At 45.9% G+C, this 72,089-nt stretch overlaps 1 protein-coding gene and 1 long non-coding RNA gene across 3 annotated transcripts; both read right to left on the bottom strand.

Moving 5' to 3' along the window:
* Positions 1-2,808: 2,808 nt before the first annotated feature.
* LOC138915249 (uncharacterized) lies at positions 2,809-5,597 on the bottom strand. Its single transcript, XR_011420934.1, has 5 exons — positions 5,431-5,597; positions 4,501-4,647; positions 4,120-4,297; positions 3,586-3,774; positions 2,809-3,089 (listed from the first exon to the last, which is right to left on the bottom strand). It is a non-coding gene; the product is annotated as an uncharacterized lncRNA (long non-coding RNA).
* Positions 5,598-6,925: 1,328 nt separating this feature from the next.
* On the bottom strand, positions 6,926-59,133 carry IMPA2 (inositol monophosphatase 2). Of its 2 annotated transcripts, none has more exons than XM_023648245.2 (8): positions 58,843-59,133; positions 43,072-43,205; positions 34,086-34,190; positions 31,705-31,750; positions 29,543-29,651; positions 9,716-9,824; positions 8,797-8,948; positions 6,926-7,450 (listed from the first exon to the last, which is right to left on the bottom strand). In XM_023648245.2, the coding sequence occupies exons 1-8, from the start codon at positions 58,936-58,938 to the stop codon at positions 7,335-7,337; spliced, it is 867 nt and encodes a 288-aa protein (XP_023504013.1). In that variant the 5' UTR covers positions 58,939-59,133; the 3' UTR covers positions 6,926-7,334. The 2 variants fall into 2 exon arrangements, with proteins under 2 accessions (XP_023504013.1, XP_070076783.1); XM_070220682.1 differs by lacking the exon at positions 58,843-59,133 and adding an exon at positions 46,709-46,816.
* Positions 59,134-72,089: the final 12,956 nt, after the last annotated feature.

Genomic DNA, 72,089 nt, shown 5'->3' on the forward strand with positions numbered 1-72,089 from the left:
TCAGGCCATTTACCTGTGGTGGCTGGACCAGGTGATTCCTAAGCCTCCCCCTCCTCCACCTTAGAGATTCCATTATTCAGTTCCAGAAGCCTCCAGGAGACACTGTCAAAGTCCCCAGTTGCTTTATGGGCAGATATATGATTCTGCTGAAAGAGCACAACCCTATTGCAGGACTGATAAACTATGAAGTTGCCCCGTGGAATCACACTGCACACACCACCTGTCTGAGTATCTTTCCTCTCCCTTAAAAATTGTTCCGACCAGCTCTCCAGTAGGCATGTGAACACGTACCAGTGACACAGCACTCTCCAATGTTTTCAGCGTGAAGTGCTGACTGTTTCACTTAGTGCTGAGGCCCTCTGAGTCGGCCCCAGTGTCTTTATCACTTCCCTGTCCTTGTCCCGCGTGACACCATGCCCTCTAATGGACCTCCTCTGTGCCAGGCACTGGGCGGGGTGCTGTGGGCCTCCAGGGGCTCGACGGTTACAGACGTGTATGCCAAGATAGGATATATGAACTGCCCAGACCGAACCTGACCTCCAAGAGGCCTGAGCAGAGCACTCCAGGAAGCCATGTTGCCTCTTGCGTATGAATTTGTGTATTCTGAGTCACACCTAAAACCTCCCCATTCCCAGGGGCCAGAATCATGTCCCACCAGCCACCCAGACTTGGCCTTCCTCCCAACTTCAAGTTCGGGCTCTTTTGGCCTCTCTAGCCCAGCATAGGGGTGGTGGCCCTGCCCCTCACCTGCTTGCACAGGCTCTGTGGATGCGTAGAACCTGCACGCCTGGTTTTGAAACTCTGCCATTTTGGGTCTCTTGTAACAATCCTCCCCCCTTTATATGCTAAGGACTCCTCTTTCATTTTCTGTCATACTTCTTTTCCAGCATTTGGTTTGGATCAATCACGGGTTGCTGCTGATGTGTGTGGTGACTTAGTGGTGCCTGAGGGGACAGGTCCAGGCCAACACCAGGAAGCCATGTGGCTCACCCGTGTTTTTGGTGAACCTGGCCCCAGCACCCAGCTGACACAGTACATGACTAAACAGACATCTAGACTTTTGTCTCCCTGTGTCCTTTACAGGGGGCCTTTACGAGGTGATTGAGCTGCACTCCACCCTGAGGGCTTCACCAGCAGGAAGAGAAGCCCACCTGAGGCCGGGCAGAGAAGGGTCCGAAGCAGCGAGCAGAAGCCCTCACCTGCGGGTCCTCTGTTCTGGCTCCAGTCTGCTCTTCTGGTACATCTGTTTGATGCAACCATCTATGCACACACTGCCTGCCCTGGAAGGAGCAGTTTAACTCATTTTACAGAGGGGCCCAGAGAGGTTCCACCTGTAACTCAGGTTCACCCAGCTGGTAAGTGGCGCCCACATGCACAGCCCTGCACTTCGCACCATCTACTAGGAACCCAAAGCGTTGGTTCAGAGGGCTTCGTGCTTCTGGAAATCATCCATGTGTTTAGGCCAGTGATCTGGCTCTGTTTATGCTCTAAAATATCTGTTCTCTTTATATCTTGCCTCCACGGAAAAAAGCATGATAAAGTGTGTTCATACTTTAATGTGGTTCCTACTGAGGAAAGCTAGGGGAGGTATTTTCTGAGATTGCCTGAAGTCTTGGGCACAGAATAATTACAGAATTGTAATTGTAAATGGTTTAATAAATCAGGCCAAGCCTGTCTAAGCTGTGGTGTCATCTGAGTAAATATGTCTGGTTTTCTCCAATAGCTGAACCATGCCATTTGGCTGTGAAAGATACCATGATCTTCTCACTCTTGAATAATATTTAATTGTATGAACAGTATCACCCGACATTTCACAGCTCTTGCAACTTTCACATGTTATCCTATGACATCTTCACAATAGCCCTGGAGGGGGTTGGACAGTCCCACATTACACATCTCACCCAAGACTGACAGAGGGGAGGCGAATTCCTCAAGGTCACACAGTTACTTTAATGTGACCAGAATCATGCTTCCTGACTCCTGGTCTGTTTGGATGGTGACATTTAGCGATGTACTAGGACAAATGTTTTACTTTTATTTGAAGTTAGATTATAAAGGCACCAAAACAGTTGACAACTCTGGTCCACAAGATGCTTTGAGTAAAGCTGTTGAAATAAGAGAAAAAATTAGGGCAAAACCAAAGCATTTGGAAGCCTACAAGAGGAATTCTGAGCAAATGTAATCATCAAAGAGTAGGTGAACATTATTTTTCAAGGAAGTCAAAATGAGATGGTGAGTGTGTCAACTTCAAAGATATGAAAGTGAGCAGAGCGTTTGGTTTCCAGGAGGCATCCAGGCTGGGGCTCTTGGGCCTCAAGGTTCCACAGTGGCCTGTGCTCTGTGCCCTGGCCTGGCCTCCAACCTCGGGGTCTCGGACACCCCCCTGGTCCCCAGAGGGTCTCTGCTTCTCCCGAAGGGGCAGTGATAATGCTCAGGCCAAAAGCTTACCAATGTCAGCTTCAGACTGTCAAAGACTGAGCGAACTCGAGAGACGCAAACACACGTGGACGCGTGAGAAGGCCTGTGGCACCTGCAGCCATTATTTAAGCTGTGTCCTCAGGGTCTCCTGCTGCCCTCTGGGCCCTCTGAGAGGCTTTTCCTGCGGGGAGTTATTTCTTTGAAGAAAACCTCCATAACCATTTCAGAACTAAAAGACACTACATGATTAGTGAGCATTACACCTCAAAATGCATGTTGAAGAATGTAAGGAATTTCTTGTGCAATTGCATATATCCTCAGAAGAGCTGTTTGAGTGTATTCTGAGAAAATAAAAACTTGCAAATCTAAACCTAAAAGGATAATCAGCAATTTGGCAAAACTTGAGCATATATTTTAAAATCTCATTAAAAAAAGCCATATTATTATGAAAAAGTCCCATTAAACAAAATTAATGCAGACAAAGCAATAAAATGACAAATCAAGCTATTTCCAGAGATGAAAGAAAACACAGTTTCCTCCAAGATGACTGTCGCTGTGCTTCTGGAACCATCAGTAGCTGGGAAAGGCCGGGGTACTTGGCCCGTGAGGACAGAGCTCCGAGCGGCCTGGGGTTTTCTGCAGGCTGGTCAGACGCTGGGTAGCTTCTATTTCTTCAAGGACAAAATTATTACAAAATGTGATAAGACACAGCGCTCACTCTAAAGTGAACCTATGGGAATGTGCAAAAAATCCAGTTAATTTGAAAACAAAATGTATTTACTATCACAGCTGGAAAATACACACTTCCTCTCTCTTCCTACCAGGACTCTGGCAAGGCAGGTATCTACCAGGTTCACAGGCTCAGGGAACAGAATCTGCAAAGAGCTCTGGAGACCTGTAATGTGCAAATGTTATAGGTACTGATTGGGTCCTCAGTTTCCTTAAATGATGGCCCAAGGTCACATGGCGAATTAGTATAGAGCTGGGACTTGAGCACAGAACCAGGATTCTGACACTTGTTCGGGGTGCTGCCCACACTTGTGTACCTGTTCCTTGGAATCTTTAAGCATTGGAAATTTATGCTCAATAATCCACAACAATGTTTTCAAAGTTGCAAATGTAGGCCTAAAAGATATTAATTTGTGTTCAAAATGATGTAATTTTTACCATAATATTTTGGTTATGCTTTTCTTTAACTTTCTTTTTTCCTTCCAGTACATGTGGGTTTCAAGGCTTCCTTAAGCTTCATTTCACGGTATCTTCACTCTCACAAGTAGGTTCCCTCAAAGCTCTCCAGATACAGGACTGCTGACGCTGGTGTACCTTTCTATGTGACAGATAAAGAGTGCCAGTCCACTGGCATTATGGGGAAACAAAATATTAATGTTGTCATAATATTTTCACATAAACAGAATTCAGAAAAAAAATGTATCTGCTAATCTCTGGCTGATCAAATTGGTTCTCTTCATTTAGCATTTGTTGATCACCCATTTCAAAGTGTCCTGAATGTGCACCAAACTAGGAGCCAGGATTTGCAGCTGTGCACATGAGAGATCCTGGCTCTTAGTCACCCAGGGGAAGCTCTGACGTGGAAGGTTCTGGATGCTGGTGACGAGCTGGTATGCACTGAGTGTCAGTGGCAGCTGGGCCCTTTGTACACGCCAGGCAGTCCCCTTAACAACCCTGGGAGGGAGGCATCACCTGCAGTTTTCAGGGTGGCATCTGAGGCCCGGGTGAAGGAAGCCTGAGTTGGAATGAGGTTTGTTGACTGCAAAGTCAGCGCTCTCCGGACTGCAGCAGTGGGCCGGCCTCCAGCTGGTGCTCAGGGAACCATGCAGCGAAGCCACCCAGGGGGAAGAGGCAGATCTTCCAGCCAGTTCTAAACAAGACCTGGGGCTAGTATTCCAGCATCCAACTCACCCACCCTTCCCATCCCCAAGGCACAGTTGTCCCCACCTCCTTCCCTGTTTGTGAGGCTTTCCCTTTAAGGTTGCCCTTATCATAGATTCATAGAATTAATTATCTGCAATTCTAGGATTCTAATCTGGTTCCACTTTTGTAATAACATAGCTGGTAACTTACCTTGCTCTGGCTCTGCTCTGGCCTTGGGTTAGCCTCTCCATCCTGCGCACACACCCCAAGCGCATCACACAGTGGTGACCTGGGAGCCACCCTGTAGGCAAGACTGTCCAGGGAGCCTGGGGAGACTGGAGACTGACCAGGATTGTTCTGGTTTCCAAACACCAGGGAAGAATGCAGATTCCATAAAATAGAAGTTGGAGTGTTATGTATAAACTAAATCCAGATCTTAGAATAGATTACTGAAGAATGTGTATGTGATCCAGTAGAACTTTCTGAGATGCTGGGGATATCTGCACTTTATCTGCACTGTCCAGTATGGTAGCCACTAGCCGGATGTGGGTACTGAGTACTTGAAAGGTGGCTAGTGTGACTGAGGAACTGGGTTTTAAATGGAATTTAATCAATTTAACTTGAAATAGCCCCATGTAGCTGGTGGCTAATGTATTAGACACCAAAGCTCTATGAATCTAGAATTCAGCAAGATGTGTGGCAAGATCTTACGCAGCCCTGTGGAGAGAACCGTCTGCCAGCTGATACTACAGTTAGATGTACTGAAAACTGTGTGAACGGCCCCTCTGAGCGGTGATTAACAGAATCACGAGAACCTGGAAGAGGTGAGTGAGGTGCTCAAGGATTCTGGGCTTATTTTGATCCAAGCCAACATTTTTTCCCCATGATTTGAATAAAAGCTCTTGATGGCAGGCTAAGCCAATATGTAGCTAAAAAGCTTCCAGAGGCTGACACCATACTGGAAGAAAGAATCAGAATTCCCAAATCCAGACAGGCTGCGGCTGTGAGCTAAAGCTGATGCGGTGAAATTCAGCACTGACAAACTAACAGGCCCACGGAGGGTCTGACAACCCAGCTGGGCTGGGGCACTTGCTGGAGGGTGGGTTAACAGCTGTGCACAACAGGGCTCTCATGACTCACGCGTCTCCACAGGGTGGTGTGCACAACCAGACAACAAACGGGAGCTCGGAGTGGCTGATCAGAGGAAGGGCAGTGACGGATGATCAGACCAAACCTGAGTCTAGAAGACACATCTGGGTGAAGGGACCAACCCTGGGGGCTCAGGGAGGGAACCAGAGCTACTTCACCTGGAGAAATGGAAAAGGACGAGACACATGTTTATGCTCAAACACCATTAGATGGAAGAAGCCTTGCTTAGTTATTCACAGACCTACAGGTGAAAATTAGAGTGGAGATGGAAGCTGTAAGGGACACACTTTGGCTCAACATAGGTAGAGCATTCTAATGATCTGAGGGGTCTTGGTGTGGGTGGGTGGTCTCTGGAGGACCGGTGCAGTCCTTCTAGGGATCAACAAGAGGCTGGACACTGAGGCGGGATATAGAGGAGACTTGAGGTGCCAAGGGGTGGCAGCAGCATCGTGTGGCCGCTAAGGCCCCCTGAGCCTGAAGTTCTGTGGCTCCACAGGCGGTCTGCCATCTGCCTGTAGGTATCAAAAGTGGAGGCCCATGTGCACTGCACTGTGGGAGACCCAAGGGAGACCTCAGTCCTCACACGTCTGGACCCTAGAACTGTGCGCCCACTGGGGGAAGTTCACCTGCTCACCCCGTTCAGATCAGAAAAGGAACTTCCTTTAGAGAGCAAATTTATCAACTAATAACCCAAAGGGAAGTGGAGGTAAGGTATCCAGGTAATTTACTCCCAAAGGGAATAATCCTCTGTGGCATCGCTCTCTGGGGTCCACCGTCTGCATGAGCTGGGCCCCACGTGTGGCTCGCCCTGCGAGAGGTGGGTGGTGTGGGAGAGTTCACGGTGAAAGGATTTGGAGGCCCCTCGTGTCCAGAGAGGGCAGGCCTTGCGGGTTAGCCAGGGGCTTGCCAATGACTCTTGCGGGGCACAGTCTGGTGAAAGTGTCTGGGGTTATCGTACAGGCAACCTCTGAGGTTAGGAGCCAGAGACAGCAGAGGAGAGGCTCCCAAATACTCCATATTTGTTGTTGTTGATGGCAAATTAGGAACATGAGAGAAAAAGTTAAGAGTGGGTTGGAATTTTCTGTCTTAAGACTTTCCTGATTCTTAAGCTTCAGAAAAAATACCTGTGGCCAGTCAGTGAATATCCTCACTGGAATTATTCTTATATATAATTCTGCCTCCTACAGAGCAAAAAAATAAGGCCCAGAAAATACTTTAAAATTTCTCTTCATTAAACTGATCACAAAACAATAGCATTTCAGATTTGTTTTTCTTCATTCTGACCATGTCTTGGATTTTAAATACTAACATGCTACTTACTGAGTCATTTTCACAGTGCTTATCAAAGGCAGCAGACAGAGGCAAGACTGTCAACTTTGGGCTGTAATATGCAAACCTTCCCAAGGAGCCTAGATCTGTGGCTCTGGATTTTACGGTTATTTGAGTGGGGGGAAAGGTGACACAATTACGGAGGGAAACGGATAAGTAGATTGCCATTATTTTGATTTATTGCATTGTGAAGTACCAGGGGGAGGGCCTGAGAACAAGTCTGCTTTATGAGCAGTTCTAAAGCCTTATTACCTGAGATTTGCATTCTGGAAAAGGAAAAATTGAGACTGAACTATCAATACATACGTCATATGAGATTCGGGTTTTGGCCCTGATAGAGCTTGTACTAACCTGAAAAAGGCCATGTGAGAGTAAAGAGAGAAACCAGCTAAACACCCAGTCCCGGTGAGAGCGTGGATTTAACCAGAGAGCCACACACTTCAGCACAGCATTCCCTGGGGGTTAGGAACGTGCGAGACACCTGAGGACAGGCTGCTCAAGGCCGCCAGCTTCACGTTCCGGGAGGGCCCGGGCCTGGGTCGGCATTCTCTGTCGTCTGCTCCCTTTCACTTCTCATCGTCCCGCCCATAGTTAATTGTTTGTAAGGCCCGAGCTATGAGCGTTGCCATTTCTCGGGTGCCCGCAGCAACCACTCTGCAAGACATGAGGTCGAGAGGTCCACCTGAAGACAAAGAGGGGGAGAGGGTACCTCGGTCACTGGACAGGGCGGAACAATCCCAAAAAGAACTCAGCACACGCACATTCCAAGGAGAACAAAGCTCAGGCCATGCTTGAGCCTGGAACAAAGAGAGTGGTCTAGCCGTGAGCCTGGTCAGAGAGCGGTGGGCCCGTTCAGTGTCTGCTCTGCCCCAGGATGAGTACAGCTGAGGCTCCACAGAACCAGTGCCATCTTGAGGCGGTGCCAGGAGAATGTAGTTTAAGGTCCAATGTTCAGGACTGAGACTCGAATGATCAGTTAGACCAGGATAGGGGAGGGCAGTTCTCAAACCCTACACTACATGGGTGGCACCAGGGATCCCGTGAGATGGAGGTCCTGACGCAACAGGTCTGTCTGGGTGGGGCTGGGAGTCGGCCTTTCTGATCAGCTCCTAGCAACCTAATGCGGCTGCTCTCGGGACCTGGTAGCTGACTGTTGGGGGAGGATGAAGCCCCACGTCCTCCCGGGGGTATAAACAGGACTAATTGCTGGAGCCCTCTGTGCACGCACGCATGCCCAAGTGGTCAGAGCCAGTGTTGGACACGTTTTTAAAGTGAAACTGGTCTGCCTGGCCTTGCCACTCCAGGCTGCCTCTTCATTTTTATACCTTTCTAGCAGCTCAGTTAAGGCTACTAGAGGAGAAAGAGGAAAAAAGTAGAAATCAAATGATAGAAGACCCATTGTATATCCCCAGTAGTTAAAAGGCAGCCACGGTGCTTCCACTAACAAGCTTGGGACTAAAAGCTGGGAGAGAACGGAACCTAAAAGGACTCCCCCAGTCCCTGACTCTTATCCTCAACGTCAGATGAGTGGTCAGCCTGAAGCTAAGTGGACACACCCGCGGACAGAGATGCCACCGGATTCGCCCCCGTGGGGTCAGCCACTGGCAGGCAATGACCTTGAAGCAGAACAGGTCACCTTTCAGATCCATCTCCTACAGCTTCATTGTGGATTGGGGAGCACTCCGCCTGCTCTACCTGTCTCATCAGAGTTTGTGGGGACAAAATGTGTGTGCACTTAGAAAACTGTCAAATGTTATATAAAGGAAAGCGGTGGTGCTCTTCCCATCCGGTCACATATCCTGATCTTAGGGTCTGTTTTCACGCGTTGAAGCCTAGAGCAGGAAGGCAGGAAGGGTGGGAAGGAGACGTCTGGCAGTGGCCTGCTGCTTTCTGATGCCCTTGCACGGTTTCTTATCAGTAGAGACTCCAAGGAAGTGGGAGACACTCAGTCTGGTGGCGTCCCTAAGTCTTGTCTCTGCTGTTGCATCCCTGGGGACAGAGAGTGGGCCAAAGGTCAGAGGAGCTCACCTGAAGTGTCCATCACGATGCCACCCGCTTCTCTGATGATGACTGTGGCAGCAGCCAGGTCCCAGCAGTGCAGGCCAAACTGGTAATAGGCGTCTGCGGCCCCTGAGGCCAGGTGGCAGAGCGCCAGGGTGGAGCTCCCAATCACTCGGACCCTGCGGGAGAGGGAAGAGAGCAAATGCGTGTGTGAGTGGCAACGCGTAAGTCGGATTTCTCTTAAAAGGCGTGTGCACTGACTTCATCCAAAGTCACCCCCTCTGCTGGCCATTCTCAATAATTAAAAATGAGCCACAGGGCTTCTACCGACAAGCTCTAGATTCTGAACTTACTGTCTAGAGCAGCACTGTCCAACAGAACTTTCTGCAATGATGGAAACGTTCCGCACTGTGGTAGCTACTAGCAACCTATGGCCATCGGGCCCTTGAAATGTGGCTAGTGCAACTGAACAACTCAATTTTAACTCTGTTGAACTGTAACTACCTGAAATTGAAATCACCTCGTGTGGCTAGGAGTTTCGGCACAGACCTAGAGGGAGGATGGCGATGAAGCAGATTCACTTGGACCTGGGTTGATATTTCCTGTCCAAGTGCTTCTGCAGTAACGTCATTCATGCAGGGCTCTAAGCACACAGGATTTGCTGGCTGGGTGGTTTGAGATCAGTTCCTTGGCTTCTCAAAGTGCTGCTCGGAAAGGAACAAAGGTCCCCTGTCCATTTCCTAACAGCTGGCCTGTACGAGCTATCATACTGGATGACAAAGTATCACGTGCTCTCCTGGGCCTCAGCATGGAGGGTAATGTGCTCCTTCTGCTCCTATCACATGGGAGATCTCTTCCTCTTTCAGTCCCTGGGGAGCTGTCAGCAAGATCTGAGTATCTGGCACACTCCCTTGGCCCCGGGTTTTCCAGGAACTGAAGTTCGTACCCATGAGCTTTGGCGTGGAGTAACCTCTCCATGTTGCCCAGGAACAATTTCAGAGTAGCAGGGTCACGTTTGGGACCGATTTCTGTTAGAACCAAGGCCTTTGAGAGATCTGCAATAGAAAGAATTTCCCCAAATCAGAAAAATCAAGTCTTGGTTCTAACTGAATAGTCGGAGTTTCCCCTGAAGCAAACTTCAAATATCAGCCTCTCATTCCTTCTTGGGATAAGTATCATCTTTTGAGTGGTTTGGGCTACAAAGTTTTTCTGATGGCTATGTTGAACAAGGAAGGACGCAGTGAACAGAGGGAAACAAAATCGACACTCTGACTCCATTTCACCATTGTTTCTTTCGAGCCATCTTCTGTTTCAGATTGCAGACGGAGCCGATTTTTCAGTTCTCTCTCTTTTCAGGGACGCTTAGCCGAAGAACTTGGAAGAGTATGGTAGCTTATGAAAATCACCATCATTCAATCATAAATAAAAACAAAATGACTTCAAGCTATGAAAGCCTACTATTTGGAGGAAAATTTAAAAAGCCTTTCTCTAACTGCTCTGATCACAGAGATGGAATGTCATCCCTGTGGAGAAAGTAACTTTCAAATGATGTTGTCTTTGGAAAGGAGTCTGTAGGAGTAAGCCCTGCCAGCACAGAGAAGGCCACAGCAGCACGGAGCACAGGGGCCTGGGACGGGTGTGGTGGGGTGCCCGCCAGGAGGCCAGCCGAGGGCATGGGTGTGGGGGAGACGTGACTAGGCTCCCTTCCTGTGCCTGACTCACTGGGGGGGGGGATCACAAGCGGCCTATCCTTGCTTTGCCACACACCCAGACACAACCAAATTTAGTGTGTCATGTCTCATCAGGCCTTGCTGCTCAGGCACGATCAGGCACACCAGGTATGTTCAAACAACAGAACAAAGCCACTCCATGAAGCAAGCGGCGGGAACAACACTCCACGAGGTATTTTGCCAAATGGGCCCAAGCCCATGTTGACATCTGCAAAGTCATCTTTCAGCAGGGACCAGATGACCGTGAGAACGCATTCTCCTCTCAGACAGAATCTATACCCATTTCCCCTTTTCTTGTATCGGAGGCTCTCATTTTACACCTTAAACACTTGGTGAAAACACCTGGCTCCACAGCAAGGCTACCGGTAGCCTGCGGGAGGTTTGCATCATCCCTCGCCAGGCACAGCCAGCACCAAAGCCGGGCTGTTGACATGCCTGCTGCGTGTCTGAGGCGGGTGCACAGGGCGCTGCCCACAGCAAGGGACACCGGGCTGGTCGGCTGCAGGATCTCTGTGGACAGGACCCAGCTGACCCCACCAGAGCTTACCTCCTGAACCACCCCTGAGCCCCCCACTGGGCGGCAAACTGAGTCGGTATCTCCCAGGGGGAAAAAAGCACATCTTTTGAAGAAGGAGGCATCAAGAGGGCCAGGAACAGCCAGCACTCAATAAACAGTTATTGAGAGATGAACACTTTCCCTCAAATCCCGGCATTAAGGAAACATGGATAAGAGTCTTCTTGTTTGGGTTGATTTTTAAATTACTAGCATTTTTAAATTTATGGGAGGGATGTTTGGGTTAAGTAGGATTTTGTTGGCTGGCCTAAGAATCTAATCACTGTGCACAACACTTTTTTGTGGGGAAATGAACTTTGAAGGATAAATATTCTAGTTAAAAATGCTCTTTTGAAAGATATGTTCCAATTTGGGGAGGGCCTGTTAAATTAAAATTTACAAACAAATTGGATGGCATGCATGTTATTTTACTCAGGAAGATCAGGAAGGACAAGCTGTTCCAAGAAGAGGTCATGGAGGAAAGCGGAAGTGAAGCAGCCTGGCATCTCGCCTACTCTTACCTCTAATTCCCTTACCTAACTTCACATCCTACATACCCCTACATGTGTACGCAAACATGGCATTTTCAAAACAGTTTTACAGGTGATTCTGTAACTCGCTCTTTTGACATAACAAGATATCAAGCACACCTTTCACCATTGCTCTGCACTCACAAAGATGATTCCACTCGATGGAAGACCTACACTTGGTTTAACCACCCCCAAAGATGAACACTTCAATTCTTGTTACTAGAAACAATGCTATCTCTTTTTCTATGTAGGTTTGTGCAGCCATGTTGATATTGTTCTCAGGAGAGATTAATAGAGGTGGGATTTCTGAATCAAAGAGTATACATGTTTTAGATTTTGATACTTTTTTCCAAATTGCCCTCCAAAAGAGCTGTATCAGCTTTAGCACCCTCCCGCTCCCCACTGCAGTATGATCCTGTACTCTTTTCAAGTCCCTAACAGGTATCCCGTACTCCAGAATATATACTTTAAGAGTGATTTTCTCTGAGAGCTAAGATCAAGAGAATAATCCTTACATACAGAGCATTTCCTGGCTCCAGAATCTTAATCATCCCGGGAGGATACTAAGGAAGACTCTGAAGATTCCCTGCTTGGAACTAGAGAGCCAGACAGTCAATTCCACAGGGAGATGAGCACCTACTTCTAATCAGGTTCATCAGATGTGACTACTCAGATGTTAGCCAGCTTATTGTGGTGGTCATTTCACAATATATACAAATGTCAAATCATTATGTTGTACACCTGTAACTAATATAATGTTCTATGTCAATTATACCTCAATAATAATAATAATAAAAGATGGGACTACTCCTGCAGGCCAAAGCCTAGCCCAACCTGTCCTGGTGAGGAAGAGTAGGGATTCTCAAACTAGGTGCCATAGGGCTATTTCACAAAAGGAAGTTAAGCAGAGTGTGGAAACAGCACTCACTCACATTCACCAAGCCTTACTCTCTCCAGACAGGCCTGTGCTAAGCGCTTCCCATTTGTGGTTCCATACCTCTATTACATTTATGATCCATTCCTCGATTACATTTGTGATCCATGTATGATTCCATTCCTCTGTTATATTTATGACACATTTATGATTCCATTCCTCTATTAATTCACTCTCTCACTGCTCTTGTTTCACAGATGGGGAAAGCAAGCCTAGAGAAGTGACCTGCAAGAGGTCGTATAACCTTTAAGTGGAGAGGCCCAGACTTAAACTCAAGGTTGTCTGGTGATCATGTGAAAGAAAAGGTTTCTTCCCATAGTTTTCAAGTTTGTGAAAAGACACCTCGGGGGAGTGACATCAGCATCATGGTAAGTGAGCTTTGCCAGTAATCTTTCCCTTCCAATATACAACGAGAAGGACATTCATACTCCAACAGAGGACATCCAAACACAACACAAAAAACATTGGAGAGATCCATGCAGCCACACGATGGGAGGGTGGAGAGGCGGGAGCCCCCCGCAGAGGAGGTGGAATGGGGTAAGAGAAAACTTCCCTCCCTGCCCTAATAGACTGTGATCCAGGACCGCAGGAGGCCTCCGAGAGGGAAGGAACGGGGGAAGGGACATTCGTTTGTGGGATCATCAAGGACACCCGAGAGCCCTTGCAGCCTAGAGGGAAGCCCTCTACAGGGCGAAAGCTTTCACAGGGAGTGACCTTATCAAGCCAACACCACAGGAGAGCAGATAGCAAGAGCAGAGGGAGAAAATCCTGAGAGCACACAGGAGAAAGCATCCCTCCCCCGACCTGCTCAGCCCAGCTCCAGCCCCTGGGATCTTGGCTGAAGGCACAGGGCTCAGAACACATGGCTCCTGACCCCCAACCAGTGATGATAGGTGGGAACTGCGACCAAATAACTCCAGGATGCGAAAAAACAGGGCCACTCCCTCTAGAAATATCAAACATTATATTGAATCTCCAGACCAGAGAGAAAATGACAAGTACACAGAAATCAATCCTGAGGACAAAGAAATATGTAATCTAAATGACAAAGAATTCAAAACATCTATCATCAAAAAACTCAACGAAGTAAAAGAGAATGTAGAGAAACAATTCCACGAGTTCAGGAGCTACTTCACAAAAGAGATTGAAACTATAAAGAAGAATCAATCAGAAATATTAGAGATGAAAGACACAATGGAAGAGATAAAACAAAATACGGATTCCTGAATGCTTGAGCGGACACCAGAGAGGAGTGTATCAGCATAATCGAAGATAGACATGTTGAAATACTCCAGATAGAGGAGGAGACAGAATTAAGACTAATAAGAAATGAAGAAAGTCTCTGAGAAATATCCAACTCAGTTAGGAAATGAAACATAAGAATTATAGGTATTCAAGAAGGAGGAGAGAAGGAGAATGGAGTAGAAAGCTTGTTCAAAGAAATAGTAGCAGAGAACTTCCCAAACCTAGAGAAGGAAATACATGTGGAAGAGGCTGCCAGATCTCCTAAATATGTCAATGTAAAAAGACCTACTTCAAGGCATATAGTAGCAAAACTGGCAAAACGGAATGACAAAGACAGAATACTAAGGGCAGCAGGGCAGAAGAAAATAACCTAAAAAGGAACCCCCATCATGCTTTCAGTGGATTTCTCTGCAGAAACATTACAAGCTAGGAGAGACTGGAATGACATATGCAAACCTTTGAAGGACAAAAACTTTCAGCCAAGAATACTCTATCCTGCGAAAATATCCTTCAGATATGATGGAGAAATAGAAACTTTCCCAGACAAACATAAGCTAAGGGAGTTTGTAGCCACGAGACCCCCTCTACAAGAAATCTTCAAGAAGGTCCTCATACCTGGAAAAAAAAAGGGGAGAAAGGGGTTACAAAGCACAGAGTAAGGAGATGAATAGGTAGACAGAATCAGAGCAGGATAGCAAATACTCAAGTATAGCATTAAAGACAAAGGGAAGGAAAACACCAAAAACAAAGATAATCTTGTCATTTTAACCACAAACTCAAAACACAAGATGGAATAAGATGTAAGAAAAACAACTTAGGAGGGGAAGAGGAAAGGGACTGAATCAGTTTAGTCTAAGGAAATTAGAGGCCATCAGGAAAGGGACTATCTTATCCACGAAGATTTTGAATACAAACCTCAAGGTAACCACTAAACACAAAAGCAGAACAGAGACACAAATAATAAATAAAGAGAAAACAAAGAAACACAACATAAAAACTACATAACTTGATTGGTAGACCAAAATACACAGGATGAGAAACAAAGGAAATGCAGGAGAACTGGATAGCGAGTGATAAAATGGCAGCACTAAGCCCTCATATGTCAATAATCACCCTAAACATAAACGGATTGAATTCTCCAATAAAAAGACACAGAGTGGAGGGATGGATTAAAGAACAAGACCTAACAATATGCTGCCTCCAGGAAACACATCTCACCTCCAATGACAAACACAGGCTCACAGTGAAGGGATGGAAGATGACACTGCAAGCTAATGGCAAACAAAAGAAAGCAGGTGTTGCCATACTTATATCAGACAAAATAGACTTCAAGATAAGACAGGTAAAGATAGACAAAGAGGGGCAGTATATAATGATCAAAGGGACATTCCATCAAGAACAAATAACACATAAATATCTATGCACCCAATATAGGAGCACCAAACTACATAAAGCAACTATTAACAAACCTAAAAGGCAATATTAATAATAACACAATAATAGTAGGGGACCTCAACACTCCACTCACGTCAATGGACAGATCATCCAGACAGAAAATCAACCAGGAAACAGTGGAAGTAAATGAAATGCTAAACCAGTTGGACTTAATAGACATATATAGAACACTCCATCCAAAAACAGCAGAATACACATTCTTCTCAAGTGCACACAGAACATTCTCAAGAATAGACCATATGTTGTGAAACAAGGCAAGCCTCAATAAATTTAAGAAGATTGAAATAATAACAAGCATCTTTTCTGATCACAATGCTATAAAGCTAGAAATTAATTACAAGAAAAAGGCTGAGAGAGGCACAAGGATGTGGAGACTAAACAACATGCTATTGAACGAGCAATGGATCATTGAAGAAATTATAAAGGAGAAATAAAAAAATATCTGGAGACAAATGAAAATGAAAACACACCGTACTAGCTCATATGGGATGCAGCAAAAGCTGTATTAAGAGGGAAATTCATCGCAATACAGGCTCACCTTAACAAACAAGAAAAAGCCCAAATAAGCAATCTCAAACTACACCTAACTGAATTAGAAAAAGAACAAACAAAGCCCAAAGGCGGCAGAAGGAGAGAAATAATAAAAATCAGAGCAGAAATAAATGCTATTGAAACAAAAAAGGCAGTAGAAAGGATCAATGAAACAAAGAACTGGTTCTTTGAGAAGATAAATAAAATTGACAAACCCCTAGCCAGACTTACAAAGAAAAAAAGAGAGAAAGCTCAGATAAATAAAATTAGAAACGAAAGAGGAGAAATAACAATGGATACCACAGCAATACAATGGATTATAAGAGAATATTATGAAAAACTATATGGCAACAAACTGGACAATCTAGAAGAAATGGATAAATTCTTAGACACTTACAACCTCCCAAAGCTGAATCAAGAAGAAATAGAGAATCTGAATAGACCAATCACAAGTAAAGAGATTGAAACAGTAATTAAAATCATCTCAAAGAACAAAAGCCCAGGACCAGATGGCTTCCCTGGGGAATTCTACCAAACTTTCAGAGAGGATTTAATACCTGTCCTTCTCAAGCTATTCCAAAAACTTAGGGAAGATGGCATGCTTCCTAAAACATTCTACAAGGCCAAAATCACTCTGATACCAAAGCCTGACAAGGACAACACAAAAAAGGAAAACTACAGGCCAATATCGCTGATGAACATAGATGCAAAAATCTTCAACAAAATATTGGCAACCTGAATACAGCAATACATTAAAAAAATCATACATCATGATCAGGTGGGATTTATACCAGGGACACAGGGATGGTTGAACATCTGCAAATGAACGTGATACACCACATTAACAAAATGAGGAATAAAAACCACATGATCATCTCAATAGATGCAGAGAAAGCATTTGACAAGATCCAACAGCGATTTATGATGAAAACTCACAACAAAATGGGTATAGAAGGAAATTACCTCAACATAATAAAGGCCATATATGACAAACCCACAGCCAACATCATACTCAATGGGGAAAAACTGAACACCATCCCTCTGAGAACAGGAACAACACAAGGATGCCCACTCTCACCACTCTTATTCAATATAGTACTGGATGTGTTGGCCAGAGCAATTAAGCAAGAGAAAGGAATAAAAGGAATCTAAATTGGGAGTGAAGAAACGAAACTCTCACTGGTTGCAGATGACATGATCTTATATATAGAAAACCCTAAAGAATCCATCAGAAAACTGTTAGAAATAATTAACAACTACAGTAAAATTGCAGGGTACAAAATCAACTTACAAAAATCAGTTGCATTTCTGTACTCTGATAACGAACTTACAGAAAGACAACTCAAGAATACAATCCTATTTATAATTGCAATCAAAAGAATAAAGTACCGAGGAATAAATTTAACTAAGGAGATAAAGGACTTATACAATGAAAACTATAAGACATTATTGAAAGGAATAGATAAAAATAAAGAGATGGAAAGAGATTTCATGCACATGGATTGGAAGAATAAACATAGTTAAATGTCCATACTACTTAAAGCAATCTACAGATTCAATGCAATCCCAATCAGAATCCCAATGACACTCTTCACAGAAATAGAGCAAAGAATCCTAAAATTCATATGGGGCAACCAAAGACCCCAAATTGCTAAAGCAATACTGAGAAAAAAGAATGAAGCTCGTGGCATCAGAATCCCTGACTTCAAAATGTACTACAAAGTCATAGTGATCAAAACAGCATGGTACTGGTACAGAAACAGACACACAGATCAATGGAACAGAACTGAAAAGTCCAGAAATAAAACTGCACATCTATGGACAGCTAATCTTCAACAAAGGTGCCAAGAACATACAATGGAGAAAAGACAGTCTCTTTAATAAATGGTGTTGGACAGGATTGAAACAAAAAAACAGCCCACTAATTGGGAAAAAATATTCACAAGTTATTTATCCGACAAAGGGTTAATCTCCATAATATACAAAGAACTCACACAACTCAACAATAAAAAATCAAACAACCCAATTACAAAATGGGCAGAGGACATGAACAGACATTTCTCCAAAGAAGATATACGGATGGCCAATAGACACATGAAAAGATGCTCATCATCACTAATCATCAGGGAAATGCAAATCAAAACTACACTAAGATATCACATTACACCTGTTAGAATGGCAAAACTATCCAAAACCAAGAGTGACAAATGTTGGAGAGGCTGTGGAGAAAAGGGAACCCTCATACACTGTTGGTGGGAATGCAAACTGGTGCAGCCACTATGGAAAACAGTATGGAGATTCCTCAAAAAGTTAAGAATAGAAAGACCTTATGACCCAGCCATCCCACTACTGGGTATCTATCCTAAGAACCTGAAATCAGCAATTCCAAAAGTTCCAGGCACCCCTATGTTCATCGCAGCATTATTCACAATAGCCAAGTCATGGAACCAACCTAAGTGCCCAGCAACTGATCATTGGATAAAGAAGATGTGGTATATATATACAATGGAATACTACTCAGCCATAAAAAAGTACAAAGTCGTCCTATTCACAACAACACGGATAGACCTTGAGGGTATCATGTTGAGTGAAATAAGCCCGCGAGAGAAAGACGAACTCTGTATGACTCCACTCATAGGTGGCAGTTAACATATGGACAAAGAGAACTGATCGGTGGTTGCCAGGGGAAAGGGGGGTGGGGGGAGGGCACTAGGGGTGAAGTGGTGTACCTACAACATGACTAATAATGATGTACAACTGTAATTTCACAAGGATGTTAACTTTCCTAACCTTAATAAAAAAAATTAAAAATAAATAAAAATTAAAAAAAAATAAATGGTGTTGGGAAAACTGGACAGTAACATGCAAAAGAATTAAAACAGACCATTATCTCACACCATACACAAAAATAAACTCAAAATGGATCAAAGACTTTAAGATACATCCTGAAACCATAAAACTCCTTCTGGAAGATAATATAGGCAGCACACTCTTTGACAGTGAACTTAAAAAGATCTTTTCGAATACCATGTCTTCTCAGACACAGGAAACAAAGGAAAAAATAAACAAGTGGCACTTCATCAGACTAAAGAGCTTCTGCAATGCAAAAGAAACTAGAATCAAAACAAAAAGACAACCCACCAATTGGGACAAAAGTTTTGCAAATCATATATCCGAGATAAGGGGTTAATCTCCATTACATATAAGGAACTCACACAACTGAACAACAAAAAAACAAACAGCCTGATCAAAAAATGGGCAGAGGATATGAACATTTTTCCAAAGAAGACATACACATGGCCAATAAACACAAAAAAAGATGTTTAACATCACTAATCATCAGGGAAATGCAAATCAAAACTACACTAAGATACCATCTTACACCTGTTAAAATGGCTATAATCACTAAGACTAAAAATAACAAATGTTGGAGAGGGTGTGGAGGGAAGGGAACCCTCATACACTGCTGGTGGGAATGCAAACTGGTGTAAACAGTATGGAAAACAGTATGGAGAGTCATCAAAAAACTAAAAATAGAAATACCATATGACCCAGGTATCCCACTACTGGGTGCCTACCCAAACAACTTGAAATCAACAATCCAAAGTAACATATGCACCACTATGTTCATTGCAACACTATTCACAATAGCCAAGACATGGAAACAATCCAAGTGCCCATCGACTGATGATTGGATAAAGATGTGGTATATACATACAATGGAATACCACTCAGCCAGAAAAAAAAGACAAAAATCATCCCATTTGCAATAACATGGATGCACCTGGAAGGAATTATGCTAAGCGAAATAAGCCAGACTGAGAAAGACAAACACCAGATGATTTCACTCATATGTGGAATATAAACAAACACATGGACAAAGAAAACAGTTCAGTGGTTACCAGAGGAAGGGGGTGGGGGGTGAGCACAGGGGGTGAAGGGGACCACCTATGTGGGGACAGACAAGAAATAATATACAACTGAAATTTCACAATGATGCCAACTATTTTGAACGCAAACGAAAAAATAAAAAGATACCTCCGCATCCAGTACCTTCCTCTTCTTCTAGCTGCGACTATCCATTCTTTCTCACCCTTGCTAATCTATTTTTTTTGCAAATGAAATCAAGAACAGAGTAAAAAGGAAGTCTGAGTCCTGACACCTACAGGCAAATAGTTTGTTTTCTTTTGCCCCACATAAGGGAAAAAAAGGTAAAAATTACAATTCCCACTACTTAATATTGTCTTATGATTATTTCTGACTAGGTATCCACAATTACTATGATTTTTACATTTGATTATTCTTTATCCTATATTAATCATAATATTTTAGCTCAATAAAACACTAATATATTTTTTAATTTAAAATATTCTATGATTCATGGGAGTGTGGTGGGGGGAATAGGGAGTTATTACTTAATGGGTACAAAGTTTCTATTTGGAGTGATAATTTTGGAAATAGTGGTGATGGTTACACAGCATTGTGAATGTAATTAATGCCACTGAATTGTACACTTAAAAATGGTTAAAATGGCAATTTTTATGTTATATTTTACAACAATAAAACAACCTAATAGATTTTGACGTGTACACTCTTTCAATAAACAGATTTTAGGGTGGAAAAACAATAGTCTGCTAATAGACTGCCAACAGTTTGAAAACCCTCTTTCTGATTGAGCAAAGTTAAATACCCAGGGTATCAAAGGGACGTGTTATCTTCAGAGAAATTTTACAACTTAAAGGTAAGAGAAGCAAGTCATTTGTATACACTGAAATATACGTTCACGGAGAAAGAGGCGACTGTGCTTTAAAGACTGGAAATACCCGCTGTGAGCATAGGCTGGCTGTGCGGAATGCAGAGCCCCGTGACAACGCTGACTCCAGCCGGTATAATTTAACTTTAACTCAAAAATCTAAGTACTGGACAGAACAAAGGTTGGTGGCTGCCGGGGGCTGGGGAGGGGCGTGGGGGAGGGAGTGCTTACGGCACGGGGTGCCAGCTTGCAGCGATGCGAAGGGCAGCATTTAGGATGTTCTCACTGTCACTGAATTGTTCACTTTAAAATGGTTAATTTATGTCATTTGACTTTCACCTCAATATATTATTTTAAAAACAAAGAAGTAATTTGAGGGGGAAAAAAAGTATTGTTTAGAATTGTGGGAAGGACAGAATTGGAAACCTGTATAACAGCCACATAATTTTTAACCCCTCCAAATTCCCTCTGATAAAAACAGGCAGAACAGCTAGGAGAGCAAAAAACTATAGACATCAGGTACCAAAAAAACTATATCTACAAGCTATATGCAAACCCCAAAGCACGAGCATGTGGGGCAGACCTCCCAAAGCTACAAAACCATGTGGTATCAGGAGGAAGAGAGAAGCATCGGGTATCTATTGGACCCAAGAACAGGAGAACCTCAGAAACACCAACAGACACCCACTGGAAACTGCGCCAGGCCAGTGTGAGAGGAGCTCAGACTACGAGGGGGCCTGCACACAGCGTAGGGTACATTGTGAGGTCTGAAGGGAGGGAGCTGACCAGCCCTATGACCTGTCGTAGCCCACTTCGCAGGGCCGCTCAGGTCAGGACCCAGAACTGTGTAGAAATTTATGGGAGTGAATTCCAAATTTAATAGATAGGATTAATAGGGGTAAAGAGAAGATCCAGATAACAGTGAAGGAGGGGAACGCAGACAAAACAATCTAAGGACAAGGCCAATTTTTTGAACACTTCACAATAACAACAGAAGAGGGAGCTCTAGAGTCATGAAACTGCAAAAAATGTCCTGAACTCGTCCCCGCCCCTCATGCCTCCGAAGTTCAGGAACACAGATTTCTAGTCGAAATAAATAATTTAAAAGAATCATGGTTGAAACCCACACACAATTATCATAAGAAAAAAGGAGAATCAGGAGCAGAATAACATCTCTCCAGTCCATCAAGGAATGCCAGAAAGATTTGTCCACAAAACTGAAGCAGCTTTATGTAAAAGAAACAAAGAGTACATGGAATGAAATCTTGCTGATTGCAACAACATGGATGGAGCTTGAGGGCATTATGCTAAGTGAAATAAGTCAAGGCAGAGAAGACAAATGCCGTAAGATCTTACTGATATGTGGAATCCAATACAAACAAACAACAAAAACCAAGCTCAGATTCAGAGAATGGATAGGTAGAGCCAGAGGTGGGGATGGGAGACGGGCAAATGAGTGAAGGGGGTCAAAAGGTACAAACTTCCAGTTATAAAATAAACAAGTCCTGGGGATGCAGTGTACAGCACGGCGACCACAGCTAATAATAATACGGTATTGCACATTTGAAAGTTGCTGAGAGAGTAGATCTTGAAAGTCCTAATCACAAGAAAAAAAACCTGTAACTATGTATGCTGACAGATGTTAACTAGACTTACTGTGGTGATCGTTTTGCAAAATATACAAATATCAAATCTTTATGTTTTACACCTGAAATAATACGATGTTATATGTAAATTATACCTCAATTAAAAAAAGAAATAAGGAATATATGAAAAATCAGTGTGACTCAAAAGCAGAGGTGACAGAACTTAGGAAAGAATTAGAAAAGAAAACATTTCAAGAAGTTTAATAAACAAAACAAGAAGATTGAAGGAACACAGAATGAATAAACACAACAGATTGCACTTTACAAGAAAGAGAGGATGAAAAGGAGGAAATTTTAAAAAATAAAAAACTGGTGGAAAAGGCAAAAAGAATTCAAGAGAAAGTGACATATAAACAAGGTAAATAGAAAAGACTCAACATATGCATAATAGAAGACCCTGAAGACAAAGAACTAAGCAACAGAATTTGGAAATGAACAAATACTAAAAACTACAAGAAAACTCTTCTGAAAGTAAAAAAAAAGACTTGAAATTACATACTGAAAGGGTGTACCATGCACCTAGGAAAACTGACTCAGAAGAAACAGTCTTTTATTAAAATTACTGTACTCTAAAGAAAAAAAACCCTTTAGGCATTCAGGCAAAAAACCAAAGGCCCTTAGAAGAGAAACAAAATCAAATTGTCTTTAGACTTTTCAACAACATACTTATGCTAGACGACGGAGACAATTTAAGACATTCACCACAAGAAAATGTGAGCCATGAGTTTTATTCTCAGAAAAATGGATTTTTCAAGTATAAAGGCCACTGATAAACTGTTAGGAATGCATAAGACCTCAGGGAATATTGCTCCCATGAGCCCTTCCTGAGAAATCAAACGGAGTAGAAGTTCTCAAAATGTGGTCCCTGAACCTCTTTCAGGAATCTGTGAAGCTAAAACAATTTTCATCATAATAATAAGACATTATTTGCCTTTTTCATTGTGTTAATATTTGCATAACGGGTAGACAAAGCAAGGCAGAGCAATGCCCATTCTAGGAGTCATTGCAATCTTCTCTGCGACACTCAAATAGTGAGTCAGTTTTACTTAAGAATGATGAAGCTGTAAAAATTACTAACTGTATTAAATCTTGAACCCTAAGTACATGTCTTGTGAATATTCTGTGTGATGAGATGGGAAGTGCACATAGAAAACTTAGATATACTATAATTATTCAGAGTTAGGTATTTGGAAGGCATTTTCTTGAAAATGAAAGAAGTGAGCCCATCACTTCAATTGCCAAGGTTGTCAATGATAAAATTCAAGCTCTTAAGTGGAAATTAGAATTTGGGAAGACTTGTATCCACCACCAAAAGCTTGACACCTTCCCAAAACTTAAAGATTTCTCATAAGAAGAGTGGTGATATTAATGAACATGACTTTTTAAAGTATTTTAAGATGAAATATGTCAACATTTGAAAGAGCTTGAAAATCTTAGTGAACTCATATTTTCCAAATGACTGATATACGATGTTGCAAAATCATCCATGAGCAAAAGATCCATCCTAATAGGAGACAGCCCAATGGATTTCAATGTAACTGAGTACAAACAAATTCATTGATATGTCATTAGATTTCACATTGCAACTAACCGTTAAGAAACCACCACCTCTTGGGGCTGGCCCCATGGCCGTGTGGTTAAGTTCACACACTCTGCTTTGGTGTCCCAGGGTTCGCAGGTTCAGATCCTGGGCGTGGACCTACCCACCACTCATCAAGCCATGCTGTGGTGACATCCCACTTAGAAGAACCAGAATGACATACAACTAGGATATACAACTATGTACTAGGGCTTTGGAGAGAAAAAAAAAAAAAAAAGGAAACCACCACTTCTTGAGTTTTGGTGTGCCATCAAAGAAGAATATCCTCAATTATCTGAAAAGTCTATTAAAATATTCTTCATTCCTCCCCCTTCTAACCACTTATCTGTGTAAGGCCAGATTTTCTTCACACATCAAAATAATATATTACAACAGATTGAATACAGAGGCAGAAATGAGAATCTAGTTGTCTTCTGTTATGCCAGACATTAAGGAAATTTGGAAAAAATGTAAAACAATGCCACTATTCTCATGAAAAATTGTTTTGTTTTGGAAAATATGGTTGTTTCCCACAGAAATATATTACTCATGTTAATACATAATGAGTTTATTTTAAAAATAAATTCGTATTTTAAAAGTTTGTTTAAATTTCTAATACATAAATATCAATAGATATAACTTACATAAACAAAAGCTCTTTGGGGTCTTCAATAATTTTTTCAGAGTATAAATGGGTTGGTCCTAAGATCAAAATTGAGAAATGCTGAACCAGTGAAAAGCTCCCCACAACCAAAACGAATATAGAAATATCAATGTAAAGGACTGGTGGTGGGTATTAAACCTACATTTGGGATGGGCCTGGTGGTGCAGTGATTAAGTTCATGCACTCCACTTTGGCACCAGGAGTTCACAGTTCAGATCCCGGGCACAGAGCTACACACCACTCATCAAGCCATGCTGTGGTGGCGTCCCACATAAAATAAAGGAAGACTGGGATAGATGTTAGCTCAGCGACAATCTTCCTCAAGCAAAAAGAGGAAGATTGGCAATGGATGTTAGCTTAGGGCCAGTCTTCCTCACCAAAAGTAAAAATAAAAATAGAAATCTACATTTACCTTGGAACCAAGGCTAAATACTAAATGATAGTTTTAGGGTGAGAGCATGGCATACAATGGCTGGTTGGTCTGCAAATGCACATACCACACAACCATCCAAAATTGGAAAGATAATGAGAGATGATGTGACAACTAGAATAAGCTTGCCAACTGCTCTGTAGTTACCAAGAGTAAAAGGGTATCATTTTTTAATCATATACCAGAGTATATGAGGAGGGGGAAAAAAGGTTACAAGCTAAGTAAAGTATTACTGATAATACGGAACCAGTAGACAATAACCCAAAAAAGAAAGGACTAGGGATAGTATATAAAAATTTTAGGAAAAACTACTAGGAAAAAAATAGAGACCTTTCTATACCAAAATGGAGAATAAAAGCAAACAAAACAGCTGCTTACTTTAAAAAACACACCTAAGGTAAACAATGGAAGGACAGTCTTTTTTAAATGGTTCTCTCAGCGGGGGTTATGAGGGTAGGAGAGAGCAGGTAAACGACAGGAGGGAAGCTGAACTTCTGTGAATATACTTTGTTTTATAGATTTGACTTTGGAACAATGTACTTTTTTTTTTTTACATAATTACAAAATAAAACCATTTTTTTAAAAAATCCTTCTAAATTAAAAACAAAGTGAAAAAAAGTATCTAAGTGATTATCCTCAGTTAACGGTGTAAGAAGGGGAACCAGGAAGCACTTCAGAGACTCACTGCAATGTGACTCGAGATCCCAGCGAATATTCGCTAAGGACGAAAAGAACTCCCAAAAGAAAAATCAAAACAACGCAGAAAACTCCTTCAAGCTACACTTGGCAATCATTTGCTGATAGCAGGGCTAGTGTGGTTACTCTGAAACTGATGTGTGTGTGTTGTGGGATAATGGGAACAAGCAACTGTGTGACCTTACTAGATTCATCATTCCTGGGTTTTCAGCAGGGGCAGAGGAGACTGAGGTGGAGGAGTCAGCAGAGAACCTCGTGGCCGTGAAACAGAATCGAGAACACCAGCATAAACTCATGATGAATTTTATATTTAAAAACAACTTATTTCCATCTCTGTCCACTGAAAAAGCCTGGCAACAAAGACTGACCCAGGAGCCACATGGGCCCCTAGAACCCCGAGTGTGGTCTGGAAAGGCCATTTTCCATAAGATGAGACGAGTGGAAATCTGAACACTGACTGGATGTCCAGTGATTTTAGGAATGACTGCTAGTTTTTGGAGGGCTCTGATATTGGTATTGTGATTGTTTTTCAAAGAATGATCTGTATGTTTTGAGATACATACTGAAATATTGACTCGAAAGTGACATTATGTCTGGGACTTGTATCCGGGAGTTGGTTGGGGTGGTGGGAGTCGGCTGGGGGTAGGGATGAAGCAGGACTGGCCATGAGCTGACGATATCGGACACATGACGGGTCATGTGGGTTTACCGTACTTTTTCTATCTACTTTGTACATGTTTGAAGTTTGTGTAGGGGAGCAGAATTTGCCACCTCAAGATGTGTCTCTTTGGCATGAGGATTATTTTGGGCTGGTTACTTTTAAGAAACTGCATGGGGCTGGCCTGGTGGCACAATGGTTAAGTGTGTACATTCCACATAGGTGGCCTGGGGTTTGCTAGTTCGGATCCTGGGTGCAAACATGGCACCGCTTGGCAAAAGCCATTCTGTGGTAGGCATCCCACATATAAAGTAGAGGAAGAGGGGCACAGATGTTAGCTCAGGGCCAGTCTTCCTCAGCAAAAAGAGGAGGATTGGCAGCAGATGTTAGCTCATGGCTAATCTTCCTCAAAAAAAAAAAAAAAAAAAAAAGAAAGAAAGAAACTGCACACAGGGGACAAGCTCTAAAAACCAAGCAGAAGTTACCCTTTGTAAGAGACATCTTCATTTGTAAGGGAAATCTCCATTTGTAAAAATATCTCCCTCTCTGTACCAGGAAGATGGGGATGACCTTATCTCTAGAAACTCATAAATGCAGAAGGCAAGGACTTAAATCTGAAAAATAACCGTACTCTTGTTTACTATGCTTTTTCTGGTAATCTCCCACAATTGACTCCCCCCCATCCCCAATATCCTCCTTTGTCTTTAGCTGAAGATGGTATTTAAGGCGGCAACCTCGGCCATTCTGGTGAGTTACTCAGTTTTCCTGGGTTTCTCCCATGTATACATGTTAAAAAGCTTTGTTTGATTTTCTCCTGTTATTCTGTCTCAAGTCAATTTAATTCGTAGACCAGCCAGAAGGACCTAGAATGGGTAGAGGAATTGTCTTCCTCCCCTGTATTTGTACAGTGGAATTTGAAGAAAAAGCTAATGAAATTCTGGCCTCCATTGAATCCTTTATCCCTATCCAGTGTAGTTTTGTTTTGTTTTTCAATTTGTGAGTTGAAGACATTCCAGAAAGCTGTAATAGGAAAAGAGAAGGCAAAGAAAGCAAGGAGAGAAAAATTAGTGGTGGTTGTTTAAATGCCTGTTTCCTCCAGAAACGCATCCTGATTTCAACAATGGGTTATAATTGATTGATCCTGTGGAAGACTCAACTTTCTTCTTTGATAACAACTCTCATTTGTGGGTACTGTGTAATAGAGACTTTCCTGGGTGCTTTCTCTATATAAGTTTACTTAATCCTCACAGCTATCATCATCCCACTTTACAGAGGAGGACTGAGGCTTCGAGAGGTTAACTGACAAGCCACAGCACTAGAAGGTGGCACAATCAGGATTTGAAACCAGGTCTGTACGACGCCTAAGGACTGTGCTGCTGAAGAGTGTACTCCATCACCTCCCAGAGAAGTCTAGTCACCCACCAAATAGACAACGGCCAGGCTGAAAACACACTGGACTTTATGAGCCAGAGTTTTTACAGAATCACAAATGAGCTTTGGAACATGAGCAATTTTGAGAGAAATGCAAACCACAGCCACGTTGTAGGGAGGGGTTATGACAGTGTGAGCAATGAACTGGGGGGACGGAAGGGCCTACAATGGGCCAGACATAGTGGTGACCCAGAGTCCCTGTCCACAGGGGTGAGACAAGCCAGTGCTGGGCAAGTGGTGTGAGAGCCCCACTGAGGATGTGAAGTTGTCATGTACGACTGAGCCACGCAGGCAGCCGACCAGGAAGCCAAGTGTGTATGAATAGAGTTGAGTGTTATAACCAAATGAAATATAGAGCAAAGTTCACTTAAGCGTGTTTAATAACATGCTTCCTCACTACTGGGTTACACAATTCAGTTTGAGTGGTTACCTCTTGGCATGTGTGGCTATAATTAATGCTACTTTTTACACAGCCAAACACAACATTTCTGGGAGAGGGAGAAACGGGGCAGGGCTGGAAGCTGTTCTGGAATCTCTCTGTGATTCAGAAGCAGTAACTGCTTCCTGTGTCCTGCTGGTCCCACCTCTGTCTGAAGCCTCCTGTGACCTTCCCCCGTTACCCTTGCCCAGGGCACGCTCTTCATCTCACAGGCCTCCGAGGGAGCCGCCTCAGTCTCCTCATGGTCCTGCCCCTAGCAGACCGGCTGATCACTGGGTCAGGGTGCTGCCTGCTCCAGGCACACAGAGCTCCCTCCTGCCCGCCCCCCCCATCCCCAACACACACACAGTCACGCCCCCCTGGGCTCCTGCAAGGCACTACTCTCTCTGGGATTGCAGCTGGAGCAGCTGGAGGGCAGGGACTCACCTTATTCCTCTCACTGCCTCTAAGGCCATCCAGGCACAAAGGTGTCATCCAGGGAGGAAGAAAGGGCAGAATAAATAGAGACAATGAGGAAAGGGCACTAGGAAAGGAATTTTAAACAGAGAGGCTGGAAACAGGTGTAGAGGGGAGGTAGTAAGGAAGGCACAGGAAGCTCAGAGGGGAAGTGTTGACACCCACAGACTGAAGCCATGATCGGGGAGGACACCTCCTATCATCCCACTTCAGGGGCTCAACGGCTAGCAGGAACTGTGCTTCCTGACCTTTTCAGACTCAAACATGAACATTAGGGAGCTTTTGAAGTCTTCTCCTAATCCAGCTGCTTCTTGTCTGGGCTCTTCTTTTATTTCTGTCTTGTATTTTTCTGTCCCCTACAGCACCCGTCAACAATGAGATAAAATATCACTACTCTAGTCAGTGTGAGAGAAAGGCCAGAGTCAGTGAAAAACCGGAACTGGCATATTGTTAACCGTACACAGTTGTACGCGGTGTAAGCACAACAGTAGCTCCTCTATAAGAGCTGCTGGATGTCCTTGAGGTTCTGCTTCAGGAATAATGACAGTGGAACATCTGTGGTCCGTGAAAACATCGCTTATTTACACGACTGTTTCCTGTGGCTATTTGTCTTCCCACGGAAACTGAAGCCAACTGAGTTCGTCCACATCCAGGGAGCCACAGCCTGCACCTGGTGACTGACGTTAACCTACACGCTCTGAGGGCCAGAGTAGGCCCCTGCCTCTGCCCTAGGCCTTGGCCTCAGTCCTGCTAGAGACCAAATCCTAACCGGTGAATGGATTTCGTTTAGCATTAAAGATGAAAGATGTGAGTGCAAAACAGAATGAGACTATTTAAAGCTCCTGGCCACATTTACAAAAACATTAAGATACAGAACTGGCTCAACCTTCAGGTCATCAGGGACACAATGTCCCTAAAGAGATTGAACCCTCAGCAGGAGATTTCCACCACCGTCTCAGGGAATGATCACTTTTGGCATTTTCCATTCACATGTTTCAATTTGAAACGAACTTTCAATTTGAGACGAGCCACGTGAAGCCCACCTGTCTCCCTGGAGACCTGGAGTCGCTGGCCATTGCAGAAGGCCCCCTGGCCCCTCCGGCCCGTGTACAGCCGCTCCTCCGTGCAGTGGTAAATCACGCCAAATTCAAGCTGCGGATGCAGGGCAGGACGGAAAACAAATGCGGGTCACTTACTTGACCCAGAAAATGACACAAAATTCAGAGGGGAAGGTGTCCTAGGTGTGACAATTACTGCAGTGATGACGTGCTAGAAATGACCTTTCAAAAGGGAATTGGAAAAAACCAGCATCTAGATTCATAACTAGACCTGCACATAAAAGCAAACTTTCTTTTGAAATCATTATATTTAAAAATATATTAAAACTACATTAAAAATTAACATCATAATCAAACATTAACAACTAAAAGTTATTGAAAAAGCTTAATTCTTTAGAAAGACCTCTTTTTTTTCTTTTTCTGGGGAGGGGGGAGCGCTCCTTGTGACTCTAATCAAACCCCACAAGAAACTCTCAAAACTGCTGATGTGTGAAGAATTGAGAATGCATCTGTAAAGCCAACGGAATCACAGAACCCAAAGACAGCCCCTGGAAGAGAGAAGCGGTCAGCAAAGAGGGCTCCTCCCTAAGCAGGCGGCGCGCTCAGCAGCCACACTGCACACAGCAGGTGACACGGGCCCCCGCAACAGCCTCCCAATAAGGGATGGGAGAAACAAGAGGGGAGTGTGGAGAAAACGCTGCCTCACACCCACAGGTTTCTGCTGCCCTTCCTCTACCGACTGCTCACGCTCAGGGTTAACAATGGCTAGTGTGCTCGGTCTGGGGCTTAGCCAAGTGTTCGGCTCTCTGGACAAGGAAGAGAGATCCAGGCCAAATGCCTTAGAAACGTCTCGGCCAGGCTAGGGGAGCACAGCCACGGTGGAACGGACTCCCCGACCTTCAGGATGGGGTTTATTTCTGGGGAGGCTCGCTCGGTCAGCCCTACACTTTCCAGCAACACTTATCTGTTCTCCCCACCCGCTTCCCACTGCCCTGGCTCTCAAAGGGTTCCCAGATCTGGGTCAGGCCTAGAATCCCGCTGGCCTGAGACCCTATGGTGCGGGTCCTGTGCCCCCAGGGCGAGCGGGTGGCCTGGAGGCCTTTGCTGGCAGGAAGGTGGCAAAGGGTGAGATGGAGAGGAAGGGTGGGATGCTCCCCTTGACGAGGGGCCCGCCACTGCAAGCTTGGGCCACCATGCGCAGTCACACACACCAGACCCATTGTAGGTTACGGGCCTCACCACTGCAACCTTCCCGGCCGCAGCATTTTTGTGTCGCACGTCCCTACTACCACCACTGACATGGGGTCATGAGCATCACCCTCTGAGCTTACTGCTCAACCTCCTACTCAGTCTCAATGACAACATTTAACAGAGAAACAAGTGAGTAATTAACTCCTGAGCCAAATTTCAACATTAAAATTCAACTTATCTTCTACTTAAGTACTTTTACACAAGTATAAACGTCTCTGTGTCCATGCTAGGGAACCTATGCTAAGACTGAGGATTACGATGAGAAAACAGTGTTCTAAAGGAGGACTGCTTTGCAAAAACACTGAGCCCCCAGTCCTACTTAAATAAAACTGTAGTAACTACAAAGAAGTTAAGGCTTTTCCTAAGTGTTACTGCCTTTTATGCAGGTCTCATGATATTGCTTAGTTCTGAGGATCTTTGGGAACCCTGAAATAGCCACGTTCTCATACTAATAGCTAGAGGAGATAAAGAAGAATTAATAGAAGATTGGGATTAAAAGTGTCCTCCAAAAATAGGAGTTCCTTTTGAGTGTGACTGGATCACACGCCCCAGGGGTCAGATGGAGACTAACTTGGACCATTTGCTCAAACTTCCCCTTCCACAGCAGCAACACAAAAAGACCACAGTGGAAACAAGGGCCAGCCACCGTGGGGGGAGGGCCAGCCACAGGGGCCCAAACCTCCACACCCCTAAACCGGTTTGCGTTTGTTTACCTTCTCAGATTTGAAAAACACACACTTAGATTTACTAGTCATGTTTAAGGCATATGACAAAGAGAGAAAAGCAGGAATGTAGAGGTTGAAACCAAACAGGAAGATGACTAAACAAAACCTGGAGCCCTGGGGACCCGAAGGGGTTTGGAGACCACTGACCCTGGGGCCCCACCTACTACGCACCTCTTGGTTCACAGCAAATCCAATGCTTACTGCCACAGTTGGAAATCTGCAAAGGAAAACAGAATGGTTTGCATTCTAAAACATAACTGCTCTTTACCAACACGGAAACTCTTAGGAGCCTCTATGTGGCTGTGGAGCATCGTCATTCAAGGCAAAGAAGGGCCTTTCTACAGTGTGAGCGTGTTTGCTTTTTTTAAAAACTACTTCCCACAATTTGATTAACGGCTTCCAAGACAAACAGGCTTAGCTGGCCATGTTGTAAGACAGCTGCCCTTGAAAGAAGGCAACATTCTGAAAACCACGTGAGACCGATGTAATTCAACAATGACTGCTGAGTACCCAACTGAGAGAGATTTTAATAAGCAGCTTTTGATTCTCAGAGACCTCCAAAAAGGGCAGACCCATGTCCCAGGTTGGGTGACAGGGGCCCCCAGAGGTGCCATTGCAGGCCCCAGGCCACAGCCTCCCTCTAGAGGCCAGGTCTGGGCAACAACATCTCTCCTCGCCATCTCCTGTGTGAGGTCCCAAGCATCCAAGAGCAGGTGCGGGCCATGCTGGCTGAAGGCCAGCTGTGATGTCGCAGTTTGCTTGTGGTTTTATTTTACGATTTTGTGGTTGCTGCTCATCTTCAAAATAATCTCTTTTATGTGAGGATCATCAGAGCTTAACAACAAGCAGGAACAAGGAAAGACTGGGTACTGCTAACTTACAGGGGAACTATGAAACGGATCATACATGGATCTGAGCCCTGACGGAGGCAGCAGCAGCATGCACCGCCGCCACTGCTGGTTGGCTCACTACCAAGTACACCATGCGCCAGGCACAGCTTTAGTCCCAACTCTCAGAAGAGCTCTGTCCCACCTGCTTTAGTCCTGTCTGCCAGATACAAGAATGGACAGGTCCTACCTGAGCTGCAGTGGCCAAAGCTTCTGGATGTCTTTAGGCCACGAGAACTGCCACTGCTTTGGCCCTTGGTGGTGTTCTGGAACTGTAAGGGTCAGCACCACAGTTTGTTTTCCAAATGACGCCCTTCTCCAAGTTGTCTCTCTGGCCCCACATTCCCCTTGGCCCTGGGGCCACTGGAGCCCACCAAAGACCCTCGGTGGACGTGTGGCCTTCACCACTTGCCGAGGCTCAGCAGCCCTGTCCTCACAAGCACACTGGAATGAAGAGCAAGACAGAGTAACAGGCGCTTCACTCAGCAAAACACACCTCAGAGGGAGACCTGTGATACCGCATGACTCTCCAGAGGGGTGTCACACTTGAGGTAAAATTACAGTCTGGAGATCGTGCTGCTGTCACCAGATGGCACTATTTCTTTGCCTCAAGAGGGCCACCTGCGTGGGCACGACTGACTGAATTCTCAAGACACCCTTTAAGAAAAGGGTGGTGATTAACAAGATACATTGGAATTACTTTACATACTTACAAATAAACATAACACCTGAGACAAAACAGAGGACAGCACCAAGAGCGATCCCCAGCATCGGGCTGTGCTCACACTTTCTCACTCGAAGTGAGGAACCAGACTGATTCGTAGTCATCTACAGCAGGGGCTTTCAGTGTGGTCCAGTAGTGCTGGCATCACCTGTGAGCTTGTGAAGAATGCAGATCCACGGGCCGCCTCAACCTACTGAATGGGGGACCTGGGGCTGGGCCAGGAACCTGTGCCAACCAGCTTTCCAGGGGGCTCTAAACATGTTCAAGTCAGAAAACCACCTTCTGTGGAAACCACATCACCTTCTGTGCCCTTGCATCCCCAGATTAGCCAGTTCAGCTCTGATGCCCACCCCACTACTCAGAGCTTCTGGGGCCAGGGCCACGTCCCTGTCACCTCCCTGAGCTCTGCGGCTCACTTCCCCTCCCCCCAAGGTCCCTGCTGACCTTCCTAAAATCTACTGCTTTTTAGCTGTCATTTGCCTAGTCACATTAGGCCCAGTCAGCTGCTAATGGGTTCCTCATCCCGTCTCATGGTGACATGTGGTTTGTTCCCATCTCCAAAGGCAGCTCCAGAACGTCACGTGTTGCTGTCTATACCTTGTGCTCCTGCAGCTGCTGGACCACACATGCTTGTTTTAACCCTGCTTGTTTCTCCGGGGCCTCCTTAAGGGGTCCTTCTTAATTCAACCACACATTTTAAAGATAACAAACACAATGGTTTTTAAACAAGTAAAGATTTCCCGCAAGCTCTGAGAGTATCTCACAAATGGAAGACCTTATTTTAAAAATATCAAGATTTGATCACCTTTTTGATGAGACTATAAACCTACCAGAGATTTTCTTATATACTTCTGCCTTAAGAAATGCTGCTTTGGAAAAGACAGTCTTAGAGAAGACGGCAGTTAAAGGTCTAGAATGAGGTGACCCATGCTCATGCTCACCTGTGCACAAAGTTGCAGGTGCCGTCAATGGGGTCGACGATCCAGGTGGGGCTGGGGGTGAGCACGCACTTGGCCCCAGCAGCTGCAGCCTCTTCTGCAATGAACCTGTGATGGGCAGGAACACAGCCTGAGAAAACGCAGCAAGAACTCAAGACAAAGCACTTCAAACTGCTGCCGGCCGCATCAAAGACAAAGCAGCCACAGTAAAGAGATTTCATGATGGCTTCTGCAGAGCAAACTGATGGAGAGTCTGTAAGACCATCTGATTTTTGATCTGTCTGTAGTCTACTTACTCAGCAGGATTCAGAAAACACAAATGACACCTCAATTTAGGATCTCTGGAAAAGCAGCAGGGAGAAACACAAGAATGAAGAACACTGGGAAACACATCGGATGAAGCAAAGCTAAATTCTGCTTTAACTTTAGTCTGGAGGAGGGAAGGCCGAGGACAGACAAGAGAGAGAAGAGCATCAGGAATGCTGGCCAGGGAGCAGGGCCCAGGACTCTGGTTTAGCATTCCTACTAGTAGTGCTGTGGCCTGGGGCAGAGTGCTTCACCGACCAGAAGCAAGGCGTTAAATGTCACCTACAGCTGACCTTTCCCAGGTCTGTACCCAGCTGGCCTCACCTGAACTGCAGACAAGGAGACAACTGCATCCACGTGTACTGACCCCCACCATTCGGGCTCAACAGGAGCTGACATTTCCCTGCAGAGGCCCTCTCCACCCTGGTCTCTGGCCTAGGACCCCCCCGGGGAGGGCACACCTCCTGGGCACCCCTGTCCTCTGGGGAACCCAACAGAGAGGAGAAATGGAAGGAGAGTGAAGTTACAATACCTGCTGGCTCCTTCCCTTTGAGCGCCCCCTACTCACCAGGGCAAGCCTCCACTCCTCCCTTCTCCTTCAGGCTCTGATGCCCGCCCACCCCCCAATCCTGCAGGAGCACGGCCAACCTGCTCCAACCCCCAAGCCCGGGCACCCCCTGCAGCAGTGGTAGTGGGCCCTGTTCCTGGCCTTTGTAATTAGTTCTCTGTAGACAAGCCCTCCTGGAACTATCCTCATGTGAGGGGGCCGTCTATCTCCTATCAGGGATCTGAACAAGACACCCAACATCTCAAAATCAACCTGCGCAAAAGGGAGCTCCTGGATGTCTCTCTTCACGTCCGTCTCAGCAAAAGGGACTGCCAGGTACCCCAGTGATCAGGCTGAAAGCTAGGGAAGGCATCCTTAACTCTTCCCTGTTGTCTTCCTCCCTCCCACCACCACCCACCCAGGCTCAGCACCGCTCAGTGGGGGCCATTCAGGCAGCGGTTTGTGTCCCTGCAGAGCTGGCCTCTGCTTACACCTCCTGAAGGCGAACTCAGGATAAAGAACATATTCCATCTAAAGCATACAGGACAGGGCTTGGCACACACAGTGCCCGGTGCACGTTGCTGACTGTCATGAACAGACTCCGGGTCACCAAGGGTAGGGCCTCTGCCCTGTCACCAGGACCTGTCCACGGCAGGCACTGAGCAAACATTTGTTTGATGTGTGGATACAAGGCCTTGCAGAGGGGTTTTCTACTAGGTTCTCATGCATGTCCACAACTGTACTAGAGAAAGAGGAGAACTGAAGACAAGAGATTTTTACCAAGAAGGAAGAATGAATGAAAAACAAGAAATGCCTCATGTCTTATTGATGGCATTTGGTGTGTTGTCAGTCGTGGTCATCAGGCAGCTGCCTAGCCCGTGAAGAGGTCAGAGCACAGGGCAGGCCACTCCCCCTCAGCCTCAAGGCGTCCCTGGAAACCACTTTCCCCAGAGGAACCACATGTCCCATGATTTGGCATCAATGAACTGCAGATGAGATTGACATTATAAATGAAAAGACTGAAAATGGAAACCTCTGTAACTGCTCTGCCCAATACAGTATCACTAGACACATGTGGCTGTTTAAATTTAAATAAAATTTAAAAAATTAAAAAGTCAGTTTCTTAGTCTCACTAGCCACATTTCAAGTACTCACTAGCCACATGGGCTAGTGGCTATCACAGTGGACAGTGCAGACAGAACATTTCTGTCACCACAGGAGGTTCTATGGGCCAGTGTTGTCCTAGTCTGTAACACTGAAATAACAAGTGCCTTGCATTCTGATGTCACTTTTCAGTCAACACAGTGCTGTCATATGCACTGTAATTCACCTGGTCCCCCAACAATTCTGGGACCATCATTTCCATTTCACAGATTATGAAATTCATGCTCTACATGCACACTCATCTAGCCCCTCTATCTTATAAATTATCTGAAAAACATCAGCATATATGAGTGTACATGTGTCATTTTCAGGGTGGTGTTTCTACCTCCTCCTCCCTACCCACCGTGGTCCCTGGAGACAGCCACGCATGAGCAGGCAAAGCACTGGAGATGGAAAGCACTGAGTGGGACACTGAGAAATCCACGCCCTGAAAAATGGCAGCTGTGCGGAGAAAGCCAGAGTGAGCACAATCTGCCCCCAGAAGCTTACAATCCAGTGGGCAGACCAGATGCAGCGGACGCTGGTTCCTTGCTTTTGTCTGCTCTGCATCCCCTCCTCCTGCTGGGAAATGCCTCCCCACCATCACTTCCCTCCCTGGGCTTTTGGATCATTTGGACCACGTGATCCAGGCAGGCGAGTCTAGATGGAACAAATGGTGTGGTGAAAGACACACAGCCAGGGGAGCCAGGGCAGGCAGGGTGTGGCCAGGCGGTGAGGCCTGAACTCCTGACCAAAGCAGAAATGCAGGTGATGTGCACACAGAATCACTCCACTCAGTGATGATCGTACGTGGCATTAGCTCTACCAGTTTTCTTAGCCAAAGCTTAAGGAATTAAATGTTTTCAATGTCATCTTCGTAGCTGCATGATTCTCCTCCCATGAAATGACTTGTGATTATGTTTTTAAAACAAAGAGTCCACACCCTGAAAGCACACATAATGTAAGGACCAAGTGCCAAAGCTTAAATGGGGCACAAGGTCGATAAAGCAGTGAAAAGACATTACCAAGGTCAAGATAGGAATGGAAATGCCTCACCTACAAAGATCAGTTCCCAGGAAACTGAGGAGGAGTGTGGAATTTTTTTCCTTTTCAAACCCGATTTTAAGTGGGAAGCTGGTACCTACTCGAGTTAGAGGGGAAATTGCTGGGGTCCCCTGGAAGGAAGAGGGAGAGCTTCTTTCGGGACTGCCATCCAACACGTGTGCCAGAGTTCAGCGCAAGGCCAGCACGTGGCCCAGCGGCGGGGGCCTCTCAGGACACGCGGGGCCACATCAGCAGGTGTGGGGGACAGTCTGCGGGCTTCAGCGGGCAGCTTGCTCTGCAGCAGCACCCATCACGCTCCCGTTGACACAGAACTTTGTTCTGCAAGGCGCTTCTAAGGGGAATACTCAAGCGGCCCACATTAAGTCCCTGGACCGCTCAGCAGTGGATTGTTCACACCTGAGAGTTCTCCTCTTTACCCAGCTGCCTGAGTGAGGGGCACTGAAGAAGCTCCATCGCCTCCCGGCTAACGTCGCGCCTGCGGGCGGCACTGTGGGAGGCCCCAGAAGCTAACAGGGCAGCGACTGCGTCTGTTCTTCAGGACCAAAAACACCTCCCTGGCATGTGGGGAGGGATATAGAGTTTTTATTCACTTAAACCTGATTTTCCTTGTGTGGGAGGCTAATATCTACAGAATGGAAGAGAACATTCTTCAGTTCTCTTCTGATGGAGTGGGGACATCAACGTGGACAAATGGAAGTGTGAAATAATAGAGACCTTAATAAAAGCACTGGAACATCTATATAAAATCCATAACAAATAAGAAAAAACAATGCATGTGACTAAATCTAGGGAGCTCAAGGGACATTTCATAAGCCTGTCTAATGTAAAGAGGAAAAGAGCATCTGGCGCAAGGTTGGAAGTATGCTAACTATTAGAATGATACATTCTGCTGCCTAATTTAACTACTTCCCTTTTTTTCCTAATAGTTGTAACAAAACCTCCTTATAATTTTGATGGCCAAGTGCATCTAGGCCTTTTTTTTCCTGATTAGTGTGTTTATCCTGTGACAAGGTCAGGCTCACCTTTCAGTCCACCAGGGAGCCAATTAACATTCCTCGGCCTCATCTTCTCAAGCCACGGCCCAGCCGCCACCAGCACTGCGGCGGCCTCTGCTGCCTGACGACACGAGCACCCAGCACAAAGCAGGGGGAAAATGATGGAGAGCAAGCGTCCAGCTGGCAGGGGCTGGGCCATCCTGTTTCCAAGTCCAGGGCACACTGGACACACTGCAGGGCACGGGGTCACCATGATGGACGAGGCCATGTCCCACCAATGGGGACCCAGACCTGGGCAGAGGAGGTGGCTGTGTATACAGAGCAGCTTAAGCAGCTGTCCTCCCGCCTTTGCCCGTGCCAACCCTGACAAAAGGGACAAGGACGGGCTGTGTATGAATACAGTTCAGTGAGGCTACTGGGTATTTTCAAAGTCACTAAACTTGGCTCTAATGCAAAATCATCACTGAAAACAGGTTGAGGTACCAACGAAGGCAGGCCTGGCTGGAGCCAGAGCTAACGTGGTCAACGCCCACACTGCCTTCAAAGACCCAAGCTGTGCCTCTCCACCTGACCCACTGCTTTGCTTTCTGTCATCACCGCCGTACATCAGCATTAGTGCTGGAACCGCAGAGATGGCCCTGCCTGGGTCCGCCATTCCCAGGTGAGGAGACAGGGCCCCTGAGAAGTGGAGGGATTTGCCATAGCTGAGGGCAAGTCTAAACCTTACTATTCTTTGATTCAGTCTACGCCTCTTTTCCAGATCAGGAACCCAGACTTTGGATTTCACAAAGGAATTAATAAAATAAATTAATAAAACCAGGGAGCCTATATCAGCTTGTTTCTTACTTTATTAAAAACAAAATAGGGGGGCGGCCCAGTAGCGCAGCGGGTAAGTTCACATGTTCCGCTTCTCGGTGGCCCGGGGTTCGCTGGTTTGGATCCCGGGTTCGGACATGGCACTGCTTGTCACACCATGCTGTGGTAGGCATCCCACATAGATGTGCACGTATGTTAGCTCAGGGCCAGGTTTCCTCAGCAAAAAAACAGGAGGACTGGCAGTAGTTAGCTCAGGGCTAATCTTCCTCAAAAAAAAAAAAAGTTACAATGTATCTTTAATATTGTTTCACGAAAGATTAAAAATGAGGAAGAGCATAAGCTCAGAATGAAAGAAAGTCTTTCCTAAAAAGGATGATGGTTAACCCTATGCTAGCTTATTGTTTAAGGGAGATATTTAAATACTCTGAATGCAGAAAAATTACAACATACTATTTTATTTTATAATCATATGCAATTTTTTCTCATTTATTAATTTGTCTATGATCTAAAATACAATTAAATGGTCCCAAATTCTGGTACTTTCTTTTAAATTTGACATAGATTTGTTGAAAAATGATTTCATCCTTTTAAATTTTCCAGACGAACTGAGCAGAGAGTAGGAGCAGTGACGTCCAGCCTTCAGCCACATCAGGGCCACAAAGGAAGCAGTGGCAAAGAGCCAGTGACTGACTGCAGGGCAACCAAGTCTTGACCCTCAGGGCCTGGCTGGCACTAGCTTGTAGACCGCAGTTTGGGAACCACTTCTCTAAATCGCTGATTCCTAGCCAGGTGTGGCATCTGCATCTCCCAGGGCTTTCAGAGATGGAGCCCTGGCATTAGGGGCTGGAGAAGCTCCCAGATGGGCCTGACACACACCCTGGGTAGGGTCCACTGCGCTGGGTGGATACACTGACTTTTGTCCTGTGACACAGAGCAATGAATATTTCTTTTTTTCTTTTTTTTATTGAGTTAACATTGGTTTATAACATCACATAAATTTCAGGTGTATACTATCATATTTCCATTTCTGTGTAGATTATATCATGTTCACCACCCAAAGACTAATTACCATCCATCACCACACACATGTCCCCGTCACCCCTTTTGTCCTCCTCCATCCACCTTCTCCCTGGTAACCACCAATCTAATCTCTGTATCTATACATTTGTTTGTTGTTGGTGGTTTTTTTATCTTCTATTTATGAGTGAGATCATATGGTATTTGACTTTCTCTGACTTATTTCACTTAGCATAATACCCTCAAGGTCCATCCAGGTTGTCACAAATGGCAAGATTTCATCTTTTTTTTTTTAATAGCTGCGTAGTAGTCCATTCTGTATCTATACCACATCTTCTTTATCCATTTTTTCCTTGATGGGCAGTTAGGTTGTTTCCAAGTCTTGGCTATTGTGAATAATGCTGTGTGAACATAGGGGTGCGTGTATCTTTACACATTCGTGTTTTCATGTTTTTCGGATAAATACCCAGCAGCAGAATAACTGGATCATATGGTATTTCTATTCTTAATTTTTTGAGAAATCTCCATACTGTTTTCCACAGTGGCTGCACCAGTTTGCATTCCCACCAGCAGTGTATGAGTGTTTCATTTCTCCACTTCCTCTCCAACACTTATTTCTTGTCTTAATTACAGCCATTCTGACGGGAGTGAGGTGCTAATAATTAGTGATGCTGAACATCTTTTCATATACCTGTTGGCCATCTGTATATCTTCTTTGGAAAAATGTCTCTTCAGATCTTTTGCCCACTTTTTAATTGGATTTTTTGTTGTTGTTGTGATGTATGAGTTCTTTATATATTTTGGATATTAACCCCTTATCTGAAATATGGTTTGCAAACATCTTCTCCCAATTTTTAGGTTGTCTTTTCATTTGGTTGATGGTTTCCTTTGCTGTACAGAAGCTTTTTAGTTTGATGTAGTCCCATTTGTTTATTTTTTCTTTTGTTTCCCTTGCCCCGTCAGATATGGTATTTGAAAATATGCTGCTAACACCTATGTCAAAGAGCCTACTGCCTATGTTTTCTTCTAGAAGTTTCACAGTTTCAGGTTTTACATTCAAGTCTTTAATCCATTTTGAGTTAATTTTTGTGTATGGTGTTAAGATAATGGTCTACTTTCATTCTTTTGCATACGGCTATCCAGTTTTCCCAACATCATTTATAGAAGGAACTTTCCTTTCTCCATTGCATGTTCTTGGCTCCCTTGTCTGAAATTAGCTGTCCATAGATGTGTGGGTTTATTTCTGGGCTCTCAATTCTGTTCCACTGATCTGTGTGTCTTTGTGTCAGTACCATGCCATTTTGGTTGCTACAGCTTTGTAGTATATTTTGAAATCAGGGAGTGTGATACCTCCAGCTTTGTTCTTTTTCTCAGGATTCCTTTGGCTATTTGGGGTCTTTTGTTCCATACAAATTTTAGGATTCTTTGTTCTATTTCTGTGAAAAGTGTCATTGGAACTTTGATAGGGATTATAGCAAAGAACATTTAAATATACCTTGTACAGAAGGAATCCACCATTCTGACGTCATAGTGGATCCAAGACATGAGCAACTGCTGTCCATACATACAAGGGGGCAGACAATTTCAGAATTTCCTTTGTCAGAGCAATCTAACTGAAAAATACAGAAGGCCTGATAATGCCATTATGCCTAGTCTTACAGTTGCCCTTAAGGCCCTTACGAGGACCCCATATGGCTGAGCCAGCCCTCACTTCTATCATAGCCACTTGGACCAATTCCAACAAAACCTCGGGCACCAAAATAGTTCCTCAGTCAGAAAAAGCTGGTGGGTTACTGTAGCCTTTTTCCTCTCAAAGAATAAAAGCAGTCTATATAATTCTTTTGATACCACCATTTAATTTAGATTTTTAAAAGTTAAAATATCATAAACATTTTAGAGCTTATAAATATTATAACAGATGTCAAGGATCCTGACTTCACACTGAGTAAGGAAATAGGAAATAATAGACACTCAAACACAAAGGTTGTCAACAAAACAAACACAACTTATTGGCAGAGAGAATTCTGAAGGAGAGTTGGTGACCTTGAGATAACCTAACCAGTTAAAGCAAACAACAGGAAAAAAGGGGGTAAATTTGAGCACCGGCTTGTCCTTTCCCTTGCTTAATTATTCACAGGGAAAAAAATCTGTGGCGCCTACCCTGTGTTAGACGTATGCTGAGGGAGCCTGCCTTATGTGTTTCTGCTGCGTAAGTACAAACAAACATGGAATCTGACTCTTATAATGATCTACATCCAGAAATGCAACAACTGGTATTCCAGTTTTAGCAATTCTCCATAAGGAAAGAAAGAGACCCCTTGCATCCAAGGCAGTGGTTTTCAAACTCAGTTCTGCAGAACACTGAGGGGGAAGGAAGGGCCTGAGGAGCCCCTAGAGCTCAAGGAAAGCCTTCCTCTGGGGTCTAAGGCTCCCTTGGAATAAGGTGCAAAATGCTGTGTAAATATTTGAATTTTTCTCAGGAAAAGATTAATAGTTTGCATCAGCTTCTCCACACAGTGATCTCAAAAGGTCAAGAACTTCCACTCTAGAGCAGAGCAAGTTGGGATCCCATAAAGGCCTCCCCAGGGAGGAGAGCAACCTTCCTTGTTGCAGGCTTTGGCCTGGCGAGGGGAGAACGGGTCACTGAATACCAGCAGGGGTGCACCACCAGATGGTGGATCTGGGCCCACACAGCTGATGGCACCATTCAGGGTCACATCCTTCTTGGAAAGTGTGCATGGGGCCACCAAGCAGACACATGCTGCCATGGAACACTAATGCTCCAAGTCCTTTCAGAAATATGCTAAGTGGCTTAGTAGAAGGGAACAGGGCACTTCCCCTGAGAATGCATTGTGAAAGTGGAAGCTTTTCAGTATTTGTAAGGTACCATATTGACAGGAGGGTTGACGAGATGACAGTAAAAAGAATGAAACTAGGGTCAGTTTACCATGCAATCAAAGTATCAGGGGACAGACCATGAGGCTTCCTGTTTTATGTCTGCCCCCAGGACCAACGGTGCAGCCTCCGGGGTTAGACCCTGGCCTTCCGCATGAACGTGGCAACCTGTCACTGGGATGTTTTCCCTGAGGAATACACCTACCTGTGCGAAGGAAACCTCTTCTGCAGCTCAGAAATAATTAAATCTTCCACAAGGTGATCCGTTTCTGTCACAAGATCTGCAGCTGATGTTTTTGTTGAAACACGTTTTTCCTCAGAAAGGGCTTTTCTGATGATCTGAAATAAAAGTGTGAGAAGCTGACAATCACCCTCCACCCCCGACAAATGAGCTCTCCCCTCCTGTGGGGCCAACTCTGAACTGGGCGTGCTTTGAGGAGGGGCGATGAGCGTGGGTCTGTGGACCTCTGACTGCTTCCATCACTGACAGGCCTTCAGGAAACACTACACCCCAGCCTTTCTGTTTGGGTTTCTAGTGAGCCGTAATTACCTAGTCTTCTTTTTACAAGACAGACAGACTCATTGTTGAAGTTATTTTGTCCGACGTGTGGAACAATTTTTCTTTGAGGGAAAAGAAACACTTAATGGTCTTGAAGAGCACAAAATTTCATACAACATAAGATGAGGTAACACACCTTTGCCCCATAGAGTCCTATGAATTTGAATTTATGAGATTTCAGTGTAAAAACTTCTCCCTAATTCACTTTATGAATCACATGAAATGGAATATGCTCTTGAGCCCAGATTATAAATGTTCAAACTGAGAACCTGGGAGAGCTAAAATGTACTTCAAGAACACAAAGTCATGCTCTCCTTGCTGCCCTGGGTCAGGGCATTACCAACGGTGCACAGGGCACACACACGTGAACCGGCTTTGGTGCCAAGCGCCCTCCCGGAGCCCGCAGGGCTGAGCTCTCAGGCGGCTTTGCAGTGTGCGGGCTGCCAGCACATCCGGGGTAAACCCACTGCAGCTAAATATAGGGGCGAGGAATGGAGGGCACCAGATCTCCAGTACCTCCCGCCCGGCCTAATCCGGTTCCAGGAACCCCTGGGAGAATCAAACAGGAAGGCGTGTGGTGTGGTTAATCAGTCACAGGACACTTCGGGAAGGATCAGTTCTATCCTGTGAAATAAAAAGCACCCCTACCCCAGAGTGGGCCTTTCTTCTTCATTTCTGTCCACTGTTAACAACTTGATGTCTCCCTTCCCATGATGACATTTCAGGACACCTAAAAACGACTTCAGACCTTTCCTCCAAAACTGGCTACCACTCCAAGATCCTGCATTTCTTTCCAAAGCACCACCAATCACTCAGCTACCTAGACTTGACACCCTTGGCCCATACTTATTCTTCAACCTTAGAGAAGCATTTTTCTGAGTGCCCTTCACGTCCAGCCTGTGCTGTGCACTAACAATGCTGAGGAGGAGGAGGGCAGGAGACACTCACCCAGAAGCCCGCAGAGAGGAGAGATGCTTACACAGAATTGTAAAGAATAAGCAGGAGGACCCCCAGACATGGAGCAGGCACCCTTTTCATGTTTCTCACATAGTGCCCCATCCTAGTGCTGGCCCAAACAATACTGAGCCTAGACAGCTTTGTTTCTTTCAACTTGGTTGCAAAGATAACAGATACATATTCCAGAAAATTTAGAGTGTAAAGTATTTTGTAAATAATATAAAAGCATGCTCCATTAACTAAAGACAGTCTCCTTCATATTTCTGCGCAGCCTCCAGACTATCTGCCACCCAGGGCCTTCCTGTCCCTTCTTTTTCCCACATCCTGCTCATCACTGTCAGGTTAATCTCCTTCAAACACCAATTTACACAGCAAGCTCCCACCAAATGAATCTCCACAGGTTCCCCATTTATAAATTTCAGACTCCTCAAATCTAGTTCATGAGGCACCGCCCTGCCCTCTAGGAACCCCAAAACTGTGAGCTAGTCCAGACCTCCTGTCCGGAGGGCATTTGCAATGAGCTCGTATCTTGCATGGCAATTCGGTGGTGGGTGTGGGGGGATGGAGTGTATGTGGCCTGTATGGATGGTTTATATGTGTGTGCTGTGTGTAATATGTGGTAGGGTGTGTGTGGGGTTTATGTTGTGCGTGTGGGGTGTGTGCGTGGTATGTGTGTATGGTTTATATGTGTTTGTGGGTATATGTATGGGCAGGGTATGTAGGCACATAGTTAGAGAGGAGGAGAGAGAGACACCCTAACAAGAGGGCATGCCACCAGAGCTTCTCAAACTTTCATGTGCCTGAGTCACCTGGGGACTTGTCGAAGTGAAGACTGTGGTTGAGTAGGTGTGGGTTTTGGGGTCTTTGCACATTTCTGACAAGTTCTGTCGTGCCCCCAATGCTGGGGGCACACTCGAGGGAGGCGGGGGCTGAGCAGGTTCTCCAACACCAGAGTGAGGAAGGGTCTTCAGGAGGCTGGGGTGTTCTGGCTTGGCACCGCATGTGAGTCCTGGGGCCTCCTCCCTGAGAGGACACAGGGTGCATTTCACCCTGGCTCCTATCCTCACGTGTGGTAAGCATTCACCTAACTAAAGGGCTTGATTCCAACCATCTAGCTTGTAGTCTCACACAGAAGCTGGACTGATGATTCTCAAACATAGATCAGCCGGTCTCACTTTAATGCTTAGAACTACCCAATGGCTCTCCATGGCTCTTAGAACACAGCCCCACATCCCACATGACCAGGCCCTCGCCATCACCAATCCCACCTCCCACAGGCCACCCCCATGCTCACTCTCCTTCCACCACTCTGGTTTTCTGGCTGATGCTAACCAAATGTGTTTCTGCCCCAGGGACTTTATGGTTTCTTCTGTCTAGAAACTTCTCACCATCTGAAATCATCTTTGTTTTGTTGTTGATGGTATGCCTCTCCCCACTGGCACACAAGCTCTAGGAGAGCAGAGTTCACTCTCTTTTGTTCCCTGCCACACTCCTAGCATCTACTCTGTACCTGGCAGAGTAGGTGCACAAAATTCTTTGAATCATGAATCAAATACACTTCAGACTGCCTGAACAGATTCTGTAACATTTTCTCCAACCAGACCACTAGTGTTTGTCTGAATACTGACCACTTTGGTCTTTTTGTTTTGCTTCATTGTTTTTTGCCCTGTTAAATAGTTCTGATATGCTTCAAGTCTGTCATGCTTGAGCCTCTATCCACTGGTCTACCTCCTGGAGCCAGCCTGAATCCGCCTCATGGCATACAAATCCATTCTCCACATCACAGACAGATGAGCTTGCTAAAACCCTGATCTTAATCATGCATCTCCCCAGCATAAAGTACTTCATGGCTCCCTACTACTCCGAGAATAAAGTCAAAACCCATGAAGGTGGCATACCTTGTAGCAGAGATAATTTGACCCCAAATTTCCAGTCTCCTCTTTTTCCTTTAGGAACAGAAGCCCCAAGTTTAGCAAGGCACAGAGCCACCTCACCAGTCTACACCTCTCTGTCTCTAGTGCAGGTAGGTGTGGCCTTGTGACCAAGTTCTATCCAAAAGGATGTAAATGTAAGTGATATATGCAACTTCTGAGTAAGGTCCTTAAAAGGCCACTGTTTGCACTCCACTTCCTCTTTTCCTTTTCCCCTGTGCCACCAGCTGTGACACGGGTGTGTTAGTGAGAGGTCAGCTTTGCTCATGTGGGAAGAGACCACCACTTTAGAGGAAGAAGCGAGAAGGCACCTGGGTCTCTGAGTGACTTGGGGAAGCAGAGCCTACTCCCCAGACTTCTAACTGGACTTCTACAGGAAAGAGAAAGAAACCTACCTTGCTTCTGTCACCGGTCTCCGAAGGAAGCCAACCCATGACCCTAACAAATGAAGGCCTACCCTAAACTTTCATTCTCCTCTCCCTTCCCCGCTCCATGACTGTCATGCTCCAGCTAAACTGAATCATTCCCCCCAGAGTCTCCTTCCAACGGAAGTGCCAGCCTTCCTCTGGCCCATTTGTTCTCTTCCTTAGTGACTCAGTTCACGTGTCACCTCCTCTATGAGGAGTCTCTCACTTCTGCGGGCAGAGAGGGGCATTCACCCTTTAAGTGTGCTCCTAGGGCACTTATGCAAACCATACAACTGCCCCTTGGGATTCCACGTCAGTCCACTCCTGGTTAAGGCCCCTCCTCCGTCCTGTTTCTGTATCCCACAGGCAGATTTTGCAGCCTGTACAGAGGCTGTACACAGTACACAGTGGTCTCAGCGAACATCTGCTGAATGAATGAAAGATTTCTTGGCTGCAGCACACTGAGCTCATAGGTAACTAAAATCTGGAAGACTGTTTAACAAGTGCTCTTGCGAAGCCCTATCTAACCTCACTGGTGTTTACGCACTTGGTCTTCCACATCCAAAACACACACAACTCCAGCCTGCTGAGGAGATGCCTGCTCAGGCACCCGTGCGCGCAGTCTGGGGAATGTCTGATGTCGTCTGGGCACTTTCCAGAGGAACCAGCCCCTAGCTACAAATTATACAGAGGAGGGGGAGCTTCATGGATGAAGAAGGAGGATGTTGTATCTCGTTGTTTTTTTTTTCATTTTTCTTTTTTGCATTTATTATTGCTGTGCTATGATTGTTTCATTGTGGGCATGCGTCACCAGGAAAGGCACGGGCTTCAATGTGCCTGCGTCCTTTAGCGGCAGGGCAGGTTGCCAGCCCCTCTCGCCTGCTGCTGCTCTTTTGGGCCCCCTACTCCCCGTGCACTCAGCTGGCCACCTGAGGAAACTGAGGGTTGTTCTTGACTCCTCCTCCTCCGGTTACACACCCACTTACGTTGCATTTCTGAGTGATTTTCCCAAACCACACTGCCCTCCTCACATTGCCTCCCATCACTTGCCTGCCATGCTGGACCAGCCTCCAAGTCTCCCTGGTTGTTCCTCTGAAGGGCCGTCCACTAGGAGCAGGGCGGCCTCTCGGGAAAGCAGATCTATCTCCTGGCACCCTCTGTGGCTTGCTGGCCTCGCCAGGAGGATGGCAGGCCCATGTCCTGTGTGTGAGGTCCTCCGCGACCAGCCTGGGCGGGACTCGGTCCCCTCCGTGCCCTCGCCCTGTCTCCTTTGCCATGCTCGATCACTCTTGGGTGTTCTCCTTCCTATATAGCTTTGGACTCCTTGTTCCTTCTGCTTGCAATGGTCATCCCTGGGTACCGCCAGCCCATTTGTCCCTGAGGACTCCACTCAAGCCCATCTCCTCCAGGAAGCTGTCTGTGTGGCCCCCCGCCTTCCCCCCACCCAGGATGAAGCCCTTTCTCCTGGGTCCATGCTTCCCGAAGCACCGAATGCACATCTCAGTTATGCACACACTGCCGTCCTTTTTCACTGTCAGGCCCTGTCCTGTCTCTTCTGCTAGACTGTAAGCTTTTCGAAAGCAGAGTTCTGCCTTTCATGTGATAGCTCCAGGCCCCACCCTGCCCTTCAGGCCCCAGGCCGATCATGGCAGTCTGCACGTAATGGGACTTTATAAACTGACTGGTGGACTCCCATATGTGGGAGAGCTAGACAAATTAGCTTCCGTTCAGTCACCAATGATTAGCAACTCTAGTTCTTCACGAAGGAAATGCACGTGAACATCTCCCCTGCCTAGAATGTAATTCTTACTTCACCGATTTCATAACATCAGTAGGGAGTACAGAAGATAAGCCTGCAGTTTAGAATCAGACAGATCTGAGTTCAGACCCCACTGGGGAGACCTCGGGGAATCAGGAGACCTCTCAGAACCTCAGTTTCCTCATCTCTTTTAACGGTAGTATCTAAGACAGCGGGTAGTTGTAAGAATTAAATGAGGAACTGTACCTAACGGTCGTGGGACACGAAATGACATACATATGCACAGACTTCACCACTCTACATAGTTATCTGTGAGAACACAGATCTGACAAAACTTAACGACTTACAACAAAAACCAAAACCTCCATATACACAATGTACAAATCTCAGACGGGATGCTGAAATACTAGCAAAGAAAAGTTTAATTCATAAACTTTCCTACACTGAGGAAAGGCAGTGATAGAGTATTGTATTTTTAAAGTAAGTCAGTATTAGACTCAAACGGCCCTGCCCTTTAGCCGTGGTCGCATCCATGGGGGTGGCATGGGGGGGCTGCCAGCTCAGTTACCCGCTAACGCCCTTTACCACGGCTGTTTTCTCTCAGTCATGGCGAGTTTAAACCTTCGCGTTCTGCTAGTAATAGGTTAGGGTATGCTGTTTTTTAATTAGTGTTTTTCAGCTACTAACTAAGCACGCACTCCACAGACCTCCCGGCCCAGGTCTCTCCCTCCACATAACATTCTGTTAACGTTTAACACACAAAATATGGGCCTTCAGCCCCTGATGCCTGAAGTCCAAGTCTGAGAAAAGACACCATCAACGCCAGCATCAGAGGCATCATTCAGAGACATGTCCAAACACCTCTCTCTTGTCTGTACGCCATGTCGGTTCCGTGTTACTGTCCCCGAGTCTGCCGCCCAAGTCTCACCCATCACCACAGAGCAATGTGGGTGTGCTCTGCAACCCATGAAACAGCAAGCTCAAAAAATCCTACAGAAGTAAGGCTTCCAAGAGGTAGCCTGCCTTTCCTTTATCAGATGGGAAAAGTGTGGCTATGGGAGGTGTGGTCTTAAGGACACTGCCACATTTCAGCCTCTACACTTATTTGAACACAAATGAATGTGACGTGATGGTTAATTTACGTGTCAACTTGACTAGGCTATGGGGTACCCAGATACTTCATTGAACATTATTCTAGGTGTTTCTGTAAGCGTGTTTTTGAATAAGATTAACATTTTTATCAGTAGAGTAAAGCAGACTACCCTTTGTAATGTGGGAGGGCCTTATCCAATCAGTTGAAGGCCCAAATAGAATAAAAAAGATTGACCCTTCCCTGAGCAAGAGAATTCTCCAGTAGACTGCCATTTGATTTCATCTGCAACACTGACTCTTGCTGCCTTCAGCCTTCAAACTGGAACACTGGCTCTCCCTGGGTCTCCAGCCTGCCAGCCACCCCACAGATTGGATGTGCTGGCCTCCAACTGGTTCTGTTTCTCTGGAAAACTCTGACTAATACTCGTGACAGTCAATAAAACCTACAAAGTAAACTAGCTATCCGGTAACAACGTGGTTATCACATGGCCCAAGTGCTCAGCAGTTCACTCTGTTAATACACTTTGCATGACTACAGAACCTTCACTCCGGGGAAGAGGAGCTGCTGGTTACCGGAGAGGTGGGCCAAGGATGCAAATGCTCCAGCATTCTCATGCCAGCGAGTCTCAAGGCTCTCCAAAGTAACTGCCTCCCTCTTTATCTTCGTAGGCAACTCTCCCCAAACTTGCCACCTCTGCTTCCTAATTTCCCGTCACCCCTCAGCCCACTGTCTTCCTTTGCGCCCCTAGCACTCCTCTGAACCAGCTCTGCCAGGCTCCCAGCCCCTCCTGTGCCAAATCCAGGGGACACTCTTCACCCACATCTCAGCTGCCAGCTCTGTGTCATCTGACCCTCTCTACCAGGGCCTCTGAGACCTCCACCTCCTCCAGTGCTTCTCCCCCAGACCGTTCCTCAGGAGAGGTGTCTAAGGACTCAGGCGGGGCCCTGGACATCCCACCTCCTCCGTCACTGCGGCCAGCATCGTCAGCCACCTTGGCACCCGCACCTGCTGGGGGCATACTCTGGCCCAGGCACCGTTCTAAGCAGTTCAAGCATACGGACTTATTTAATGCTCATGATCACTCTGAGGTAGTAATTATTACTATGCTCGTGTTAAAGATGAGGAAACTGAGGCACAAAGAAATGAGGAAAGTTGCCCAAGCTCATACAGCTCTAAAGTGCAGGAAAAGGGATTCTAACACAGGCGCCCCAAATCTTCCATCCCTGAAAGGAGCCGACTCCCCCGGGGCTGCGGTTATCTGGATTAACGATTTCCCAATCCCTACCCGGTCCAGAGTTCTCTCTAAAGCAATGAAATCCACCAGCTGCCCACGCCAGAAACCCAGAAGTTCCTTACTCCTAGGGCTCCTTCAACTTATCCGTCACCAAGTCCACCTGACACACAGCTAATCAAGCAGCCTGACTCACCTTGGTCGGTCTTGGGTGTGACCCCCACCTGCAACTCTACTCATGTTCCCCAGACTCCTCCCACCCAGTGGCCTGACTCTCCTCTCCCATCTTAAGCTTCAGCCAGGGGGCATCTCTTGTGGTTCCTGGGTGCTGCCTTTCACTTTCATCCCTCGCAGTGTCCATCTTCTCTCTGCCTTGACCCCTTCTCTCCCCGTCGTCCCACCCTGAGCCTTCTCTAGGTGACTCCTGCTTTTCCTTTTAAAGATACAATTCAGATACTACTTCTTCCAGGAAGCTGTCTCCAGTCTTCCCGGGCCTGGGAAGACCGCCACCACAGCCATCCTGTATGCTACTGTGATCATCAGCTTACGCTTCCATCCTGGGCAGCCTGTAGGGGGCCCCCTGCAATGCCCGCTGTGTGCTGAATCCACCATCCACGTGGCCGAGGCACTGCCCTAGCCCCTGGGGTTGGGGGCTGAGACAGCGGACACAGGGATCATGAAACTGGCTTAGCGACATAGACTCGACACCGCCCCTCAGCTGAATTCTTCCCTCATTTCCCAGGGGAGAAAGATGTGAGCCAGGCCAGCCTTAGGTTCCGGCCTGATGAGGCCGGGAGACAGGGAGGAGCCTGGACTCAAAATTCCCCTTTTCCTCTCCAAACCTCGGGCTCCTGGGGCCTGAGCTCCCCCACCCAGCCCCCAAGTCCTAGGGCTCGGGGGGAGGGTGGGGCCTGGAACTCACTAGCAAAGTCTCCATCCTCTGGCTTAGTGGTAAGATTTCAGCCTACTCTCTGCGCCAGCCCCACAGACAGTCATCTCCACTAATGAGTGTTTCATATGGGTTAGCAAGTAAATATCTCAGGGCAACAGAGGCCAATTCACTTTCAGGTGGGGGTGACACCAGCCTTCCCTCCTATCCCTTAGGGAGACACAGGTGGGATTTCACTGACTCACTCCCACACCAGGGCTGCGGATACAAATGCCTCTGAAAAAAAGAGCTCCCTCTCATTTTTCTCAAACAGCTTTTGTTAGCAAAATGGGCATAAGAAACATGCCACTTTCCGTACAACGATATGTAAGGAAAATGACAGTTGGCTTCGCAAACAGAGTCAGGGAGGAGTGGGCCCTGGAGAGTGGCCTGCACGTACCCCGAAAAGGGGCAGCCGCTACTCTGTGCCTGCCAGTTGTTGTCTCACAGGAGCGCCGTCTTGGCTGAGGTTTTAAATGTTGGCATAAGTTTTACAATTGTTAGCGCAGGCTGGCTCCCACCCTGTGGAGCTAAGCAGAAACTGGAGGCCTGGCCTTGCAGCCTGGGGCCAAGGTGAGGCGAGGCACTGAAGGCGAGATGAGGCACTGAAGGCGAGACATGAGGGACTTGCCACCCCCACATCCCTTCCTGCGGCGGCCAGCTCATGCAGCCAGGCAGGAGAGGGGGCAGTCTTTCTGAAGTGAGCAGCCCAGGGCCTCCACATACTGACCTTAGGGAATCTCCCACAGAATAAAACCAGGAACTTGACTTGGGATCATCCTGAGGCAGCGCCCAAGGGTAGACAGGCCTGCTCTCTCCCTGTCCAGGGGCCTAGCCTTAAATACCATCCTGGGCCAATGGCTCCCAAATTGGCATCTCCACCCTCAACACTTCCCCTGAACTCTAGATCCAAACTCAACACCTCCACTTAGAAATCCACTGGCAATTTAAGCTTAACATGCTCAAAACACACCACTTGACTTCCACCTCCAAACCTGTTCCTCCTGCAGTTTCGCCATCTCGGAAAACGGCAAATCCATTCAACCAGTTTTTCAGGCCCAAACCCTTGAAGGCACCCCTGGCTCCTCTCTTTCTCTCACACCTGCCTCCAATCCAACAGCAAACCTGGCTGTTCAGCCTTCAGAATACATCTGTTTTACCACCTTCTTCACTACACGCCAGTCAAGTCCACCCTCATTTCTCACTTGCGCTATTTTAGTAGCTTCCTATCAGATATCCAATTCTGGTCTCCCCACGGCATTGTAGGGCCCCAGGCAGCAGCCAGGGTGGTGTCCCAACTGCTCTGTAGGACTCTACACAGGACTCTGCTCCACACCTCACATCACACTCAGAGCAAAGACTAAAGTCCCTTTCCAGAGTTACTCAATAAATATTTGTTCATTAGTCACACGAGACACGCAAATTAAAATCACAGCAAAACACCATCTCAGAACTCATCAGTGGGGCCAGCGCAGTGGTGCAGCGGTTAAGTGCACAGGTTCTGCTTCAGCGGCCCAGGGTTCGCCCGTTCGGATCCCTGGTGCAGACACAGCACGGCTTGGCAAGCCATGCTGTGGTAGGCATCCCACATATAAAGTAGAGGAAGATGGGCACGGATGTTAGCTCAGGGCCAGTCTTCCTCAGTGAAAAGAGGAGGATTTGCAGCAGTTAGCTCAGGAATAATCTTCCTCAAAAACAAACCCAAAAAAACCCACAACAACAAAAAGTTAAAAAAAAAAAAACAAAACTCATCAGAGTGGCTAAAACGGAAAAGACAGATAATACTAAGTGTGGTCCAAGATGTGGAGCAACAGGAATGCTCACCTACTGCTGGCAGGACTGTAAACTGGTACATCCTCTTCAGAAAACTACCTGGCAGAATTTCACACCTGATGACACAGCAATTTCTCTCCTATTATCAGTTTATCCCCAGCAGAAATGAATACATACATAACCAAAGGACACAGGCAAGAATGTTCATAGCAACATTATTCACAGTTTGGAGATTATCCAGTTTCCTCAAGAGCTGCATGAATAAATTGTCATATATTCACAAAACAAAATACTACACAGCAGTGGCTCTCAAGGTGCTGTCTCCAGACCAGCAGCACCAGTATCAGCTGCAAATTTGGTAGAAACGCCAATTCTCAGCCCCACTCCAGACCTACAGAATCAGAAACTCTGGGGGTGGGACTTAGCGTGCCTTAATAAGCCTTCTAGGAGCTTCTGATGTATGCCAAAGTGTGAGGACCAGTTCTCTACAGCAATGAACCTGATGAGTTTGATCACACTGAGATCATTAAAAATTCCATTGGGAAGTTGGAAGATGGCTATCAGTAGGTACCTAGAAAACTAACTGAACAAAAAATTTTCTTAACTTTAAGGAAAATACACCTTGTATAAGAAAGAAAAGAATACTTAATACAACTATACTGCCCAGCTCAACCATGCTTTACAATTATATGGTCATCAGAATGAGAACATGAATACGAATAAACCAAACAGGTAACGTGGCCACACAACACAAGTACAATGCCTAAAACGGACGACTCAAGAAAGAGTGGTAGAAGCCCGTTATTTGAAAATGAGTGTAAGTATCAGAAAATTGAAAACAGTGACCTCTGGGGAAAAGGATGAGGATGACAGGGGATAGGGAACTGATGTTTTTCATGACATTCCTTTTAGCAATATTTCACTTTCTAAATTTCCTGTGTGAATAACTGAAAAAAACTAAAATCACAAATCAAAAACAACACCGTGTTGGCAAAGCAAGCCAGACACGCAGGTGATACTGGGTCAGAGCCCACCAACATGCGCTCTCTGCTCCAGGGAGGGAGGTGGAAAAGCATCCACATTCAGAGCCCACTCTGGGGAAAGCACCCCCCCACACCCGGACCAGGGACAATACGAAGCTGGGAGGAGGCACAGGAAAGATGAGGAAGGTCACAGGGGAAGGTCCTGGAAGGAAGGGGCCCTGGAGGGAGACTATGGTTTTCAACAAGCATAGGCCAGAGGAAAGGCAGGAAAATGCAATATATATTTTGAAAACGCCAAGTAGAGTAGTTAAATCTGGCTGGACAAAGGGCTGGTCCACACAGGAGCTGCTGGGACAACAAGCCCCACTTCTCAAGACTGGGCCTTGGGAAGCATAAGCCGCAAGGGTGTGTAAGGGCGACTAGAGAGGCAGAGGTCTGGAGGACTGAGATTTTGTTTTTCTGCTTTGTCCTGAGATTTTATTACCAGTAAATAGAGATGGATCTAAACTGAGCCTTCAAGGCGCCTCCCTCGAGTGAGGCTCTGCTAAGGACCCTAGCAAAGTGTTCTCATGGTCATACATGAACACCTTTTCTAAATTTACGAAAGTCAGCTATTCTAACTGTAGCTACAACCGCCGTCTCTTTCCACCATGACCTCCCCTCCACCATATGTTGTGTCAGGTGGCATTGGAGCGGGTACTGGCATTTTTGGCTAAAGTTAAACTGAGTGGAGATGAATTTACTTTGGGTTTGATGGGATATACCTGTGGGGTTTGCAGTTGCATCTCTCTGTGAGAAATTATTAGCCATCCTGTGTAGGAGTGGCTTCCAGAAACGCTTCTACTGCCCACCACACCGACTGACTTGGCAGCGATGTAAACAGCAGGACCAGACGAGTATGTGCAGTGGCAGCCGGCACACGGGCTCATGGAATAACCGAGGCCTCAACATACTGAGCCAGGAGCTAGTCTGTGGAAAATTCTTTCCCATCTTACAACTAATATATAAAAGAAAACTGACAAGAGTCTAAAATTTGACGGCAATCCTAAAAATTTATATGACCCTGCCAATAACAAGTTTGAAGCCAAAATAAACTTTTCTAAACCAACAGTAATCAATTTCAGTTAGCTGTGCTACAGGAAAGACTGAATTTATCTTCCTCTGCTCTCCATAGAAAATACTACAAAATCGTTGTCATTCGAAGATGTAAAGAATATGAAGCCAAAAAATGTGAAAAATTGTTACAGAAGATTGAGAAGCAGTTAAAGAATTATTTTTATGCATTTTGTTACATTTGTTAGCATCTTAACATTCATACTGTTGTGATTTTTCTTATTCTAAATAAACAATTTTTTTTTTAAAGATTGGCACCTGAGCTAACAACTCTTGCCAATCTTTTTTTTTTTCCTGCTTTTTCTCCCCAAATCCCCCCTAGTACATAGTTGTATATTTTAGTTGTGGGTCCTCCTAGTTGTGGCATGTGGGACGCCGCCTCAGCATGGCCTAATGAGTGGTGCCATGTCTGCGTCCAGGATCCGAACCCTGGGCCGCCAAAGCGGAGCACGCGAACTTAATCACTTGGCCACGGGGCTGGCCCCTAAATAAACAATTTTATACCGAATTTTAAATTTGTAATTTTGTATTTTTCTTAAAGAGGGCCCTTAAGTTATCTAAGCTTCAGGCCCAACAAAACCTGGATCTATCCCTGCAGAACAATTGAAAAAAGCACAGTTTTCTATGATAGTTTTGTTCACATCACATAAAAGTCAGGGACAATGACACTGATCTCTTGGGAGCTCCCTCACGGACTCAGCACACGGACTGTCTCAAAAGCAGCTGAGAATAGCAAACTTAATAAAATAGCAGAACCCTGGGGGCTGCAGAGGGGGTGGGCGTGTTGGGCCACAAGACACAGTAACTGCACCAAACGCTCCCCCAGCCAAGAGGACTCAGCAAAGGATCACCACTAACTTCCTTTCAGACCGCTCTGGGCTATCCAGCTAAAGGCCAGATTTTCTCCAACCAGTACCCCATCAGTGAGAACATTAAGACAATTTGCTCCTCTTTACACAGGTTACAATGACCTTGTGTGGCTTCTGCTTGTCCCAGCCACAGACCATTCTAGCCACTCTCTCCCCCACTGCCTGGGAGGCAGGAGGCATCAGCATAACGCCCAGAGGGAGCCCAGAGTCCTGGGTCCCTGACTGGACTGCTAAGGCAGAATCTTTATTTCACCCTTACCCAACTTTTTAAAAAAAGCTTTTTTTGTTGTTGGCAAATTGCAAAACATAAGATAACTCTTGAATAATTTAAAATTCGTAAGACCCTCAGAATTGTGCCTGCCATATTGCAAGCTCTATATATGTATTTGTTTAAAAAATATATAATTTAAAAAACTCCCTGTGTCTTCAAGGATCTAAATTTGAAAAACCACAGAAACCCATAACAACTCATCAGGATTTACACAGTAGTGTCTGAATCCTAAACTGACTTCTCAAAGCCTGAAGGAGGCAAAATTTCACAGTGGAACGTGAAAGTTCCTAAATATCCCGATGATGCTTACCCTGGGCAGGAGGTGAGCGGCTTGGAGGGAGGGAGGGCAGGACAGACAGTGCTCCAGCAAGAATGTTTGCCCTGCAGCTACAAGTTTCATCACTCTAGCATTAAGGTTTTCCTACGTGAGGGAAGGTGACAGAGCCAAAGAATAAAGTTTCACAACACTCCTTTTAAGTCATGTATTCCTTATGGGCTGAGTCTTGGGTCCTTAAAACCACAGAGGGAGGGCCCTCCAAAACGTGTCCACTCAAAGTTGAAGATTAACTTTTTTTTTTAACATTAACAGTAGTTATCTTTCTTTCTTCCTTTCTTTCTTTTTTTTTTTTTTGGCAGGGGAAGATTCACCCTAAGCTAACATCTGTTGCCAATCTTCCTCCTGTTTTCTTCTTTTTCCTTTCCCTCCAAAGCCCCAGGGCATAGACGTGTATAGTTGTAAGTTCTTCTGGCTCTTCTACGTGAGTTGCTGCCACAGCACGGCTACTGACAGACAAGCAGTGTGGTTCCACACCCGGGAACCCGGCCTTGGCCCATGAGGCAGAGCATAAGGGACTTTAAACCACTAGGCCATCAGGGCTGGCTCCGAAGATTAACTTTTAAAGTGGATTAGAGGACTCACACCAAGGTAAAGCAGTATCCACTGTGCCTATGATGATTTACTTCAAATTTAAGATTGGTTAACAGAAAATTTTAACATGAAGAGAAAACTTGTAAGAGAAAAACATTTTCAGACTGCTAGACCTGAAAAAAAAATGCTGTTTGGATATAAGTCAGTCTGCCCACATGGCTCCTTCTCCTGTCCATCTTCATCCTCCAAATCACCAGAACGCAATCGTGGACCTTAACAAGCAGAGCATGAGCAAGCCATCTACCCTGCCCTGAAAGTCCTGAGACCCAACCCCCCTCACTCGCCTGCCAACAGGACTGTGGACCTACTATGTGTCAGGGCTGCTGAAGGTACTGAGGAAATGTGGGGAACAAAACACACGGAGATGAAAGTGAGCAAAGACAGGAGGTGCACTCCATTCTCAGACTCTAGTCTCAGGTCTTCAGCTCTGCGGCTTGATGTTCATCCTTCCACCCAGTGTGAACGAATCCCTCCCACCACGGAGCGGAACCTCTTTCAGGCTGTGGGTCAGAGTAAGTTTGGATTCACGACGCTTGAGGAAAGACAAACAGCGAGCCTGCCAGATCTCCAGGCGGCTGGGGTTTAGACCTAGGGGCAACCACACCCCTGTCCCGGCCACGGGATCAAATCAGAGGTTCCTAAAAACGAACAGCTGCGGCATTCAAGCCTGGAAGGGATTTTTAAAGCCCCGAATTGATTCGCATAGTCAATATATTTTAGCCTGCTCTCTCCAACGCAAAAGTCAAGTCACCTACAGCTAGCCACGCCGCTGCCAAAGGAGAGGGGCTGTCCCGCACGCTTCACCGGCGCCTGCCGCCGCCACCGGAGAGGGCGAGACGATACGGGAGAGAGGTGCTCACCGCCCCCGCCCCTGGGGTGGAGAAGAGAAGGTCTGTGCCGCAAACCAACACAAAGACTTATTTCACCCTATCACGCCCCGGTCTGCGGACACCGGGCGCCCAGAGCACGCGGCCGAGGACCCCCCGCCCCGCGGCCGCACGCGGTCCCGGGCCTGGCTCCCCACGAGACCCGCAGGAGCTCCGTTCTTCCGACGTGACTTCTGCTCGGACTTTCAGAGGTTCTGACCGGGCGTGATGCGGCGCAGCGCCGCCCGGCCCGCGGGTCTGCGTTCCCCGGGACCCTGCCGGGGCGGGGGAGGAGGCCGTGCGCTCACCTGTCCCGCCCGCAGCGCCAGCTGCACGGCCGCCTCGAAGCACTCCTGCCAGGGGCCGCCGGCGGTCTCCTCCTCGTCCTCGCGGCTCGGCTTCATCGCGGCCTCGCCGGGCCCCGCCACCTCCAGCCCTCCTCGCCGGGCTCCCACCGGCTCCCGCCGTCCCGAAACCAGGCTCCGTACTCCCTCCCCTTCCTCCCGCCACTCCGCGCCTCAACCGCCGCCCGCCCAGCCCCAGTGACCGCGGGAAGCGCAGGACGCCGGCCCCGGCCAGGGGAACCGCCCGCGCGCCCCGCCCCGCGCCCGGCCACGCCCACTCCTGGCCCCGAGCCCCGCCCCCGCAGAGCCCCGCCCTTCCCCGCAATAAGTCCGTCCCCGCCGCGCGTCCCCCTCCCCGCCCCGGCTCCGCCCCTCCCTGTTTTTCCCTGGAGCCCCGCCCCGAACCCCGCCCCCTAGCCCCGCCCCGCCCATGGCTGAGAGCGGCTCCATGCTTCACCCAAGCCCCACCCCTCCTCGCCCGGCGTCACGCTTTCCTCCCGTAGCGGTCCCGGGGCTCCCCCCCAAGCCCCGCCCTCCCCACCGCCCTCTCGGCCTTGCCACGCCCCTCCAGCCCGCGGCCCCTCCCCCGAGCCACGCCCCGTGCCCTGGCCCGGGCGCCGAGCGCGGTCCTGGGAAAGCGTTGAGGGAGAAGGAAGGGTGCCGGTGGTGGTAGGCCTGGACGGAGGGCTTCGTCCCGGGGGGAGCAGGGTCCTGGGTCAGGCTGCGGCTCGGGTGGGCGTGCGTGGCTGAGGCTGAGACTCCCGCCGAGCACCGGATATGCAGTGGGCGCCAGCGCGTTGGCTCCAGCTGGGGGCGCCTCTGACCCCCTACCCCTCGCCTGGCGGCCTGCGCGCGCCCGTGGCCCGAGGGGCGGCCAGGCAGGAGCTTTCTTCAACTCCTAACGGGTCTGCCCTTTCTCAGCGGAAGGCTGCTGGACGCCCGGTGTTGTCAGCCTCCTCGGTGGGCCGCGGGCGCTCGTCCTCGCTGCAGCGAGCACAAAGCGCCTGTGTTCCCGAGTGTTCGGTTGCAAACCAGAAGCTTTCACCTCAGCTAAAACACCAAACACTACGATGGCAGTCACTGGATTTTATAATTGTCTGAATTCAAACTCCTATGTGGAGTCTGAACTGTGACTCACCCCCTCTCTGTAATGAATGACCTTTTCGACCTTGGATTCTTTAACACTACCCAACCCTGGCATCACCTACACATAAATACATTTTGTATTTGTATTTGCGTTTCCCGAGAGAGTGACTGTGTGGTTTCCAGGAGTTGAATTTCATAAGCTGTTCTACCTACCCCTTTATGAAAGATGCTGACCACACAAAATTAGTCTGGAGTGCCACCTTCTCAGAGCCCAGGAGAAGAGTGAGAGTTTATACAAAAACTTCGATGGGAGTTCTTCCTCCTCCAAACCCCAGCGCATAGTTGTATATCCTAGCTGTTGGTAACTCTGGTTCTATGTAGGATGCCGGAGCAGCATGGCCTGATGAGCCATGCATAGGTCCGCCCCCAGGATCCTAGCCCCGTGAACCCCGGGCCGTGGAACCAGACCGTGGGAACTTAACCACCTTCCAGCCCCTATCGATGGGACATTTTTTACACAATTAACCTAATGATGAGATTAAATGTTTTAGCTTTGGTCTGTGAGCACTTTATATAGAAACACCCTGTAGAGAAACTTTAGGTGTGCTATATAGGAGACAAATAAAAATTACAAACAGCAAGGAGCAATTAGGAAGCCATAGCTGGGTAAGACTCTAGTCTTGTCAACCTTAAAAATAAGTCAGTTATTTTACCTGCAAAATAAGTTTATTCGGGAATGCCGAAAAGAATTGCAGTTCCGGAGTTACATGCTATGGCAGACCATAGGCAAATCCAGCAAACAAGAGAGAGGAACATCACATCATGGAGAAAAAGGAGGAAGTTGGGAGAGGTTGTTTAGAACCAAAGTCCATTGGAGGAAAGTGAGAGTTCAGTGTGATGATGGGTTCTCGTTGGCTTAGTTGCTGGGGTAGTCAATTTCCTCTAGTAGATGCAATGTTCATCTTTCCTATCGCGGATGATTCTTTCCTATTGAGGATTCTTCTTGTTGGGGGTCTGTAGTTGATAATCCTCCCTGTAATAGATCTCAAGTGGTACTGCTTGAGTGGGAGCTCACCCTTCTGACTCCATTTTAAATTGTTTCCCTTTATTAATTTCATAGTCTCTATTTTAGCATTGCCCAGTCTCCTCATTCCCACTTCTCAGAAAACCAGACCAAGAACTGCCCCAGCTGCCAATACTGCCCGGTTTGGGGCAGGCATGAGCATGCTCTACTCCATCATTTTTGTTCATATTTTTCGTAATTTTCAAGATGGAAAATATCTAAGATTGTGCTCTGAATGCTTGTTTTTAAAGTTGAATGCACAGTTGTTGATCTTCATAGCAGATTTCCATCAGGGATCCCTTCCAACACCAAGGAAAATTACAACCTAAAAAGCAAATTTGCCTATTTTTACCCTCAAAATGAGTTTATTTGGGAATAGCCAAAAGAATTGCAATTCAGGATGTGCATGCTATAGCAAACCGTAGGCAAATCCCAAAAACAAATGAAGGGAGCTGCTTTAATAGAGAAAAATGGGGAGTAGGCAGGGGCTGTTCTAAACAAAAGTCCGTTGAAGGAAAGTAACGGTTCAGGGTCACAACGGCTTCTCATTGGCTGAGCTGCTGTGTTTCTCATTGGCTGGGCTGTTGCCGAGTAGGAGGAGAAATCTTCCTTTAGTAGTAAAGTAGTTTTACTTCCCATCAGAAGAGGCAAGGGTAGCTCTTTTCCTCTTTCCTGTAGTTGGCAACGTAGGACAGGGAGTGAGAGCTCCCCCTACAGGCCTCCCTGACTCCAAGTTAGTTACGTTTTCTTTTATTGATTTCCACAAAAGTGATGAAATTTCTCTTCGGGCTCTTCTCAGCTGCTCTTTCTGAACACCTCTCCCCCCTACTCCCTGTCTATACCAATCTGGGAGCTCAGCTATATCTTTAGATAAACTTATTATGGACCTCATCATATCTAAACGTCTAGAGAAAAAGACTTGTTTACTTCCTTGCCTAACTTCCAAATATCTCAAGGCAAAATCATGTGGTTTTTACCAGTATGAAGTTTGGAGCCAGGCATATTTTCCTAACTTAAAACATTGGCCTTGTTTCTTCCTTGCTGTGTGGATTTGAGCAAATTACAAATAACCTCTTTTGCCTCTGTTTCCTCAACTGTAAAATGGGGTGGGGTTTTTTGTAAGTATCTTAGAAGTTAACACACATGTTCTTGGCATTTGTGTTTTGCTAATATTATTAAAGACTTGCTCACCAATGTAGTCTCAAGTGATCACCTACTGCTTGGTACATAATAGGTGCTTAATAAGTATATGTTAATCATTGAATACTGAAATCAGCTTTTCCTAATGGATTACCGAGGTTCCTTATGCTTTAATGGTGATTCTCCATGGAAATGTAAAATAGTTCTGCACCACCATGTTCTGCATGCAGTCTACATGTCACCTCTTTCACAGGCCCTGAGAAAGCACATTAACTTTGGTGAGCCCCTAGGGTACCGTGCTCTGCCTTGAGAAACTTTCCTAACAGCCCCTTCCCACACCCGCCCCAAGGGTGCAGCCCCAGTGGGCACTCTGGTCACCAGGAGGCACATGCAAGGTGACTGCACAGGGGCCAGAGGCCAGAGGGCGGCAGTGAGACAGTGAAAGGGCACTCAGGAGAGACTGTCTCCTTCACACCTTGCCCGTTGTGTCTGTATTAATCTGGGAGTCCCCTCCCCTTATGTCCTTTCTGCAACAAAGCAAAGTCTAAATAAACGAAATGTCAAACAAAGTTTTTCTTTCTTTCTAACCACTTCTCCAGCTTCCCAGGTTACTTTGAAATCTGATCTAATTCTTCAGGGCCAAGACGTGCTGATTTGGACATTTGATAAGCACTTCTGTTTATTTTATCTAAATCCCTAGAAGTGGGTCCGGGATACTAATCTATTTTTAACCTCAGGTGTGGAAAGTTGATATCGTGAGCTGAATTGTGTTTCCCCCAAAATTCATGTGTTGAAATCCTAACCCCCAGTACCTCGGAATGTGATTGTATTTGGAGCTTGGGCCTTTAAAGAGGTGATTAAGTCAAAGTGAGGTCATATAGGCAGGCCCTAATCCTATAGGACTGGTGTCCTTATGCAGGAGGGAATCTGGACAAGGACACGTAAAGAGGGAGAAGGTTATCTGCAAGACAAGGACAGAGGCCTCAGGGGAAACCAAACCTGTGGACATCTTGATCTGGGACTTCCAGCCTCCAGCACTGTAAGAAAATACATTTCTGTTGTTTAAGCCCCCCAGTCAATAGTACTTTGTCATAGCAGCTCTAGCAAACTGGTATAGTTGGGAGCCAAGGAGAGTGCCTTGTGCATCACACACTTAGGGTCACAAGGAGCTCTCCTCAGCCAAGAGGCCTCCTGGAGGGCAGTGGGGAGCATAGCTCTCCAGGACAGAACGGCAGAGCCAATCCTGCTGCCCAACACCCTGCCAGGCTGCTCAGGACCACCAATGCAACAGAGTCGGCCAGTGCCGAAACTTCTCACTAAATTAAGTCAGACAGGTGATTAGAAACAAACGCTCTGTTTTCAGTACCACCCAACACTCTGGCCATGGCCCCGAAACAAAGAACAATCCTAGGAATTCTTGCAAAGCTCTTTTCCGGCAGAATTGTCTGTAAAAAAACTTCTCAGCAGGGTTCCCCCTCTCATTTATTTCCACTGCAAAACTGGAGATGCTTTTTCCTACTCTAGAGAAACCTCCAAAGCCCATATTTCCCATTGAGGAAGGGCTTAATGTGGTGGTCATTACCTCTCCTGTCGAGTGTGACCTGGTACCAGATAATCCCTGAGAACACATGGTGCACTGGCTTTCAGAATTTGCAAAGCTTTTCTGTGACTTCTATTTGTTCTTTGCTGTGACCTCCACTCACTCCTTACTGCTGTTCTGTGCCTGCAGATCCTACAGTCATAGATCCTGGAGGGGATGAAACCGTACTTCAATAATTGGTCCCACCTTCATTCTGTTAAACTGCAAGGCCTCAGTTGTGTAAAATAAATTTTCAATATTTCCAGTTCTCGTGCATCTGAAATTCTTCATGGTGATGTTCATGAAATTAACAAGACTCACAGAGCAGATATTTCACAATCCGTAGACTCAGAGGTACAATATGTAACTCTCTTTATTTCCCCATAACGGAATTCTCTTTTTGTCTTCCCCTCCTGCCTGATGGTAGAAAACTGAATTTACTTCCAGGACAGCTCAGACATGTCAGCGGTTTTTCAGACATTTCAAGCCTAAAATTCAATCAGTTCAGGGGCCAGCCCTGTGGCATAGTGGTTAACTTCGGTATGCTCTGCTTTGGCAGACCAGGTTCCAGACCTGGATCCTGGGTACGGACCCACACCACTCACCAACCATGCTGTGGCTGCAACCCACATATAAAGTAGAGGAAGATTGGCAACAGATGTTAGCTCAGGGCAGTCTTCTTCAGCAAAAAAGAAAAAGAAAAAAAAGAAGGAAATTCAATCAATTCATCTTTGAGCTGTCCCCTTTTTCCCTAGATGGGTCCGTGCGAAGAGGATTCAGCCTTGGGAAAGGACATTTGCTCCTTGGATCTTTCTCTGTCCTCCACTAGCAGATGCTGAGATGAGACCTGCCCCATCCAGGCCGCTGTAGTCATTCCTTTCTTCCTCAGCCCTGCTGGCCTCTCCTGAGTAGCCCTCATCTGCGGTATTGATGGAGCATGCTAGTTTCTTCCTCAACCCCCAGCCCACATCAGGTCTCAGGCACCCCCTTCTCTGGGGCACTGCAGCTTTGGGAGGCTCCAGGGGAGGCTCCCAGCCTGGTCCTCTCAGCTTGGACAGTTTCTGTTCGGCTGGCACCCACTCCCCCTTGGTGAAGTGCAGAAGAAAACCAGGACGGCGCATGCTTCCCACTCCCCGCCGGAAAGGGCCTCAAGCTTCTTAAAGTTTTCCGGGAAAGGTCGGCCTCTCCTGCTGCACTCAGCTCTGCCCTTCTGCAGGAGGAGCAGGGGCCTGGCTTTATGCTTCAACTCTTCCTTCACAGCGCCCCTTCGCTCTTGCCCCATCTCCAATCTACTGAGTGTGGGACAGATTTTCCAAATTTTTATTTTCAAAATTTTAAAAATTTTATAATTTCAAAATTTTAATTTTCTTTGTCAGCACTGACCGAATGGGCAATGCTTTGTTCTGAGTTCCTCTTGCGATAGATATCCACTCTTTCCCTTAGGGTAATTCACCCGCAGATCTCACCGCTTGAATGGGGAAGGTTCTTGGGGTTGAAAATGAATGGAGGTGAGAACACACTAACAAACTCTTCATCTGCCTGTATTTTAAAACCAGATTGCCTTCAGGAACATGTTTCTCTGCCTTTTTACTGAAAGCTTATGCTCCATTTGCAGTTTTGGGTGTTTTTTTTTTTTTTAAAGTTTTATTTTTCCTTTTTCTCCCCAAAGCCCCCAGTACATAGTTGTGTATTTTTAGTTGTGAGTCCTTCTAGTCGTGGCATGTGGGATGCCGCCTCAGCATGGCTTGATGAATGGTGTCACGTCTGCACCCAGTATTCGAACCGGCAAAACTCTGGGCTGCTGAAGCGGAGCGCGCAAACTTAACCAGTCGGCCACGGGGCTGGCCCCAAGTTTTGGGGGGTTTTTTAACCTAAAAAGGCAGTGTTTACATTACCTTGGAGAAAATTTGTTTTTGGTACACACTAAAATGCTACACAGTTATTAGTAACATCTGAGAGGAGACACAATGAGACTCTGCTGCATTTGATCCTTTATCAAAGCCCTTGACCTTTTCAAGTGGACCACTCCATGACCAACACTGAGTCAAGGAAACTCATCTCAGAGCTTTGTGTCTTCATTTCACCAACACTGGTTTTTGAAAGTGTCGACACCTGCACTTTCTTTTTCAGGTCATTTGGTAACTGCAGAAAAGGGGAAATGCCTGAATGTGCAAATCCTTCTGGGCCTCTTCCTTCACCTGATACATCTGCCTTTTTCATGTGTCCTTTTTTGTCTAAAACACTCCCTCTTTAGTAGTAGTCTGCATCTCACTCCAATGCCTAGAGTTAAACAATCAAATAACAAGCAAGCTTCCTGAGCCAGCTACGTCGTATGAAACATATGAAATGCTCCAAAACGTTCACGTGCCTTTTGAAGGCAGATTTTGAAGTTTCTTAAAATGGAATTCCTGACAACTATCAAAATCAGTCACATTTTCATTAATTCAGTGTTTTATATTATACTTTTAAAAATTTGATTTGAACTTAGGAACAGAAAATACTTTTTAGTATAGACATGTGTGCATGTGTGCATGTTCACATGTGTGTATACACACATGAAGAGGGAGCAAGAGTGAGCACATACACCATATACCTTTAGGAATATATAGCCAACAGAAGAAAGCTAGCTAATACAGGATCTCAGGAAGAACTTCCATTTCTAAGGCAGCCACCAGTATTAGGCTAGCACATTTTTCACCTTGATAGATGAATAGGATTTAAATGAGATGTGTGCATTCTACTTGTCTGTGTGATGAGAAGGAAATATGATCAATGCTAACATTTGAGTCTCTTCTGCTGAGAGAGGAACCCAAGTTAAGGGGAAAAGGAAAACAAAGATAAATTTCATAGTTTTGTGTGGATTTATCCTTATGTAAATCATTTGTCTATTCATTCATTTATTTGCTTACTCAACAGGGATTTCTTTATCACCTATTGGCCTTTGTCAGTTAGGGAAACAAGAAAAGAGAATGAGGTATAGGGTTAGATGTTATCAGTATTTCAGTTGGTGGCCCCGCACATTGAAGCTAGGCACCACCGAGGGTCCCGAATTGAGTTAGAAATGTGACAAGACCAGAGAAAATATTATGTTGGGTACAAGAAAAACCAGATGGCAAAACTGGTGGATGGGTGTAGCAACAGATTGTCATTAGAATGTCCTTGGAAATCAATTTGCAGAGTTAGGCAGAAACCAGAGGACAGATGCAGAATTCAGTCAGCTGTCGTCATCACATCAGCAAGAGCTGTGGTCCCAGCAATACGAAGAATATGAAAATGATGCAGAATTCCACTAAGTTCAAAGACCTAGAGCAGAAAACTTACCTTCCTTGAATGGGGTTGAGCATTGTTCCCTTGGCGAGGAGCATCTTTTAGCCATAGCAAGATACAGAATTAAGTAAAGAAATGCTAAAGGCAACTAAACTCATATCACCAGTATCTCCATGTTAAGGAATTACCTGTGAGTATTTATATATTAAATATATAAATGTAATCTAACGTGATTAAATACACTCAATTAACAAAATTTGCAAATAATCATAATAAAAAATCACTTTTAATAGTGATTGTTAAAATTTGCTAAATAGGATATGAATTAAGTTGAACTAAAAACTTAATAATCAAATATTAGTTTTTAATACCAAAGTCACCTCTGAATCTTTCCTCTGCACAAAAAACATCCTTGAGGGGCCAGCCTGGTGGCGCAGTGGTTAAGGGTGCATGTTCCACTTCAGCAACCCAGGGTTTGCTGGTTCGGATCCCGGGTGCGACATGGCACTGCTTGGCAAAAGCCATGCTGTGGCAGGCATCCCACATATAAAGTAGATGGAAGATGGTCATGGATGTTAGCTCAGGGCCAGTCTTCCTCAGTGAAAAGAGGAGGATTGGCAGTAGTTAGCTCAGGGCTAATCTTCCTCAAAAAAAAAAAAAAAAAAAAACCCCTTGAGGACACTAAACAATACAGACTCATTCAACTCTCCTTCCAAGCATTTTCTCTCGGGGGTGATAGTGGTAGTCAGGGAGCCATCACTGAGACCCAAGGCAGAAAACAAACTCTATAGAGACACAGAGACCTTCCTTTTATTCCCAAATAGAAGAGCTCTACTGAAGTGATTAATAAAGTTAACTTCTACAAAGTCAATCCTACTTTTTCCTTATTTAGAAAAAAATCTTCTGTTTATATCGTGAGCATTGTTCTCAGGTCATCTCATTCCAGAACTTAATTTGCTTTTTGTTTGGCTATTTGAAATGCATTCTAACATTTCTGACAAATGACACACTTCAACCCTCAAATTGCTCAAGTTCTAGGTTTCTTATTTCAGTGTATAGTTTTATTAACTTTCATCCTATAAGACTTTTACTTAAGATGAGAGCAGGTTTCCCCAGGATTCCAAATAGTTTTGTGATTCAAAGCGAAGACTTCTGGAAACAGTGCAAAAGGAGAAAGAGGGTAGAGTCCACTGCTCCCTAAATCTCAGGAGAAAAAACAAGGAGTTGCATTCCGAGGAAATATTGTTAAGGGTAAGGCAGAGTATGAATATCTAGGTGTCGCATGCTCTGACCCACAGCAAGGGCGTTGTTTGAGCAAGCCTGGGGCCTCTGGTCTCAGAGCCACTGCAGAGCACCCACTCCCGTTAATCCCACAGGCTGACAGTTTGGCCACTCTCAAGCTACCTTAGGGAAGAGTGTAAATGTTTGTGGTAGGCTCAAATCTAAGCAGGGCCAAAGACAACTCATTCCTTGTTCTGCAATGTGAGCACGTAGAAAGTCAGCTACCTGGAAGTATTCTGCAATTCCCCCAGCAGGATGATAAGAAATCATAGGCATAAAGTCCAGCTGGGTCAAGGAGTTTATATCTCCTTATGCTTGGCTCTGCTGGACCAACGGCTCAAGTCAGCACCACTTGTCCTTGTGCCACGATTGCCTTAAACGTATCCAAAAATAGCACACTCCCCTCCCTACTGTGCAAAAAAATTATGCAAACATGAATAGATGATTGCTGAGACATTCATTTTCAATTGATTTGCAAAATTAAAAGATTGTGAAGACACAGACAAAAATGTAGAGTGAGCCTAATTTCCTTAAAATGAATACGAAAGAATTCAAGTGAGAAATTTAAAAAGTGAGAAATTTAAAAAATAATGCAGCATTATTCACAATACCAAAGGTATGGATACTACCTAAGTGTCTGTTGATAGGTGAGTGGATAAAAAAAATGTGATCTATATATATAATGGAATATTATTCAGCCTCTAAAAAGAAGGAAATCCTGTCAGTTCTGGCAACAAAGATGGATCCGAGGGCACTGTGCTAAGTGAAATAAGCCAGACAGAGAAGGACAAGTCCTGCATGGTATCACTTATACGTGGACTCTAAAAAAAAGGTCAAACTCACAGAAACAGAAGAGTAGAAAAGTGGTTGCCAGGGGCTTGGGTAGGGGCAAGGGGTTGGTAAAGGGTACAAACTTTCAGCTATAAGATGAATAAGGTCTGAGGATCTAATGTACAACATGCTGACTGCAGTTGAAAATTTGCTAAGAGAGTAGAACCTAAATGTTCTCACACAAAAAGACCCAAAAAGTAAATATGTGACGTAATGGATGTGTTAATTAACTCGGTAGGGGGAATCCTCTCACTATGTACACTATGCATTTACCAAGTCATCACATTGTACACTTTATTTTTTATTTTTTTTTAAGATTGGTACCTGAGCTAACATCTGTGCCAATATTCTTTTTTTCCCCCTCTTCTTCTTCTCCTCCCCAAAGCCTCCAAGTACTAGTTGCATATTCCAGTTGCAGGTCCTTCTGGTTGTGCTATGTGGGACACCACCTCAACATAGCTTGATGAGCAGTGCCATGTCTGTGCCCAGGATCTCAACTGGTGAAACCCCGGGCTGCTGAAGCAGAGCGCAGGAACTTAACCACTCAGCCATGGAGCTGGCCCCTACTTGTACACTTTTAGAATCTTACAATTTTATTTGTCAAGTGTACCTCAATAAAGCTGAAAAAAATAGATGATGCACTTGTTCAGCAATGGTTTGTCATTGAAACTGAGTTATCATTTTGGATGAACTAGTTCTTAACCAAATTATTTTGGATCAAACGGTCTGCCACATAAAATGCAGATGCAGGAGGCACATAAGGTATAGGATGGGATCAGATTTTCCAAAAGTGTAGTCTAAACCTGGTCCTAAAGCCAGTGGGACTTTTGGAGGGTGTGCTTAATGTTGGGAGGGGAGGGGAGGAAAAAGGAGGTGGAGGAAGGAGTCAGCCAAGACTCGCTAATCTTTCCAGGTCCTCTAAGTGGGATCCGCAGGCTCTTTAGGACCCATGAGAACCCCTTCAGGTGATTATGCTGTGGCTCCGAAAGCCCTCTGGCCTCACTGCTCCCACAGTTTAGGGCTCTGCTCTTCCTTGTCAGTTGCCCTGTGTTCTCTATGAAAAAGGCTGAGGCAGGGAGAGACAGATTTGCTCAGTCTTCAAAACGCAGCAGCAGCAGAAGCGGTTCACAGCTTCCCTGCCTTCTAAGAACACTCAAAGTCAAATGTCTTTAAGAATAAATACTCTGTGACTGCTGGGAAGGGGGAAAGAGATTAGAGACTCTTTTTAGACATATGATTTATCAGGCAGACAGCACTGTCCTCTGTTGACGCGGTTCTGGATGTTGAAGGAGATTGGATGTGAATATGATAAATCATCCTGAAATTTCAATGTATTTGGTGGACTTGGGTTACTTCTTTTTAGTAAGCTTATTCTTCTTGGGTAGTGCAATCAATGATATAAATAATGTGTATTGATGTGAAATGAGGACAACAGGTGTGGACTAGAGAAGTTCGTATCTGAACACTTCACTGTCAGTACTATCCAAAGCTTCGATCAACTCTAAAGGAAACACACTAGAAGGCCATTCTCTTCCTGGGCTCTGAGCCCGTCCTCCATCCTCACCCAGCCTCCTCCCATTGCTGATACCATGCCAGGCTTTGTCACTGAGCCCTCTGGTACCCGTTTCCCTGTTAGACACACCTCCCACCCCCACCCTACAACACACACATTCAACCTCTTCACAGAAAGGTCTTCCTCTCTCTTCTGGCCCTAAATGAAATCTGGTTGTCCCCTAGCAATAAAGCTCCTCTTCCAGAAACTCTTCCACATCCCCAAGGCCAGGGGTACATGAAGATGGAAACATGGGGATGGGGAGAAGAAGGTCTTGTTAGCATTTCTTCATCCCTTCACAACTCACTCCTGGCTCTTCTGTCTTCGGGCCAGGACTCCAACTCCTGGGAGGCCCCTGCCATGCATTAACTTCATTGTCCTTGGTGGTGCTAACTTCAGGGTCATCATTCACATTCCTCTAAGAGTCTGTCTCCTGGCTTACAATTTTTTCACTCAACCTTTCCAATTTTCTAGATTTTGCTGACTTTTAAAAGAACGGCAGAGTGCACACCTTAGACTCTGAGGGTCCTGACCTCCTACCTCCAATGTGTTTTACTATCTGCCTCTTCCAACCCTTCAGTCCTCCCGTGCCACTGTCATCACGTGGCTCTTGGTCGCCTGTGCAATCCATCTGCAGTACTCCACTCCCTGTCTGAACTGCCCATACTTCTCTCTCTGCTGCACCTAGCCCCACTACCTGAACTCTCCCGGAAACCTCCAGCAGTGGAGTGTTGGGAAGAACACGGCTTTTAGAGTCAGACCAGCCCGGGTTCAGATTCCAGGTATGCTGCTGGCTAGGACCTCAGGCAAGTGACATTACCTCTTTCAGTCCTCACTTGCTTGTCTATAAAGTGGGTATAATACTAACTTCATAGGGCAGTGTTGAGAAGTAAATTAAATAATGCATAAAAGACCTGGCACAAGGTAGGTGCTTGTTAACTGTTGGCTACTTCTTCCCATCTCCCTGAAGTCAGTGCTGCTCAGCAACGCTTTTTCTCTCCCCTCACTGGCATTTCCAAACCTCTCTACTCATTGTTCAAATTCCCTCTTGCCTCCTATTTCATTAGACAGTAATTTACCCCACTTCACCCTGGGAGCATACAATTCCCTTCCCTTGTACCTATTTTTTTCCTGTTTCAAAGGAAGAGGTGCTCCTCCTCCACTCCATTTCCTCCGCTTTGCGCTCTGGCCCCGTCCATCTATGTTCTTTCTTGGGATCTCACTTCATCAATTACCTCCTCTCTCTAGTATGTTTACTCCACACATCCATCCCCACTGACTGTTTCTTCCTTCTTGTCCAACCCATAAACATGCTGACATCTCCCTCTTCTTAAATGCCCCTGGTTGATCTTGCACCTCTTCTAGTCACTGCTTTTCCATTCCATCTGAATCTTCTTGAAAGAGTCCTGCAT

Source organism: Equus caballus, chromosome 8 (assembly GCF_041296265.1).
Source record: "Equus caballus isolate H_3958 breed thoroughbred chromosome 8, TB-T2T, whole genome shotgun sequence".
NCBI lineage: Eukaryota > Metazoa > Chordata > Mammalia > Perissodactyla > Equidae > Equus > Equus caballus.

What these genes read in the sequence shown, in the direction of transcription:
- IMPA2 (XM_023648245.2), bottom strand. Translation starts at nt 58,938, where the DNA reads ATGAAGCCGAGCCGCGAGGACGAGGAGGAGACCGCCGGCGGCCCCTGG. An exon ending in TGGCGCTGCGGGCGGGACAG is followed by an intron (nt 43,206 to 58,842) that starts GTGAGCGCACGG and finishes CTTTTATTTCAG; the next exon opens with ATCATCAGAAAAGCCCTTTC. An exon ending in CTCCACGCCAAAGCTCATGG is followed by an intron (nt 8,949 to 9,715) that starts GTACGAACTTCA and finishes CCTCTCCCGCAG; the next exon opens with GGTCCGAGTGATTGGGAGCT.